General features: G+C 40.5%; 1 protein-coding gene across 3 annotated transcripts; it reads left to right on the top strand.

The window, feature by feature from the left end:
* The first annotated feature begins 18273 nt into the window (after positions 1-18273).
* Positions 18274-47265, top strand: NREP (neuronal regeneration related protein). 3 transcript variants are annotated; one of them, XM_060009010.1, is made up of 5 exons: positions 18274-18668; positions 19231-19272; positions 20579-20647; positions 41693-41770; positions 46045-47265. In XM_060009010.1, the coding sequence occupies exons 3-5, from the start codon at positions 20645-20647 to the stop codon at positions 46168-46170; spliced, it is 207 nt and encodes a 68-aa protein (XP_059864993.1). In that variant the 5' UTR covers positions 18274-18668; positions 19231-19272; positions 20579-20644; the 3' UTR covers positions 46171-47265. The 3 variants fall into 3 exon arrangements, with proteins under 3 accessions (XP_059864993.1, XP_059864995.1, XP_059864992.1); XM_060009012.1 differs by lacking the exon at positions 18274-18668 and adding an exon at positions 18752-18848; XM_060009009.1 differs by lacking the exon at positions 18274-18668 and having other exon boundaries at positions 18972-19272.
* The last annotated feature ends 24824 nt before the right edge of the window (positions 47266-72089 follow it).

Genomic DNA, 72089 nt, shown 5'->3' with positions numbered 1-72089 from the left:
GTGAGCATCACAGCAAAAACAAACAAACAAGCAAACAAATAAAAACAAACTTGTAAAGCATTTCTGAGAAATGTGTGCCCATTTCAAGAAATGGGGTCAAATGCATTAGTAAATTAAGAAATGGAATGGATTTGGGGAAAGCCTAAGTCACAATTGGAGCTGGACTCTGTATGAAGCTGCATGTATAATTCTTTATGTAAGGAATTCCTACCACTGACTGACAATGGGCCATGTAATGCACAAACAGGACATGGTTCAGAGGAAAGGAAGTAGGCTCTACAGTCACTAACTGTTAAGCAAGCTATTTAAGCTCATTGAGCCTGTTTCCTCATTTGTAACATGAGGATAACAGCATTATTTACTTCAGTGGGATATTGTGAGGGTTTAACAATACAGTGCACGTAGAGCACTTGGCACATGCGCTGATGTGCTCAATAAATCTCATAATACTTGTATAGTGGTTGTTATCTTCATTATTACAACTCTATCTGGAAATTCTGGTGCAATTTTCCCGGTATACGGAGAGCCTGATGTGCTGGCTGGAGACTGGCAAGCAACTTGCCTCTCCTCACCCAGACCACTCAGTTTCTGATGTGTGTTTGTATGTGTGTGTGTATGTGCTTGCACACACGCTAAATTGATCCGTGCTAAATCCTGTAGTTTCTGCCATCAGGCTTCAGTTTCTTTGGCTTTCTTTAGCTTGCTTTATTCATGGACAAAACAGGAAAACTGTTTTGGTATTTTTCTGTCTAACCTTTAAAATTACCCACAAAACAATCATATTCCTGGACCTCCCTTAGCCTATTTGTCTCAGTTATCAGCCTCTCACGTGAGCCCTCACACAGGCAATCAGATGACAATTGGACTAGATGGGAAAAAGTGACCCAACCAGCTAGCAGAATATTTTTGGAGCCTTGCCATACTTTAACTATGTCCCTGAGAGTTTTGGAACTTTGACAGTCTTAAATCATGCACCTTGCCCTCAATATGTTTACTTTTTCTTTTTTAGATTACTCAAAGTAATACAGTCAGCATTTTTGGACTTAAAAACCGAGGTTAAAACATTTTTTGTTGCTAAATACCACTAGCATACATGTTTTGGTTAATGTGCAACTATAGTGAAGCATCATTTCATTTATTCCTGAGCGTCCTGCCTCTCTTACACTCCCACTTTCCCATTTAAAGAAAAATGTGTGTGTGTTTCCATCACATAGTACACAATTCGAATTGTTTAATAGGTCATACAATTAAAAGTGAGCTACACAGTTCCCTGTCAGAGACAATCACTGTTCGTTTCTTGTGATAAATATATACTTAAGCACACAAAATGTAGCATACATAAATATTCTCGGCTAAATTTCCTGGACAGAATTAATCTCTCAAACCCTAAGATATCAGTTATATGTGATAAATTAACTTTTCTCTTTGGCATCAGGATGGGTATTATGTACCATTCTTGGGAGAATTGAAGGAATAATTACAAATAATTTTCTGTGTGCTCTGGTTCAGATGAGGAACTCTAGGTGAGAAATGCTTTCACTTAACAATCTAGCTTGCAGATTATACACATGGATACATGTAGAGCTGCTGTCTTCCTCCTACACATCCTCCTACTCATCCTCATCCATTTCCATGTTCTTCCTCTTTTACTTTTTTTACTGAGGTATAACATAAATTGGAAAGTGTGTAAAGTGTGTCAATCTTCAGTATATAGCATGAAGAGTTTTTGTATATGTGTACACCCATGTAAACACCATTCAGATCATGATATAGAGCATTTTCATCACTTTAAAATGTTCCTCATGCCCCCAGAGTCAACCTCTAGTCTCATGTCAGTCACTACATTTAGTTCTGCCTGTTTTGAAACTTCATATAAATGAAACCGTATTTGTATTTTCCTTCTTTCCTTCAACACATCAGAGAGATTTTCCATGTTGTTGTGTATAGCAGCTATTATTTTTATTGCCCAGTATTATTTTATGAATAGATTTGCTTGTTGATGGACATCTGGGTTGTTTCCAGTTTGGGGACATTTTGAATACACCTGCTAGGGACAGACTTACACATGTCTTTTGGTGGCTACATGCACTCATTTCTCTTGGGGATATACCTGGGAGAAGACTGGGTCATAAGGTAGCCCTATGTTTAGCTTTAGTAAACATTATCAAACAGTTTAACAAAGTGGTTGTTCCAACTTCGTTCATTCTTTTTAACAGATGAATAGTATTATATGATTTTTCCATGATGTCTTTAAATTAGCTCACTCTTAATAGAAATATAAGTTGTTTCCAAACATTTGCTATTACAAAATGTGTTTCAAATATTGTCCTTTTATATAAATCATTTTTACAAATACAAGTTTATCTATAGGAAAAAGTGTAAGAGGTGAATTTGCTGGATTCAAGGATTTGCGCATTTTTAATTTTAGTAAATATGAACAAATTTTCTCCAAAGTGTTTCAGCTATTGGACACTGTTTCACCTCATACTCCAGACACAGTATATCATAAAATGTTTTGAACTTCTCTGTCCAACAGGTATAAATTATATTTATTTGTGGTTTTAATTTGAATGTCTCTTATGATAAGTGATATTGAGTATCTTTTATAAGTTTAAAAAGCATTAGAATTTCCTCATCTGCGACTTCTTTTAAAATATACTTTACCAATTATTCTCTGGGGTTGTTGGTCTTTTATTGATTTAGGGGAGCTCTCTTTACATTAAAGAAATTAGTCCTTTCTCTGTGATATGAGTTCCAAATATTCTTCCCCAGCTTGTTGCTCGTCTACTACCTTGGTAATAATTGAAAGAGTAATTTGAAATATCCTTTACATCAGGTTTCTAAAGCATATTTTACAAAGCCTTAGTCTGCCCTTTCTTCCACCACCCACAAGATGGGTCTTGATATTATTAGTGAGTAAAAAGTTTATTCTCATGTATGCTCTAAATGCATTCTCTGGATTATTAGAAATAATCTTGCCCTAGTGCACACTCCAGAGAATTGAAAGTAAGCCTGCTTATAAAAAAGCAATTGGCAGACACACAGAACATGAGTATGGCTGCTAACTTAACAATTTTCTCAAGAAAGCAAAAGACAAGTTGCATTCTTCGTAAGATTCTGTGTTAGGGTTATTTGTTCAGCTTTGAAAAGTGTTTATATGGGTAGTCAGATGCCTCATGCTTCCCTAGGGCAGTCCACAAGTCAGAGAGAGATTGGCAGGCACGGCACACTGTTCCCAAATCCTTGGTCAACTTGGAGTATCTCACAAAATGCCCTCAAAATGAGGCGTATTCTAAATAGCGATATCACTGAGATGCTTAAAACAGTTAGTCTCATTCTTCAAGATGATTTCTCCTCACGCACTGACCTCCTCCATTAAAATCATAGTGTTATAACCTAACATTCAGTCACTTTCTTCTCCATTAGATTCTTTGCGGCCAAGTACCACGTATTATTTGTATCTGCTTCCTATTGCCTCCATAACAAACTGCCACACATTTAGCAATTAAAACAACACCCATTTTTAAAAATCTCATAGTTCTGCAGGTTAAAAGCCCAGGTCACCATAGCTTGGCTGAATCCTCTGCTTAGTGTTGTAAGACAGAAATCAGGGGGTCAGCAGGGCTGTGTTTTTTTCCGGAGGCTCTGGACGTGAATCAGTTTCCAAGCTCATTCAGGTGGCTGGCAGAATTCAGTTCCTTGAGACTGTAGAGCTGAGGTTCCTGTTTCCTTGCTGGCTGTCAGCCAGGAGCTCCTCTCAGCTCCTTAAGGCCACCTGCCTTCCTGTTTTATTGCCACCGCACACCGCCCCGTTTTCAAACCCTCAGCACAGCATCGGCTCATTCTCACATTTGGAATCTCTGAATTTCCCCTTCTGTGACATCTTGCTGCAGCTAAAAGAGGTTCTCTGCTTTTAAAGGCCTATGTGACTAGCTGGACACAACTGGATAATCTAAAATCATCTTCCCTTTTAAGGTCTGTAACTTTAATTATGTCTGCAAAGTCCCTTTTGCCCCGTAAGTTCACATATTCAGAGATTTTGGGGGTAGGACACAGGCATCTTTGGGAGGCCATTAAGATGCCTACTGTACCTATTTTTTTTTTCTTCCTCTCTCCCTCCTTCCCTCTTTATTTCTCTCTTTCCTCCTCTTCCTTCTTTATTCACAGCATCTAGCACAATGCTGAGTTTGTAATGTAAGGAGAATGAACATTGATGAGTTGAATGATCTTTTTAGAGTTCTTCATCTTGAGGCTTTAGTCTAAATTCTCAGAATGTATATTTAATCCAGAATTTGTCAGGTGGTTTATGAACCGCCAGAAGATCAGAGTAGAAAAAACACAAGGCGCTTCTCATCACCTTTCTCCTGCAACCTCGGATGAAGGGCCTGTCTGGTCCAAGAGTGTGGCTTTGTGTTTCTTAGTCTGAGCAAACACTTGGGGTTGTCCTAAGCACCTCAGGGCTGCTGTGCCATGCATGCAGGCATGGGGCTCTGGGGACAGAACAGGTAAAACTCTGTGATAACACAAGCCAAATTTGGACTCGCCGGGGTTTTTAGAAAAACAGAGAAGAATATTAGGCACTCGAGAGAAGGCAATCTGTTTTGGAACAAAGAAATACTGTGGTAGAGGAAGAACTTTAGATCACTGTAACCTTATCTTTGGTTCTGGGCTCTTCTTGGCAGAAAGCAGAGACATCTTTGCATGAGAATTTTGATCACAATCTACCCAGAGACAACTGAGAAAGACAAATTCTCAGCGTTCCCCAGCAAATTTCACTAAAGATAAATCCTTATGGTTAAATATTCTCAGTGGAATAAACATTTCCAAATTTCTTAAGCAAAGGGATTTTGACTAATACTTTAGCTCCGATGGCTTGGTTTGAGTGAAATAAAAGCACTATCTCATTATTGTTTTTTTGCAATGGTCAAGGACTAATTAGTTACCTTCAAATACTACTTACTATATTTGTTTTAGAGAGTTAGATATTTACTAGAGTTTTTATGTATGTTTACAACTCAGTCTCCCTTTAGGCTGCACCTTCCTTGAGCAAAGGATTCATCTTTAATCCAAGCACATAGTACAGTGTTGAGCATATAATAGTTCCTTAATTTTTAAAAAATAAAGGCTCAGAGAATCAAATGAAAGTTATTTGCACTGTAATTTGCACAGTTGGATCTGTTGGATCCCTCAACCAGAGACATATGGATGATGTATAAACATAATTAATAGTTGAAAGAAAATGTGTTTATGTGCAGTAAAATTCTGGAATTATCAATACTATGTTGACTTTAGTTGAATACAGATAAACATGGAACCTAAAATAGATCATCTGAATATCATTACTCTGCTACCGAAGAGAAACTAAGCAGCAGTAACCATTAGTAACAAGATAACATTACCTCATCCAAAACTGCCATGCTATGAAACTCAACATCATTTGTATTATACCTCCATGATTAATAATATGTAATAAGAAAGATTCATGAAAAGGAACATTTCAGGAAAATAACATCTTTCAACTTGAGTCAAAAGTTATTCCAGTTACATTCTTCAAGGGAAACAAAGCAACCCCCTACTCAGAGGGTATGATTATAGTTCCCATAAAGAACCAGAGGCATCCGTGTTAGTGTTTAGTGAGAAGCTGGATGAGACGACTTGGTTTTGCAGCTCTCACGCCTTACGCCTGTTTCTCTATGTGGGACCAGACTAAGTATGCTCACCAAGTGCATAAAGAAGTTCTCCCAAACCAAATGATGATTTGCTTATGGCAGCTGAACTTCCAGACTTTCAGAAACTAGAATAGTTCTTAGGTAGAAACGAGATTGCCCTTTAAAATAAAGCTTTGCATATTAATGATGGACATCTCAGAATCATTTCTAAAATTTAGTGAAACAAGCACTGACAAAAATGACAAAGGAAGAGTATTTCAAAACTACTGAAAAGTTAAAAAAAAAAACCCTCCATCCTGTCATTTCTGATTGCTTATCAGGAATGCAAAAGTGAGGAAGTGAGCAAATAGAGTGTGACTGAAATAATTTTACAAATCGTCACAGTTTGAGGGCAACTAAAGAATTTCATTTAAACAGAAGACCGCACTTATAGATTTTCATATAATAATTCCATTCTAAGCTTTAAAGTCAAAGGATTTTAGAGTGTTAGAACTGGAAGGGATTTGGAGAAATTTCCAGTCCTGTTCTCTTGTCTTATAGATCATGGAATTCCAGTAAGTCAGTTTCCTCTAAAACTTTTTCTAATTACAGTTTTTTATAGTGGCATTTATAACAACCTATAAACTAAGCTATTTTAACAGCTGATATATATTTTTAAATCATTCTGTAATCACGATTCTTTTGCTTCAGTTTTTTAGCTAAAACTGTGGTCATGAAGAATGTTCTTAGGGATTTTGATGTAATTTTTGGTTTATATTAGAAGGATAGGGAAATACTAAATTTTGATGGTGCAATAAAATCCTGCCTCTAAGTTTTCTATTGGATGTGTAATATATATGGAATGCATGTTCAATTGTTTTATATATATAAATATGTATGTATTACATATACACATAAAAGAATATGAAGCATCTAGTCAGACAGTCCTGCTTTCAAATGCTATCTCTGTCATTTAGTAACTGTGTGTGATCTCAGGCAATTATTTACTCAGTAATCCCAGATCTGTTAAAATGAGTTTAAAAATGCCTAACTCAAAGAATTTTGTGAAGTTTAAGGGGGATTATGCAGATGAATGTGCCTAACACAATACATCTCAAAACATATCAGCTCAGGGCTTCCTTGGTGGCACAGTGGTTAAGAATCTACCTGCCAAGGCAGGGGACACGGCTTTGAACCCTGGTCCAGGAAGATCCCACGTGCAGCGGAGCAACTAAGCCCGCACGCCACTAGTACTGAGCCTGCGCTCTAGAGCCCGTGAGCCACAGCTACTGAGCCCATGTGCTGCAACTACTGAAGCCCACGCTCCTAGAGCCTGTGCTCTGCAACAAGAGAAGCCACCGCAATGAGAAGCCCGTGCACCGCAACGAAGAGTAGCCCCCGCTCGCCACAACTAGAGAAAGCCCGCGTGTAGCAACCAAGACCCAACGCAGCCAAAAATAAAATAAATAAATAAATTTTTAAAAATTTTACAAAAAACCCATATCAGCTCAATAGCTTCTTCTTTCATTCCTTCCTTCCACCAGCACTCATCTGTCTTTACCTACTACTTAAACACATTCTGCATCATTTCATTATTTGTAAATGAAGTATTACTACTATTCTCCTAATAGCTGTAGGAAAAAATTTTTTTAACATTAACATGGATGAGAAAAATAAATGTAAACACTTTTGTTCTTTAGGTGAAAGCAGAATTTTCTATATTGAACGTTTCTTTCCTGGGAGAAAAAAAGGTTCCATGCATGAGCTTTGGAAAATACTTTGAAACTACTCATTCAAATCACGATGTGGCGCTTTTTTCTCTTGCTTACCCAGGGAGAGGGAATAATTGGGAATAACTTGTTATTTTTCCTTCCTGAAGTCTAGTCCACTTAGCATCAACTTCATTTCAACTTTGGCACTAAATCAAACTTGAGCTTGATGTGGTTAAGGATTAAGAAAAATAATTTTAACACCTCAAATGAATTCTAAAGCTAAGAGCAGCCTTTACAGCCTAAAGAGAGAAACTATAGTTTGCTTTTATAATCCTCCACAAGTTCTGTGCATATTTGAAGTTGAATATTGATAATTTATTAAACATTTCATAAAACTTCATTATCTTGAACCATTTGACCACTTAAAACTCTATTTTTGAAGAAAAACTTGTTCTTTTATACTTACACATTAAGCAGATATTTTATCTACTTAGTGCCAGGTTTTATGTCAGACATCAGGGATCCAAAAATCAAAAGTAATCCCAAAGTCTGGTGATAAGACAAGCAGACACAGTGAAGTCTTACAATACAACATAACACATCCTAAACTAGAAGAATGCTACCTTTCTGATCTCATCCTTGGTACTCTTTTCTCTTCCTCATTACACTCTAGTCACATTATCTCAATCACACTTTTCCTATCCTTGAACACCCCCACTGATTCATGCCTCAGTACCTTTGTACTTGCTTTCCCCCCTCCCTGTGATAGGGATGCTTATCCCCCATATCTTTCAATTGCCGGCTCCATCTCATTATTCAGGTCTTAGCTCAAGTGTCAACTCAAAGAGGCCATCCCTGAATACCCCTTCCCTCATCTTGCCCCGGGTCAATCTTTGCCACATTATTTTAAAAAATTCTTTATCTAAAAATGCCTTGCTTACTAATTTCTTTTTCTTTTTCTTTTCTTTTTTTTTTTTTTTTTTTTTTTTTTTTTTTGCGTTACGCGGGCCTCTCACTCTTGTGGCCTCTCCCGTTGTGGAGCACGGGCTCCGGACGCGCAGGCTCAGCGGCCATGGCTCACGGGCCAGCCGCTCCGCGGCATGTGGGATCTTCCCAGACCGGGGCACGAACCCGTGTCCCCTGCATCGGCAGGCAGACTCTCAACCACTGCACCACCAGGGAAGCCCTTGCTTACTAATTTTTTACTTGTATCTTGAATATGTGATTGTAATTGTAGAATTTTGTTCCATTAAGATAGTGCCTGGATCTATCGTGTTCATGGCTCTATCTCCAGTGCCTAGCCCTTTGCCTTGCACACAGTAAGCAGATGCTCAATAAATATTTGTTGAATTGAACGAATGGTGCCATGAGGAGTAACTGGGGCCATCAGGAAAACTTCACACAGAGGGTAATGCTGAACTTGAGGCTTGAAGGACCATATTTGAGATATGGGATTAACACCCAAACTGCAGACTGTTTAGAAGGATTTAAGGAAGGTTTCCACCATATGTGAATGAGTATGTGGAAGTGTGATGATTTGCATAAACAGAGAACAGAAGATGGCCCCATACTTCCAAGGGAGATGATAACTTCAGTTTTGGATAAGGTGAGTTTATGATGCCTGTGAGTCATTCAGGTAGGGATGTGTCATGGACACTTAGACAAAGGGAAAAAGGTCTGTCTTGGAGACAGAGATTTCCACTACTTTTTTACCTTGTAAAGCCACTCAGGAGAGTTGCCAGTGAACTACTCCTAAGCATAGATCCTTCAGGGACTGCTTTAATAATTTTTTTTTTTTAATTTGCAGCACATTTTGTGAAAATTACTGAAAATGTGCTGAAGCCAGACTTTGAAACATAAAGCTAGACTTTAAAAGCTTAAATTTTGTATCACATATATATATTTTAATTGAAGTATAGTTGATTTGCAGTCAACTTTTTTTTTTTTTTTTTTTTTTTTTGCGGTACGTGGGCCTCTCACTGTTGTGGCCTCTTGCATTGCAGAGCACAGGCTCCGGACGCGCAGGCTCAGTGGCCATGGCTCACGGGCCCAGCCGCTCCGCGGCATGTGGGATCTTCCTGGACCGGGGCATGAACCCGCGTCCCCTGCATCGGCAGGCGGACTCCCAACCACTGCGCCACCAGGGAAGCCCTAAGCTTAAATTTTGTTTATCTCATTAATTTATCTCATAAAATCTTCCTTCATATATGTCCCCAAAATACACCTTTGTCTAATCTCAGTCTAATCTCAGTTTAGCCTCAAGTTGAAGCCTTGACTGCATGGATTCCATTTATATATCACCAATTTAGGCTTTGTTCATGTGTGTCCTTAAATCCCTGGGATGGGGGAGAAGTTAAAGTAAATTGCAACTTATGAAAAAGAACTCAGGACATTTTAAACTGCAAAACTATAAAAAATAAATTTGTTGACAGAAGGAACAAAGAAGGTTCTGAACTTAGCAACCAATGAAAAATTGCCATTCGTATGATTTACGACAGAAATTTTCTCCTCTTGTCCAGCTCTTCCAGGGAAAAAGCTCTCACCAACCCCTCTCCTGGGCCTTCAGCCCTTCTCCCACCAGAACCGGAAGGACAACGACTCCCTGGAGGAGAAATCAATGGGCTGCTAATTTGAACTTGAGATTGTGAGGAGGAAGCAACAGAACTCCAGGGAGGATGAAAAGAGGAGTGGGGGAGGCAAAGGGCTAAGAATGCCTAGTAGACAATGGAAGGGAGGGAGACTCAAGGAGAGAAGCTTTCAGATGTCCATCCGGGTGGACTCAGTGTGTAGGAGGCGACTGAAGATGCATAATGGAGAACCACCTTGCAGCACCCTCTGCACTTGTGATCTTGATTGTCTAAACCTAAGAATTTTCTCTCTACTAAGGAGCAGTGTTTAACCTTTTCAGGGCATAGTTAAGGGATTACAGCTGGATGCTTTAAGGCTCTGATCTTTTGGTGCAAAATGAGGCAAATCCATGCAAATGAAGACCTGGCAGTTTTTCTTGGACTCTTCGGATTTCAGCTTCTTAATGTGCACATTCTCAGCATTCTCAGGAAAGTCTCATGGGACTTTCCAATCACAGAGTCAAATTCTCACTGTTTTATTATGATGCCTTTGAGAATCAACAAAAATAAAACTTTACCCTCTCTTAAAAAATGCTTAGGACACATTTTTCAACTCTAGAAAGATGTTTAATTTAGGGCCAACGTCAAAAACACGCAACTCCAAAACTAAGATGAACCTGAGGTTATGAAATCTTTGCCCTTTTAAAAGGAACCGTAAGGATAGGTATGTAGATGAATATATATGTGTGGTGCGCGGGGCGGGGAAGAGAACCTTAGTTTTTCAGTTCTGTTTTCTGACAATACGTCATTACCAGTATTTGGTGGAGTAACTGGCACATGGTGTCATTCAAAACCATTTGTGAAATAAGTTAATCTCTTCAAAGAATCTCAAGTTTACAAACTGTTCCGCCTGCAGAACCATCTCTTTTCTGTAAATTGCCAGAATTTATGGGGTAGAAGACGGAAGATGAGTCGGTGAAAAGGTCAAAGAAGCCAGAGAGTAAAGGCTAAGAAATTAAGGGGAGTCAAGCAGTGAAGGACTAACCAGTGTCCATTGGATCTGGGAATTTCTAGACCTCAGGGCACAGCAGTGTGGGTACAACAGCATGATGATTAAGAGACAGGATTCTGGAGTCAGACTTCCTGAGTTCAAGTCTCAGCTCCACTCTTTACACTGTATGAAGTAATTGGGTGGCTTTCTCTTCACCTCAGTTTTCCGTCTGTGAAATGAGGATACAGATGTAACAGAATTGATATAAGGACTCTATAAGCTAACTTTCAGCCCAGGAGGAATTCTTGTTTCTGTTCTTTCTCTTAAATAAATTTATTTATTTTATTTATTTAATAAATAAAATTTATTTATTAATTTTGGTTGGGTTGGGTCTCTGTTGCTGCACGCGGGCTTTCTCTAGTTGTGGCAAGTGGGGGGCTACTCTTCATTGTGGTGCGTGGGCTTCTCATTGGGGTGGCTTCTCTTGTTGCGGAGCATGGGCTCTAGGCGCACGGGCTTCAGTAGTTGTGGCACATGGGCTCAGTAGTTGTGGCTTGCGGGCTGTAGAATGCAGTCTCAGTAGTTGTGGCACACGGGCTTAGTTGCTCTGCGGCATGTGGGATCTTCCCGGACCAGGGATTGAGCTCATGTCCCCTGCATTGGCAGGCGGATTTTTTTTTTTTTTTTTTTTTTTTTTTTCTCAGTACGCGGGCCTCTCACTGTTGTGGCCTCTCTCGTTGCAGAGCACAGGCTCCGGACGCGCAGGCTCAGTAGCCATGGCTCACGGGCCTAGCCGCTCCGCGGCATGTGGGGTCTTCCCGGACCGGGGCATGAACCCGTGTCCCCTGCATTGGCAGACGGACTCTCAACCACTGCGCCACCAGGGAAGCCCGGCAGGCGGATTTTTAACCACTGCGCCACCAGGGAAGTCCCGGAATGCTTGTTTCAAATGCTATTTTCTGGGGAATTGAGGGCTTTTGGTGAAAATTAATGCAGTCTAGTCATGGTTTAGATAGTCCAATCAGTGTTACTAGCTAAAGTTGTGATCCTAAGTGACTTCTTTTAATTTTTTTGCCTTTTTCCTCATTTGTTAAATAAAATAAGAAAATCTGTTTCTTGAAGCTTATGAGATATATACTGGAAGATTTTTACAAGATAAAAAGAAAGTACAACAAAAATATGTGAAAGTATTATTATTTTTAAATTCAAACACTTTCATCATTCTTTGCATGTGTATTCCCGTGAATTCCAGGGAACTACAACATCTGATGTCTAAAGTTTCTGGCAAGGGTTTACCTTCTTGAGTATCTCCACAAGGAGAGGAAGTAAATCACTTCAATTTTTTAAAAGGAGAACTTCATACTAAAGGCAAAAAGCCTTCTGGCTTCCAATCAGCTGTTTCTCTCTTTGGTCAGCCTCCTCCTTCCATCTCCATTCTCGACTAAGTGGTCAGATGAGAAGGGTGATGAGGTGAGGAAAGTGCCTAACGAGGGTTCCCCAAACTATAACCCTGGGTATCTCAGGTATCTATCTATTAAATCCTGAAGTCTGAGGATGACAAATCCCACTGTAAGGGGACAGAACTTAGCTCAGCTGTCAAGGTGCTTGAGTTAATTTCAAAAATAGATTTAGTATGTATAAAATTTTGTTTTAACCATGCCACAGTATCAAGGGATGTTTAAATCTGGAGACTTTTTTTGTTACTCCATGTCCTGAATAAGGTGAGCACTATCTTCATATAATAGAATGGTGTACGTTCTGTCAGCTTCTTAGAGCATGTTTCTGCATTTTCCCAGTGTTATGGAGAACATTCATTGATTACTTTAATCAGTTTTTAAAAATTCACAATTTCCCCTTCTTCTTTGTTAAGACGAATTAGGTAACACACACATACATGGGCACACACACAGGCACACACACAATGGGATTTTTAAATTCCTTATACTTGTTTTGGAACAGCATTTACCACTCATATTATTTTTAAAGTTTTGCACCACCATTCAGATAAGTTTTAAGGCAAGCAGAAGGCTAATTTTAAAATGTTTCATATGGGTCTGTTTTGCATAGTAGGATCATCTGAATAAATCTTCCTTTGAGACATTCCTTCCATTTATCTCTTTGTTTCTACAACAGCCAGCTTGTTCTTCACCTACAGGAGGGCTAACTTGACTTTTCCAGGGACTTTCAATTATTTCTAGATGTTGGGCAAAATACAAGACTGAGATCACCGTGATTTTCAAAAGTTCCTCATCTCTTACATTTGTCCTTTATCTTTCAAATGCTATGTTCATCATTATGTTTGATAGAGTGACGTAAGTTGGAAGTTATCCTATATTCACTTTTATGTTCAGATTTCACAGTTTGCTAAATATAAACCTATTTTTCCTCCTTTCATTGCCAATGTCCCCAACATCAATGGCTCAGTTCTTGATGTTTTGTGTTACTTCCTGAGACTTACTGAATTCTCAGATATGAAGACACTTTTCTGAACATATTCTCAGTGTGGGTTTCTCAGTGGTGGAGTAGAGAATCCTCATCTGTGCTGCCTTCAGCAGCTGTGTAAATACAGCTGGAAACTTGCAAGTGGACAGCGTTGATTGTAAATTGGTTTCCTTATGTGTTTTGGAATGCTGTTCTGAGAACCATGAACCCTGAATTTCAGATGAGTTTCCATCGCTACAGCTTTCATATACATATTTAATATTACTTTCTGGGTTTGGACAAAGCCTTGCCCTTAGTGGACATGTTACTTCTTTAGGCTTAGGCTCCTTCTTGGACTTTTTATTTTACAGTATCCTAAAACTCATGACAAACAGAAATATTACAGATCCTTTAGTCTTCTGGATGTTTGGGGTAAGGCAGGTGTATTAGCCTACTAGGGTTCCCATAACAAAATACCACAGACTGGGTGGCTTAAACAACGGAAATTTATTTTCTAACAAATCTGGAGATTGGGGTGTCAGCAGAGTTGGTTTCTTTCAAGCTTATCTCCTTGGCTGGTAGATGTCCATCTTCTCCCAGCATCTTCACGGGGTCTTTCCTTTGTGCCTGTGTCTTAATCTCCTTCTTATAAGGACACCAGTCACATTGGATTAGGGCCTACCCTCATGAGTCATCTTACCTTAATCATCTCTTTAAAGACCCTATCTCCAAATATAGTCACATTCTGAAATACTGGGGGTCAGGACTTGAATATATGAATTTTGGAGGGGACACAATTCAGCCTATCATAGGAAGGAAGCAGGAGGAAAAGGGAGGTAGTGATAAGAAAATTACTCAAAGCTTGCTGTTGGAGTATTGAGTGTATGAGTTCTACACTCAACAGGTACAGAACTGAACTTATCATCACCTCCTTCTCCTCCCAAATCCACTCTTCTTGTGTTTTCTGTTTCAGGAGGGACCATCGTCATCTAAGCAGTCACAGAGCCAGAAACCTGGAATCCTCTTGGGCTCTCTTCTCCAGCTAATCCCTGTTACTCTATTAAACCCCTAATGAGTCCTGCAATTCTACCTTGGAACGTATCTTGACTCCTTCCCTCATCTCCTTTCCCATGGTCTCTACCTTAATTTGGGCTATTTATAATTACTCACCTGGATTACTGTAATAATCCCCTAATTCATCTTATTTCCTCAATTCTGCCCTTTCTCCCTACTAAAATTCATCCTCCCAACTGCTCTAAGAGTAGTCTTTCTAGGAAAAAAAAATCTGGTCATGTCACTTTCAGATTGAATTTCTTTAATGGTTCCACATTGCTTTAAGCATAGAATTCAAATTTCTTAGCTCTAAAACAGGCAATATAATTCTTTCCCTTCAGTCTGATGGTCACATGCTTATTTCTGGGTGAGCATTATTAGACCCAGGCAATCCAATACGCTGATTGGCTAAAATAATTAGGATCTACTCCTTAGGGTCATCTTCCCTGGAATCATGGGCTGGATGGGGGAAAGATGGGGCCCAGGACAAAATCAGGGTTTCACTAAGAATGTGGAGGAGGAAAGAGACAGTGGGTGTCAGGCAGGTAACCAGTAATGTCTTCAGTCTGTTCCTTCACGGAATTCGCAGCCTAGTGGTGAAGACAGAAAAATAAAGGCAAAGTTACAGTGCAGTGTGATAAGGACAATTGTAGAGTTTTGCGCAGGTTGCACAGTAAGCATGAAGGCTCCTTTGTAAATTAGACCAGGGCTTCAAAGAAAGTTTCCTAAAGGAGGTGATACACAACCCAAATTTGTGAAAAATGAGCAAGAGTTAACACATTGAAGAAGAGGAAAGAGGCATTGTGGCAGCAGGAACAGCAAGTGAAAAGGCCCAAGAGTCATGCAAGAGTCACTGGGGAGCCACACATCATTTGGGTTGACCAGAGAGGAACTATATATGTCATATAAGTTTTATTCTATAAAGTTTCCGATAATACTTCTGTTGTATTCTATAAAGCTACTGTGTATGTACTGCTAACTAAAGGCCAAACACGGTATGCAATTCCACTTAATACAGCACTCTGGGGTTAGAATGTAAACCCCAACCGAAAGATGAAGAAACTCAGACTAAAAGGCTAAAGAACTTATACAGGGTCATATAGACCTGGCTCTAACCACTTTTATACACAACTTTTCACTTAGAATTCAACCTCATGAAACTTGTTACCTCAAGCAATGACATAGGCTGAAAACAAATAGAATTGTAGGAATATACATTTGGATATATTTGAGAACCAGATATCTAAGAGAGATTGAAGGAAAACCCTGTTTCTAAAGTACAACTTCTCTTTTTGACCAAGTCCTCTGATGGACTATTCTTTGGCATACATGTCAGGGATAGAACACAACGGTCAGTTTCTGACGCAGGGTTCTTCTGTCACCTGGCTGTCACCAGTCAGCGATCACATTTCTTAGCTCATGATCTGCCCCCGTCTCCGCTGGAATGTCTCTTTCCCCCTTCTTCAATTTGCTGCCTTTTGTTCATTCTTCACAGATTCAGTTTAAGCATCACTTCCTTTAGGAAACTTTCTTTGAACCCCTGGTCTGGTTAAGAAAGGAAGCTTTGTGTTCACAGTGTACCCTGTGTAGAACTCTACAACTGTCCTTATCACAATGCACCGTAACTTTGGCTTTGATTGTTTCCCTACCCCCTCACTGCAGTCTGTACAGTCTAAGATAAGGACATTGCGTTCTTCTTTTTCCTCTTTCCTAAGAAAACCTCAGTTTTGTTCAGGTCTCTGTCCCTCCTGCATGTGGTCCACATAGCTCAAGAAAGGCTACCTCTTTCCTCTCACGAATGGATCTGGTTGTTTAAGCAGTGATTCTCAACCAGAGGTAAGTTTTCCCCTCCAAGGAACATTTGACAATGTGTGGACACATATTTGGTTGGCACAGCCAAGGCTTGCTCCAGGCATCCACTTGGTAGAGGCCAGAGATGCTGCTAAACATCCTACAATGAACGGGGCGGCCCCCTATCGCCTCCGCACTGGGCCCCTGGGCCCCATCAAAGAGTCATCTGGCCCCAAACAACAAAATACTACTGAGGTAGAGGCACTCTGGTTTAAGTCAGTGTTTGTGTGACTTTGTTTCCTGATCGTTAATGGTCTAGGGATGAATATGAACCATACAGATGCAAGGGACTGATATACCATGAATGGGAAAAAGATGGGATGATAAAGCTAGAAAGCTGGATTGTGGTTACATTGTGGCGAATTTTAAGTGGAAGACTAAGTATGGTCTTTGTATTGTAATGGAGCAGGGAGTAAGTACCGTGATTGAAAAGTATTTCAGGAGAGTAGGTCTACCATGTCACCCGCAGGATAGATGGGAGTGGGACGGGGCATGACAGCCAGGAGCGCCTGAGACAGCTATTGTTACATTTCCTGAGTGAGGTGACATGGTGGGTGGTCCTATTTAGGTCCCTAGTGGTTAGTGTAGTCTCCTACACCTAGGGGGACTCAAGAATGTTTCTTGAATAGTTGGTTTGCAACTGTTTTCTGGAACACAGTAAATAGATTATGATTCTGACCCAGTGTTCTTATTACTTAAAAGATCTGTGTCACCTAGATGTCTGTGATTACACGTGGAGAAAAAATAAAGTTTAATAAATTCCAAATTTCCCTGTGTTTTGAAAGGACATCATCTTAGGTAAATTTTGCATAAACACTAAAGGCAGTTTGTGTGTGTGTGTGTGTGTGTGTGTGTGTGTGTAGAAATGTTTTCTTGTAGAAGTACCTTTTGAGCATACTTTCCTGGGATAGATTTTTGGTACATGTGGCAGTGCCCTGTTGGGTTTCGAGTCTGACTCTGAGGTGAATGCCCAAGATCTCAATGTTGGGGTACCCTTTACCAGCTTCCTGGGGCTTCAGACGTGCAGAGGCAGCCCCCAGGCTTCTGCCCTATCCCACTGCCCCGTTTACTGGGCAGACCTGCCTTCCATCACTTTCCTGTCTGGTGAACACCGGCCCTGAAGGCATTAGGGAAGTTCACTGAGACTTGTTTTTTCCCTTTGTTCCTAGTAATGGTTCCAAGGTAAGTTTTTTTGGCAGGAAAACGACTGTGATGTTTTAGATTAATTCAGGGAAGCTCCTAGTGGACCCCTTAAACATCGCACCCACTGGCAGCCTAATCAGTACTTGCTGCTTTGGTAGTGTGCAAGGACATCTATAGTCCTGGCAATAAGCTTACAGAGAATTTATTCTTTATAATTGAGTGTAAAACATTGCTTTTTAAGGTGTGCTTTTCTGTACTCAAAAAAACTTAAGACTAAAAAACAAGACATTCTATAAATATGTTTAATAACTTAGTTTTGTAAGTCCACCCCCCCTTTCCTTTTGATTGTTATAATGGAAAACATTGCTTTCAGTGATTAGAAGTAAAATGTTGATGGCAAATTTAAAAGACATTACGATCCTTTATATCTTTTTTCTCTTGGCAAAGCAATTTAATTAGGAAATAATCTTGTCCTCTAACATCTGACAATTACCATAAAATTATATCCCACTTGGTTGGCAACGAAACCAGTTTGTTCGAATTTGTAGCAAAATTTTGAGCTTTTACATTACTGTGAAAAGACAGTCAGATTTTAAATTAGAAAGATGAGGTTTAAAAAAAATCAGAAATGCAAAGAACCGCTTTTAAAACGCAATCTCCAATTTTCAGAAGTATGATTTCAGTGGGGCTGAGAGTGGGGAACATACTAAATCCTTCAGGGAAGGAGAAGGGAGCACCTGGGGAGGGTGCTGATCACATCAGAGCTCAGCTCTTGCTGCCTGTGCACGCGTGTGACTGTGTGCACGCACGCGTGTGTGTGTATGTGTGTGCCTGCGTGTGTGCGCGCGCGCAGCCACAGGGCCGCTGGGGTGCTCGGGCCGCGGGCTTCCTCGCGGCCGGGAGCGGGGCGCGCGTCCCCGGCTGGGCAGACCCGGGTCGTGCGCAAACGCATGCAACGCCGGCTCTTTGTGTGTCTGTGTGGCTCCGCGCCGCCGCGGGCACCATTTTCTGCTCGGCTCGGGACAGGCACATAAAAGGGAAGGCGGCTGCCGCCCGTCGCCGTCCTCTTTCCCTCAGATGCCCTCTGCTGCAGGTTTATTATTACAGTACGGGCCGCGCCGCCTCTCCCCGCGGCCTTGGCCAGCCGCCGGGCTATGCAGCGCCCTGGCCGCCTTCACGCTTGGCTCGCCCCCAAACCGCCTCCTCCGCCTCCTTATTTGTCTGAAAAGCAACCGCACGTCGAGGCGAAGAAGCCCGCCGGGGCAACAGAGGCCGGGCCGGCGTGAGTGCGCGCCGCGCTGCGGGGGGCGGGGCCGGGGCGGCGCGCCTGTCTGCGGGACCCTTTGTCCCCCAGGCCCGGGCCAGCGCAGTGGGGGCAGCGGGGTGCCCGGGGTGCCGAGGGCCGGGGCGCGCGCTCGTTGGCCGCTCGCCGACCGGGCCCCGAGTCGCCGATTCCTGCCGAGTAAGCAGTCTGGCTCCGCCGCGGCAGCACAGTGGCAGCAAGGCTGGGGCGCTGGCGCCGCACCAGCCCATCAGAATTAGCTCATTGTTCACTAGCACACTAGCAGCAGAGAGAGGGAGAGAGAGAGAGAGGGAGAGAGAAAGAAACTGACTCTTAGAGAAAGAGACACACTCTTGGAGAGAGAGAGAGCGCGAGGCAGGGAGACCTTCCCCTCCTTTTTCCAAGGCTGCACTTCTTGGAAGTGAAGCTGGTTTGGGTTTTGTTTCCCTTCCCCCTCCTCCCTCCTCTTCCTCCACCCCTTTTCCCTCCCCCTGCCCCCTCTCCCCATCCCCCAGCTGTCTTTCTAGCATGATACCCTTTTTCATCCACATTTGTGTTTCAGGTGTAGAGAGGAGAGAGTGAACAGGGAGCGGGGCTTTTGTCTGTAAGTATATGCCATTCCCATCCCCGGCCGGGAGCGCTGCTTTCTCTTTTGTGTCGATTTCTTTCCGTTGCTCTTAGCTGGACCCTTCAACCCTGCAGAGTTCATGCTTCTTCCCTCTTAATTTTAAAGAGCTGAAGCGTGTACTTGGAGAAATTCTGGCATTTTGGGTCCTACTGCATTAAGGCTGGAATTTAACTTGGGCTTTTTTTAAAAAAATGCACAAGTTAAGAGGGAGAATTCTTTTGCGAAGGGGTGGGGTTTTTTGCTTGTTGGTGTGGTTAATTTTTGTTCTTCTTGCTCATAAAGCATTGTTAGGAACTGTTTTGTTTCTTTTCATGAGATGCACTTTGGTGCATGCAAGCCTCCCCCCACCCCCCGCGCCTTTTATAAAATGAATTTGTGTCCCTCCATCCTTAGACTTTATTACTCTTTCAAAGCTGCTGTCGCCTCCTGGGGTCTTTCCAGGCATTCGATCTTGCAACACTTTTTTTTTTCCTGCATTTTCTTATAAAGCAGTTGAACTTCAGGGGAGGGAGGGCTTAAAAATAACTGACTGCTTTTTGCTTGATGATGATAATAATCTCATTTGCATTTATATGTATCTGTAATACCATTATAGGAAAACTCGAAGAGCTTAAGATACCCTGTTAGAGAACTTTTAGTTTCTCCATTCATCTTAATTTTTGTCTTAACTTATGTTAACAAAAGAACTGTGTTCTGATGACACAAAGGTTGAGGGGAAAATCACTGCAGCATGTACATTAATGTTTATTTGGTTTAGGGAGAAGGGCATAATGGTGTATATTCCTGACTTTTCCCCCTCAGTGTAGTTTTTTTTTTTTTTTTTTTTTTTAAGCACGGAAGGTTATGTAATGCAGTGCCATTTCCAAAAATATCCACTCTGAGGCATTACACTACGCGGTGGAAGGCTGATTCCTATTCTGCTGTCTTGATTGCAAATATACTGCCAGTAGTATGTCTGGGAACAAAGAGCAGCCAGAAAACAATCTATTTTTATCACTTGGTTCTACTTTTAAGTTTGAACTCCTGCAATTTAAAGATGAACCCAACAATAAGAATAGCCCAGGACTTTGGGAAGCTAGGTACCAGGGATTCCTTTGTCCCCTATTTAAGCCTACAGACCGATTGAAAAGCTCTTTCAGAAGCCCCAGTGGTTACAATAATTTGCATGTAACTTAGCTTAACCACAGAAAATGGTTATTTGTCTGTAGCCTCTAAACAGGCTTTCTCATTTGCTGACCTGTGGTGTGGCAATTTGTCTACTGTATTTAAACATATTTTGCAGGTTGGTTGGTCTCCTTGGACTGAAGAGAGGGAGGGTGCAAGGCCAAGACTGTTAAGGATTCTCAAAATGGTAAGCATTGGTCATCAGAGGAGATTCTCAGTTGCTCCTTATTAGTCTTTATTCCATATAAATATCAACCACCCACCTTCATCCTGCTTGAACCCTCCATTGTTCCTACCCCATCTGACCTTTCAAAGGTTCTGTCTCTAGCCTGGGGAGTTTTGCAGTACAGCAATTTATATGAACTGGATGTGGTGAATTAGGGATTAGGTCTTTTGATTTTCAATCATTTTGAATAGAAAACTGAAATTCCTCTTTCAGAAGGGGCGATTTATTTAACTCCAACAACAGAAACCATTCTGTTCTTTAAGAAGAGTGATATGTTGTGACATGCGTGGAAGAGGTGGCAGCAGTAGGGCTCAAACAAAGCAATGAGTCTTCTGTTAGAGATAGCCAGAACTTATCCCCCAAAATAGGAGTCTGTGTCCAGCTAATCCAACAGCTATAGAATCTGCTGTCTTTAAAAGCAATATATACATAGAGCATGGACTTTTATATTAATACACTGTCTATTGTATCTCTAACATAATTAGTGTTTTTTTGTTGTTGTTGATTTATAACTTCATTTATGAGAGATGTCTGCTCAGTTTTAGAAGATAAGCATGTTATCCTCTAAATGAAAGTGTAACTATTTCTGACAAGCATTATGATCCACAGAGGAGGAAGTTAAGTGTTTGATGACTGATTAAAGAAATAGATGAAATACACGTTATAAACAGTTGAATAAGTGTATTAATTTTCTTTGAAAAATTTCCTCTATGGAAATAAAGTTGAACTGAAAAATAGAACAGAAATGTCATGAAACTTTTCACTTAAGTACAGCATGTCCTCCTGCAGATGTTTATGCTCTTTAAAACACCTCTTTGCCACTTAGAGTGTGTGATTTCCAAATTTAGTTTTCATTTTTTCTTTTAAACGAGGGAGGAATTTAATGAATCAAAATTGAATCCGATGTACTTGATGTTTTCTTTGAGAACAATCCAAGTATAAGCTTCCAACGAGAAAAATGAATCAGAAGCAGTTAAATGAATTCTGTTTGAATTCTGTTAATAAGTAAGCTCTTATTTTTTGTATGTGCCTCACCTGTAATTTCAACAGGTGGGTGTCAAAGCACCTAATCAAATAGATCTTGTTTGGGCATAGATTGATAATGACCAAATTAAGGAACTTAAGGTTGGAGGCAAAAGGGATGAACAGAAAATTAAACTAATCAGTAGGTTTTGTGCAAATGGTTCCTAACTCCATATTAAATTCCTAACTAGCCATTGTCATAGAGTTCTAGGATGGTAATAAAATAAACTGCTGCAAAGTATTTTTGTTTATTTAATTATCTTTTACTGTGACTGGCCACATCATCATGTCTTATAGCTCTTTATCCCAGAACCTTACCCTTTGTGTCACCATAGATAGACCATGAAGATTCATGTGTGTTGTGATATGTCAGGTGACCAGTTTGGTTGAACATCAGTTTGACCACTGACTCTGCCAAAACTAGCCCTATAGATCAGACTCAAAGAGTAAATATCGTGTTTCCATAGTAGTGAGCGGAGTGAGCTTTGTGGAAGGCAAGCATGTGTGCCAAAGCCGAGAATGAAAGTTGGAACGATTTGCATGCCGAAGAGCAAATTCGAGTTATTACTACATGTTGTCAGTTTCTCACAGTTGTCGTTTATGTATGGTGGCAGAATGAGAAATCACAATTTGTTGCTCTTGGAAGGATTTTGAGTCATGGAAAAATTCTCACAACTTTTTGGTGATCCTTTCATCAAGATGTCAGTCCCTTTTGGCACAAGCCCATTGCCTGAAATGAAACCACCAACAGTTATTGTCCGTGGGTGATTCCAAATAACTTTCTAGCAATTCTCTTATTCCAGGAGGTCTGAGGTCTTCAAAGTCTTTTCACATTCTAATGTTAAAAAAAAATGTTTCGATTGTGTTTTTTTTAAAACTGATATTAGAGGGGTCTTATACCTCCTTTTCTCCTTTTTGGAAAAATGAAGTTATTTTCTTTCCTTGATTAAAACAGATTACTTTGCTGATCTCTGTAACTGGCTTTTTAAAGACTTAGCCCGTATACAGTAGAAACTAGTACTAGGGAAGCAATAGAGTTAACACCTGGCCACCTCTAGAAAATATACAAACATGCCTTTTCTGTTAAATGTGTATTTCCATTTACATAATTTAAAACATTAAAGAGGATCTAATTTCAGTGTATTTGAGCTGCTTAGTAAAGGGCCTATTCCAAATACAAATTTATAGTCAGCTCATTCCAGAGTAAGAAATTAACTAGTAGACTCCAGAATTCAAAACAGAGTGATTCAATATTTAGACATTTGACATACCCTAAAGTGATGTTTCACAACGATAATTTGAAGGCACTAAAGAATACTAATGTGCCTTTTGCATTACCAAAAAAATACAACTGCTTTGTTGACACTACAAGGCTTTAATCACATTGTATTCTGTGTAGGGGACCCTTTGGGCACAACTCCAGGGGGCACCATTTACATAGACTACAGTTCATCTGGGGTTGTGCCTTTTAGGAGGACTGTTAAAAGTTTTAATTTTGAGTGTGGTTTGCCTTATCTTAGTTTCCTAGAATTTTTTTTAAATAACTCATCCCTCAGCTTTTTCAGTTTTCTAGTAAACATACGTTTTTCTAGTCCCCACCCCACCCCCTTCTTTGCAATTAACAAGATATTGTGAGTCTGCAGAAATCTTCAGCATTTCTTTAATTTATATTTGGCTTTTTGTTAAATTTAATTTCTAAGATTATATTTTTATATGGGTCCTTGGTTTTTACTTAGCTGTTTTATTTTAAAGGTACTTGCTTCAGGTACATCACTGAGAAGAAAATACTTCAGGATGAGCAGATGGGTCTTACTGAATAGTTTGAAAAACTAAATTATTTAATTCCATGTCAAGAGTAAGTCCTTATTTTCAACATGACTGCCCTCTGTGCTGTAAACTTGCCTCCAAGTATGGATGTGCCATGGATTCACAGTGGCATAAGCATGGGCTCATTATGTTTTAACAGAGACCTAGGAATTGGAACAATTTTAGATTCTCTCTAAGACCGATGCTGAGCTTTTCAAAAAGATGAGTTGACTCCATTGTACCATTCATAGAGCTCTGCTTTCTGTACAGTCTGTGAAGTGGCATTCATGGGCTTACAAGGAGACTCTTTCAATAATCTCTCCATTAACATAAGGTTTCCTTGTTTGAAGAAAAATACAAAGATTGCGGAGGGATGAGGTCCTGTTGGTAGCTGTGCCGTTGGGTTTTGGAATGTAAATTTACAAGTTGCTTAGTGATTCTTGATTGTGGAGATGCTGAAAAGTACCTAGAAGGGTAATTTTAGATGGTACTATCTTCTCTTTCACCAGGCCTTCTAGCACACTGTGAGGGGAGAATTGGGAATTGTTTAGGGAATGAGGACAGTAGGGATGGTCTATCTGGGTTTAGCCCCAGTCCTGCTTCCTCTTGAACTAAATAGATATTTCAGGCAGGAGAAGATATTTAAGCAGAAATCTTGGAATAAACAGTTATTTAAAGCACCATTCTATTTTTTTTGTTTGTTTGTTTCTTCTATTTTAACCTGATGCAATCCTTAAAAACTGGCATGTAAATCAGATCTTCATAAATACACTGAAGGAATTCACTTTATTTTAAACCCTAAGATGAATACTTTAAAATCAGAAAATACACTTCTAAAATATGAATACTTTAGTAAGCCAAATGAGTAACCTCCAGATTATGAGTCTTATATATCCTGTTCACTTACATTGGACCGACTGGGAGCCTTGGAGTGAAGTACTGTGGCTTCCTTGCTCTTGCACATATTTTTTTAAATGCTGTTTCTGGCTGGAAAGTCTTTTAAGGTCTTATTCTCACAACCAAAGTGAAATGGAGGGTTGAGATAATTATCTGAATAATTATGCTTAAAACAAAAAAAAAAGTTGATTTTTGTCTGATTCATCTTGGCTATTCAAAATGTTGCTGGAGTGAGGTAGGAGTGGGAGGGATTTGCCTGAATTATCTGAATAATTCCTTTCTTATTCAGGAAAAAACTAGCAATAAGGAAATCTTACCAGCAAATCCAATTTGAGTATACCAGAAAATATATTGCATGTACATGGACTGTGTCATCTTAGTTGATGAAGATACATTTAAAAAATTCTAATTTTAAACCACTCCTTTGCTTTGTACTGGAAAACAGGTTAACCATAAATCTCAGCCCACAGCTGTAGAAATTATGGTTACTAAAAATATTACTTATTGGTTCTAAATTTATCTGAAATGGGTATTTCTGGACATGTTTTGCACCTAGGGACAGCTTCAAGAGTCTCTCATCTCAGTGGTTTAAAAAACAGCAGTGATCCTGAAACTGATCTATTAGCGCATGACAGTATTAGCAGCTCTAATGGTTTGGGACTTAAGCATTAGCATGGCTCTCAACTAAATTCTAAATATCAATTCAGTTATTAGTAGCAGTGACATGGTATTAACCTAGTATAACACTAGATTATACTCTCTTGCATTATTTGTTAGTTGGACCACATACATTTCTTTCACTGACCAGCTAAATTATAGGCTCCCAGAGGGTTTATAAACTTCATATATAGTGCTTAATAAAGTATTAAATATATGTTAGAAGCTCAGTAAATATTTGGTCTATACATGCTAATACCTATTAAGTTGGACTTTCAAAAAATTCATCGTTAATGACTTAATCTTGTTTAGTTTTGGTGGACTAGAAGTAATTTGTATCCTTCCATTCTTCTAAAGAGCTAGGAAGTTGAAGTGAGTGTAATTTTAGTTTCCACAGTAAATTATTTTCCTTCCTCCCCTTTTCTTTTTTAATGTACCTCAATGGCATATTGATTGTTTTTAATTTATTTTATTTTTTTTGGCCACGTTGGGTCTTCGTTGCTGCAGGTGGGCTTTCTCTAGTTGCAGTGAGCAGGGGCTACTCTTTGTTGCGGTGCGCAGGCTTCTCACTGCAGTGGCTTCTCTTGTTGCGGAGCATGGGCTCTAGGCACGCGAGCTTCAGTAGTTGTGGCACACAGGCTCAGTAGTTGTGGCTTGTGGGCTCTAGAACGCAGGTTTAGTAGTTGTGGCGCATGGGCTTAGTTGCTCCGCGGCATGTGGGATCTTCCCAGACTGGGGCTTGAACCCATGTCCCCTGCATTAGCAGGCGGATTCTTAACCACTGCACCACCAGGGAGATCATCCATTATTTATTAACAGGAGAAAAAAAATGTGCTTAAGCCATAAAGCCACTTGCCCAAAAAAGAATGGCTTGCCATTGCTCACCTTTACCAGCATTTAGAACCACACTCTGAACAACCTGGTACGACGCTAGTTCTCCAGGTTTGATCTAGCTGTGGTACTCAAAACTCACAGCAGCTTCTCCTGCAGTCCTAAAAATCCCCTCTGGGATCTAGGAGGACCTTTGCTCCCAGTTTTGGAACTTTAAAGAGTCTTTACTTATTTCCAGTATAATCTCATTCTGTGATATTATGAAAGTGGTCCCAAGAAAACAAAGATGCCATGTCTGAAAGTACTGAAGAAAATGAGAAGAGTAAAAAAAAAAAAAAAAGAAAAGAAAATGAGAAGAGTTAGCAGTAGGGTTATGCATATATTCCCATGTCAGCTGAACAAGTTTTTGTTGTTGAGCATTTTCTTTATGCTTAGTTCTTTGCATTATGGAAAGTGCACAGTTGGCCAGTGGCCTCAGTGGATTTATATTTTAGTTGTGGCAAGAAGACTAATATGCATGACAAACTTAAACATTGTCTTGCAGTATAATCTAGTGCTAAATTGTAAAATGCAGAAGAGTGGTATTATTGGGGACTGGGGATTATAGGCAAAAACTTTTTTTTAAGGAGGTAGAAATTCAGCTAGACCCAGAGATGACAAATGTATGGCATGTGTGCCACCACTGACTCCTGCTATATACCTGTGGCAGACATTGCTAATCAGTGTCTTGACGCTCATTATTATTATTCACCCTGAATATGATTTCCCAATCCTCACAATCTTGTTCTGTTAACAACTGATTGGAGTCGGCACAAAATTTGAAACTTAGAAGCTCTTTGAGAGCAGGTACTATGCCTTCTTCAGATTTTTAGGGCTTAGCATCAATCCTTAATAAATATTGAGTGAATGAAGAATTAAGAATATTCCGGTAGATTTAGTTGAGAGAAAAGCATATTTCTCATAAAAGAAAAGTATGCTTACAGGAGTGAGCATAATGCGTTTTTACTACAGTAGGGAATGTCCTCCTCCCTGTTTAGGGCCTCTGTGCTCTCGAAGACAGACCTCACACACTCGACCTAGAGGTTGAGGACTTGATGTGCTGAGCCAGAGGAAGCCACTGAGCGGGCATCTTGGAGATGGCCTGAGGCTCTCACTCAGGTTCCAGCCTGTCTCAGGTTCTTTGCGTTTTGATTGTGCCCAACAGAAAAGGGCACACACACTCACATACACCTTCTGATTGATTGTAAGCTTAATTTACTGCTGCCTCTCACTCTCTTTGGGTCAGGGTGGAGTGGTGGAAAAGAAAGAAGGTCCCTAGCTGGAGGGAGTTGGGAAGGGAGCATACGCTTAACCTCTTTCTTGGGAGAAGGTGGCAGCACTTCCACTGGTAAATGCCAGAGGGTTCGTCAGTGTCCACTTGGCCAGAGAGGGTGTTGCTGCCGTGCCAGCTGCATGAAAGGAGGCCCCATGCGTCCCTTCTGTGAGGCTAACTGGGTGTAGCCATGTGCTAATCAGTTGTAACCACACGCACCCAGCTGGTTCTCTCTCTCTACTTCTTCCTGATTAGCCAGATGTACGTATTCAGAGTTCAAGCCAACACTTACATCACCATAATAAAATTGTTTACAATTTGAGGCCTACAGGCTGTTACTAATTTAGTCAGTAGTCTAGTGACCATCATAAGGGAATCTTGTCACATGATACACAAAAGTTGGGGAAAGCCAAGACCAAGAAGGATTTTTCTGGAACCTCTTCTGGAAACAGCACAGACTCAGAAGGCATCAGCTGCAAGGTTTTCAATATGAAACGATTTTACCAGCTCCTTTGGCCCCTTCAGATGAGGTTGGACTCATCCCCTAAGTCTCTCAGTAAGTGACATAGGTAAGCACTGTTCCTTGAATTCCTTAAGCCTACTCCCACCTCATACTTTCAAGTATTTTTTTTCAACTTCGGTGTTTAAACCTTCATAAGTTTAATTTCTGTGGCTGGGCAGCCATGCCAGGAACTATGTGAACTCATCTTTTATTTCTAGCTACTATAGCATATATTTTCTTAGAGGGACCAGGCCACTTGTTATTCTGAACATGCCCCAGGAGGCCCTCCCTCTGTGCCTTTGCTTACTCAGTCCTAGAAAGAATGCTCCTCCTGACAAAATAAAGCTCTTCTTCCAGACTGAATTTAAATGACAACTCCTCCATGAAACTCACCCCAGGACATCCAGCAGGGATGATCTCATGCTCCTCTGTACACTCATCACACAACAGTCTACTTGTAGCTGGCTTCTTTCTGCATGCTTTTCTACCCTCCAAGATTGTAAACTTGAGACACGAACACTGACCACTAGTAAGTGAACATCAGGCCTCTTTTTATGATAGCAGTTGAGGCTGTGATGCCTCATTTTTTTCCTTTTCCTCTACCAGGATGGTGAGTTCAGATGTGGGAAAGTTTCGTCATTGAGAGGGAACTCTAGAACAGCTAGTGAAGTTGATTGGCATTCTTTTCCTACAAAGTAGAAGGATCCCCTAACCTTCATGGACCTTAGAATAGATTGCACCTCCATGAACCACTCTGACCACTGCTCCAGTACCTGTGTAGGAACTGGCACACTCTTAGTAATCGATAAATGTCTGTGGAATACATGAATGAGTCAGAGCTCAGGGATACGTGGAGATCTGTTATTTCTGGGCAGAACCGGGTGGTTCACCTTGAGATTTACAACTAGTAATAGCCCAACACTTTGCCGGGTCGCGACAGTGCAGATTGTAGAATGTATGACCCAGGAAATGAGATCACCGTGGACAGGTGATGAATTTGCTGCTGAAAACCCCTCTCACTGAATAAAGAAGGCTCAGTGTTTGTTAGGGAGGTAAAAGGGGAGAGTTAAGTCTAAGCACAATACAAAACCAGCTCTGTAGTTCTGTGCTCCCTTCCTCTACACTGCTTTAGATAGAAGAGGCCCTGAGAGTGTCCAGAAGGTTAGTTCGGTGTGGTCTGCTGGAAGAGGACTCTCATCTTTAGGGTGGAGTCACACATCCATCCAGAACACTGGCTGTGGGGTGCCGTTGTGCTCCAGGTCATCAATGGTGTTTTGCCAGTGGTCCCAGTTTGCCTCTCAGCAGTCTGACTAAGGCATTCATGACGGTAGAGCATCATCTGCTCTGGTTTCACAAGGTAATGATATCTTCATAAGTGAAATGATTGCCTCTTATTACCTTAGAATGGTTTCCAGTCTAAGCTTTGTGCCTGAAAAGTGTTAGGATTATCTAGCTGGAAGTATTTTTAAACCCTTGATTTTACACTATCCTTGTTTATCCTCACTTTCATAGACTAAAATACAAACATAATTCGTGTTTGAAAAGGAGAAGGAGAAGATATTTAAGAGAATGTGCTTGATGAAAGGAAGGTCTCTTTGCCCCTTTTAAGCTGAAATTGGGAACCAGAGCCATTGACTGGAAAGAAAGGGAGAATGGCTGAATAGTTGTTGCCAGTGAAAATATGAGCCAGAGACTCATACCAATAGGCAATTAAAACAAGAGGGAGATTCATAACGTGCACAGAAGTTTTGGTGTCGTTGCCCGGTTCTAGCTCTTCTCCCTTCTCCACTCCAGCCCTTACTCAGATCACCATCACACACCAGTGTCCTTTGATTACTGGGGCAGGTAACAGCCTTCCTGTCTGAATTGTGTTTGATACAATTCCAGCAGGGAAAAATACTGCAGTCCAGTGGCTGAACAGGGAGAAATCTACAAAAGTTGGGTTTAAAATGGGTCCAGGCATTTTGAGGTCACTTTTATTGGATAAAGTCAGTGTCAGATATAGAACCCATTCTTGGACAGGAAAGAGTAGAAATTAGAAGATACTGCGTGTTTGGCAGCCAGCGTTAAGAACTGTCAAGGAAAAACTAGCGTCTGTAGTTAGATGAATAAAACTTATTGACTAAGATACTTATAAACATGACCCAAGTAAGGGATTGTTATCAAGTACTTTACTAAGAAGGACTGTTTCATGTCCTTCATTGTCGTCATAGTGAAAGTTACCAAAAGGCTTACTGAGACCATGAGGGGAGAGTCTGTTCTTATGCACCTTTGCCAGGTGGTTGCTGAACCTGCGTGCACTGTTGGCAGCACATGGTTGAACATTTAGCCTAGTGCCTGCTGCGTTGTAGGGACTCAGTTAACACTGGCTGAGAGAATGAATACTGGGCAGGGAACGGACCCACTGTTTGAAAGATGCGATCTCATGTACTTTCTGTGGTTGCATGGCTAAGAGAATTAGAATTTGAAAAGATGAATTCATTAACTAGCCCTCTCCTTTCCTGAATAGATATCCAGGATTTGGTGGCTTAGCTCTGAAAAACTTTTTTGAGAAAAAAAAAAAAAAGGGTTTTCTTTGCTACTTTGGCACTTCCAGCCCAAGGTCATGGGGACATTTTCTTTGATAATATGTTCATTCTCTAGAGCTGAAAGCTACCTACTAAATATTAAATGCTTCACAGAAAGTAAGTACTTGGTAACTATTTCTTGATTTATTGATTGGATAGTCAATTAATATATCTACTCAACCAATTCAGTTAATAGAGCATCAAAAATTCTGCCTACATCTTCTTGGAGCCCTTCTCATCTTTGTAATTTTGATCCTTAGTCACCTGGATTTGACTGTTTCCAAAGCCTAGGTGCTCTGGACCACAACTAAGGCTCCATTTCATGTGCCCTGTGGAGACTTAGGTCTAATTATACATCACAGAATGCCTCTGGCCTTTGGATGTTTTGTTCATTTCTTGATAATAGAATCTCAAATTGTTCTGATCTTGTTATCAAGGTCTGGGAGTCAAGTCTCCATATCTTTTCATTTCATCTTCATTAAGCCTATGCTTTTTTTTTTCATGAGGACTCCTTTTGAAACTTTAATTTTCTTTTACAGGATTAATTGTCTACACTGTCACAATCAATTCAATCAGAAATTCAATTAAATTTGTTTCTTTGGCATCATATAAACAATTCATCTGATAGTTAATGTGAATTTTTACCAAATTGATCAGTATTCTTACGTTGTTCAGACAAACCCAGAGGGGCACTATGTCTTTGACTGATTGAATACAGTACTCTGCCTGTAGTCTGAGGATCAGATACTACTTTCCTTGTTATTTTCTATTTGTTGCCTTCATGATAGAAATAACTAATAATTGGCTTGTTCCCTGATCTCTATGTTTCCATTTTTCTGTCTTTAGTACTGACTGCATTTCTACTACATTAATTAAAAGTTTCCAAATGGAATCGGGTTAAATTTTTTTTTCTTTCTGAATTACCATTCTTAGTAGTTTCCACACTGCCTCTCTGGTCTAATAAGTGTTTGTTTTCTTCCTCTTCAACTAGGATTACTTTATATGTAGTGTATGGTTTGGATATCTGTATATCATTGGTAAAGATAAGAGTTTAATTCTCCTTTGACTAAACAGTTTGTTCTGAAATTGAAATTTTGAAAAGCAGAGTTACAATGAACATGATTTCAAAGGCATCTGATGAAAGAAAAATATTCTGGATTAGACTGTCCGTTACTAGGCCATCAGAGAAGAAGTCGTTTGAGAGTTCATTTAGGGGTCATATGAAAACCATTTGTTTCTCAGCAAATGCCCTTTGTAATTAGCTGCAGTGTTTGCTAGATATTTATATTGTGCTGAACATTTCCTTCCAGGGAAAACTGAAAAAGACAAAACTGTGGTGATGAGTGTTGCTGGGGTTTAATTAGATCCGCAGCCCTCATGTAGCCAAGCGAGAGTTGCTGCTCTAAGAGTAGTCTTTCCCCCACTACTGTAGTGACATGTGGACGAGCACACCCTCTGTGCCCTCAGACAGTGCTGATTTTTTTAGGTAAGTTAATTTTGAGGGCAGCTATTTATCAGAAACACAGCTGGCAGAGTAACAAATATTTCTGAGAAAACTACTCTTGATAGTAGGTGTCAGAAATCTATCTAAATTTCATCACAAGAGCACTAAGTGGAGATGCTCAGCACCTACTTGGGGGTTGAAAACAGGCCCCAGCTCTCAGGAGCCTCATGACGCCACTGCAGGTAGCTCTGGGGAAATAGCAGAGAAGATCGATATTGAGAGACCGTGTTCTCTGAGAAGAGAGACTGGGTTTGCATCCTGTCTTCTCCATTTCTTGGGTGTGTGATCTTGGGCAGGCTCCCTGACTGCTCCCCCTCAGCATTCTCATCTGTCAGACTGTGAGGGTGATGATAATAACAGCTACCCCAGATCCACTTAGTCCTTGCGTGCTGGGCCCTGTTGCCGCGGCTTTACAGGTATTGATGCACTTCGTCCTTGCGACAGCACCCTGAGGATTAAATGAGTGTGCCTGGAAAACATGCCTAAAATTTAAAAAAAAAAATTACAATGAACTCTAGTATGCATTGCCATGGGAAACTGTGGGTCTCCAAATTTACATACTCTGCCCGTGTGGGTTCCAACAACCCTCATGCATTGCTCACAGTTCTCTTCCTTTGGAGTAGTATAGTTTTGCTGATTGGTTTGCAATGGAAGAAGGACTGAGGGGGAAAAGCCCAGAAGATGTCAATGTCAATGTATTCTGTTGTCGCAGAATGCAGTCAGGACTTGGAATGAAGTTCTGAGTTTCCAAAGCTGGCTTTTTCGCGTCAGTTGGAATATGTGATCCCTTTCCCAGGGAATTTAGCCTCCTAATTTGGCATTCCTTTTGCAGTTATCTTCACAGCTCTTGAAGTATTTTTTGGGTGACTCCCAGTACCGAAACACCTTGTCTATTTGGGTTGGTGGCCGCCCCCATAGGTCTTCTCTGCTTCCCATGGTACTGCCTGGCTGAGCCTTTGTCAGGGAGAAGACTAATACTGAATCAGACCAAGCTGTACTCAGTGGGGCTGAAAATCCAGGTGGTGTACAGGGGCACGTCCATCCTAACCTTATTCTATTCCTCTTGTACTTTTAGCTTTTTGCCAGTTTTCATAGAGGACAGGTTACTGGAAGCCTCTTAGTGCCCTGTTTGTGACCTAAACACTTACAGCATGCAGATACGGATCTGGCTATATTTTCCCCCTTTTTAAAGCCAAACTTGTTATAAGATAATCAACTAGCCTCTGATTTAAACCAGTTTTAATTACACCCTCTCCACAACAGAAACCATTTTCCCTCCAAATTTGGTGATCTGTTATGATGCTGTTTGCTGTTAAAGAGTTATCAGTCTTTGAATGACCAAGACGGTGCAAGACAAGCACTGAACTGTGAAATGTGTTTTGCTAAATGCTGAGCGGTTTGCAGCTGCCAGCAGAAGAGGGTGCATTGATGGAAAGCGAGAATAACTTCTTTCGGAATGAGCACTTTGGGAGAAAATACACACTTTCTGGAAAAGTCAGTCTTGCTCATGTCATCAATAGGAATGCTTTGAAATGTCCACAAGCTCGTCAAAAGCAACTGGTTATCTCATCATTCATCCAGATCAAGAAGAACCCCAAATCCTTATGTCCAGATAAATAAATACCTATTGCACTAGCCTTTGATTGAGGGCTTTAGCGAAAGAAATCTGAGTTTTGAGGACTTATTCTTCCATGTTGTTGGTGAAAAGTTTTATAAGATTTTAGTGGATGGTGCAGTAACTTCAGGACAAGAGGAAAGAAAAATCAGTATTCTTGGTGAGTAGAAATCAGACTTCTTGTAGTTGTTTGAAACCCAGCATACCTAAAATTATTCAAACCAGCTAATGAAAGCAAGTCTAGATGTTTCCTATTAACCTTGGAATGTGCTTGGAAAAAGTCCTGCTAGTTCCAGATGTCTAGTATTGGAAAGCATATCAACAGCGTGACTCTCATTTGTGACAGAGAATACAGTTCAAAAATTCCTAAGTGCAGTTTGGTGCACTGGGGCCCAATATGGTTTTCTTTCTTTCCTTCCTTCCGTCCTTCCTTCGTTTTCCTGTTTTTCAGTCTTTTGCTCTCTTTCTTTCTTCCTCTCTTCCCTCCCTTCATTCCCTTTCATCCTTCCTTCTTCTTTTCTTTCACCTTAAAAGTAGGAGAAACATTGCAAGATGTGGTGTTTTTCTGATTTCTTGGTTACAAATGAAAACCAATTTATATAAGGGAATAAGGTGGTCCAGACTTAGAACTCAGACGTGTTAAGTAAATATTTATTCTGGTTCCACTCCAGGGAGGTAAAGATTTTATTAACATATTTTTTGAGGTCATGGGGCAAGGAGAAGCTTATGCTGTGCTTAAATGCCTGAGGGGCCTTTTCTTTTTTCTTGCTAGTTAACAAAGGCCAGTATTTTTTTTCTGCTGAAAAGAGCAAATGTCTTGTTTTGTGGCCTGCACTTTCTTATTGTTCACTCACAAACTGCTTAATCTCAAACTAGAGTTTTTAAAAGCTGCTTTATTTTTTCCCTTTGTTCAGAAAATCTCTTCTTAGATATCCCTTATGAGATTTGTTTCCAAGCTTTCTTCTTGTACTTTTTCTCCTGGTTTACTTTGGGCTGTTATCAGCTTTTTGTACTTTGTTTTGTCTTCATCACTGAAAAGAAAAGTCACCCATTAAAAGTCTAGATTTGAAGTGTTGAACTTAATTCCCGGAGTCCAGTCCACATTTTGGCTCTGATTCCTGTACCAGGCTGACCTCCAGCCCAGGGGAGGGTGCCTTGGCAGAAATCTGAGAATTCCTCGATCAGTAACTCCCTTTTTTGGATTTATGGAGCCTTTAGGTGGATTGCTTTGTGTTAGGCACGTTCCTGTTGGAAAGGAATGAGGCTGGGATGAGAGGAGTTTGCACAATACAAACGTTTGCAACTGACCTCGGGTTCAGCACACTGAGTTCTCCAGCTACTGCTTCACCCCTGCCTTGAACCACACGCCATCCAAACCCCCCAAACTCACATAGCACATGGTTTCAAAGAGGGGTGACAGAGCAGAGTTGGGTAATGTTGTTAACCTTTTGTGACTTGCTCCTGACTTGATTCCTGGCTCCTCTAACTAAGTCTTTGTTCTTATTCATAGAAATCAACTTTTAAAAGACTCAGCAGCCAAACAAGCAGAATATTATATTGTGGAACAGAGTGACTGTGAAAGCTCTTTGTGCTGACGATTAATTTCACATGTAAACACTTTCATTTTGTTGCCAGTGAGGAGACTTCCTTTTCCTTTCTCTGCCTAGTTGAAATCTAGAAATGAAATTCCACAGCTGTCAGGCTCCCACATATTCATCAACGGCCTCTCAAGATGGCTTCACAACCAGCAGAGGGAATCTAGAGGATTCCACTATTAAACTCTACACAGCTTGTTTCAAACACCCCAACTCACAAAGTAAAGAGATATGAATCCTTTGCCTGCCTGACCTGTAATCACGGGCAGTAACATAATCTGCTGCATAATAGTAATAAAATGTGGACATTTTCTGTGCCCATAGTAAACATATGCACCCAAAGCAAAGTTAATACCAGTGGGCTTAACCAGTTTGTGAGCTATGAACCCGGTTGTCTCTCCCACCCTCATTTCTACAGATTAAGAACTTACCAGGCCATGGAAAAACCGGGAGTGTCAGCAAGTGTTGTAATACAGCAGTGCCCTAAAAGGCCATGCCTTCCTTTCTAGCAGGAGGGCATTTGTGGTTGAGTGCAACAGTCAGGTGCTTGTAAGTCTTTCTCTGTGATTACCCGTTGTTACCACAGCCAGCTCCTGTGTGTGTGTGTGTGTGTGTGTGTGTGTGTGTGTGTGTGTGTGTGTGTGTGTGTGTGTGTGTATTTAAGTTAGGTCGCTGCATGTTTCACTTAGTTCTCGAACCAGAATGTTGGCCAACTTAGGGACCAACTAACACTTTTATTTTACTTTCCAGAATCTGCAGAGGTGACGTACACTATCTGAATGACCCAGTGTTCTGCATATTTATCTTTTGGTCTTCTAATTGCAGGTCATTTCCCCCACTGTGTACTCCATCTCCAAGCAGCATTCACAGGGTTAGGCAGATCTCTAAGAGTGGGTCTCTAGAGAGACAGCTCAGTGCATCATCTTTTGGCACCATCTAATCTTTGATGTAATGCTGTTCAGAGAAAATGACCTTGTAACTCATTTATGGTTTCAGTTTACATTCTGCCCTCTCCCATGACCAGTAACACCTGGGAGAAGACTGACTTTTGAGGGAGATTCTTAATAGCACCACTTCAAAGGGTATTTGCAGAAATGAAGAGCATGTATGTGCACATAAATTCTCCTTGTATTACAGTACTGGGTTTCACAACCTCCCAGCCAATTAGGCAGAATAGAACTTGGCTCCACGCGCGCACACACACACACACACACACACACACATTGGCAGAGAGATGATAAAATATACTCCTTTGCTGCTCAAAGAATTAATTATGCAGGTTGGACATCTGCCACTCTAGTTCCCTCTCCTAATTGCTGGGGGTGGGCACCTATCCTTGGTAAGTCATAAAAAGGCCATTGTTTAAGCACATAGAATCCCACTAAGGGTAGAAAATAATATTATAATTATGGTCATTAACAAGCAAGCCATGCAACATCTTCATAGCAGGTTTCTGAGAAGTTACGTTAACCAGCGAAATAAGCAGCGTATATGTCTGTGGTATACTTAGGCTCCGAATAAAGCCATGACCCTGCTTTGAAGATTGTTCTCATATAACAGTCTCCCCAAAGAAATATTGATAAAGACAGTAAATGAGCAGAGGAAAATACGAATTTAGAAACAGGTACTAAATAGATATAGTTCAAAATTTACATGCAGTTTGGTAGAAGTGATAGGAAGCATGTCAATTAGATTGATTCTGTATGTGGACTATACTGTTGGAAAATAAATAGCAGGTTTTGCCATGAAAAGCTTGAGAGGTTAGAAAAAATAATTTGAATGATAATCTAGTTGGCATTTTGAGGGGCCGGGGTACCTTGCCTGAGTGGTCTCTGATTCCTCCACATTTTATTTTTCTAATTTGGCAATAATCATTGCAAGCTAATTGTCTTATAGACTTTAAAAAATGAGGTTATTTTTCACTATGCATTGCCCTGAGAATAAAACAAGCCTGGAAAGAAAGAAGGAAATAAAGATTACAAAAGGCAAAAACCATGAGCATTTTCTTCTAAACTTGTATGCAGTGATAGACAATTGAAACTTAAATGCCCAACCATCAAATACATTTAAGGGAATGAGGAAGAAATAGTACCTTTTCTCCATAAAACTATATTAGTGGGTTAAAATATATAAAGTATACTTGAAAGCAAAAAAAATTGGTTTTAACTAAGAATTGCTCATGGATATCTAAATACATATCTATCATGATTAGTGTATTTAAACCAACATGATTCTTCATGTTCTGTTGTTTCTAAACATAGTCATCAATGAGATAAATGTGGCATTATAGAAAAAGACGCAATGACTAACATATTCAATGAGCATAAACACTCAACCTTCCCCCGAATTCAAGCAAAACCTTTGCATGTTCTCCAATTTAAAACATTAAAATATTTCATCCCCTCTGTATTTTCACAAATACTGATGTTTTCTTAATTGCTGAGGCTATAGCTTGCTTCTCTGATTCCTGACATCTGGAAGAGCAGTATTCGAGAGGGTTTGAGGATTTTACTTGAGCAAAAACAAACAGTTGTTTATTTTATATATGGAAGACAGTTTTAAGAGAACACACTTCTCTTGTGAAGACTAAGACAAACTTTGGTTTACTTGTTTAATAAAACAACAGTTGTGAGGGATTCCCATGTGCTTACATTTCTGAGGTGCTCACACCACCACCACCACCAAGAGAGAACTTGGTGAAGTTTAAGAGAGGAAAAGTTAGTTTAACCGGTCTTCATGAAAAACACAAACTTGAATCCAGAAACCTGAATGCAAGGGATACAATTTAAACCATGTGTCCACTTTCGGAGCATCAGTTGACTAATACCAAGAAGAATGAACAGATTTGGGGTCCAGCAAGCACAGATGCTCTCCGGAAAGATAGATCAACTTACCTTCTTTTCTGACCCACATATTTATCAGCACTCAGAAGCCTCTATCACAGGATCATTGTCAGCTTCTGATATTCTGAACTAGGTAAGAAGCAGCCTGTGGGGTTGCATCTGTGTCGTTACTATTGTGGCCACTGAGAGCTGTAGCGAGATCTGGCCGTGGAGGTGCCTCCCCCCACAGAGTTCATTACATCCTTACCCCTCAGCCTTCTGTCTTCCTTGGCTTGCATCTGGCAGCCATCACATACCCTCCCAGATCCCTCGCTGCCACCCTTACTTCCTCTCTTGACAGCACTAGTGGATGTCTTGCTAAATGTTGGTTTTGTTTGTTTTTTTAAATTTGTTGATGGATATTCCAACTGCTATTACAGTTGACATAACCTATACATTTTTTAAAATTGCACTTAAAACACACTGTGTTAGTTTCCTAGGGCTGTCAAAACAGAGTACCCCAGACTAGGTGGCTTAAACAACAGAAATTTATTTTCTCACAATTCTGGAGTCTCGAGATCTGAGGTCAAGGTGTCAGCAGGGTTGGTTTCTTCTGAGCCCTCTCACCTTGACTTGTAGATGGCTGTCTTCTCCCTGTGTCTTCACATGGTCTTCCCTCTGTGTAGATGTGTCCTGATTTCCTCCTCTTATAGGTACACCAGTCATAATGGATTAGGGCCCACCCATATGACCACATTTTAACTTAATTACTTCTTTATTACCCTATTTCCAAATTCAGTTACATTCTGAAGTATTGGGGGTTAGGACTTCAACATATGGATTTTGGGGGAAACACAGTTCAGCCCATAGCACATGCTTTAAAATGATCTTTTAGAGGATCTATCGCCCCTGCTGTTTGCCTCCCCTGCCCCTTGATTTGAGTTCCTAGGAGTCAGGAACTCTATTTTTCTTCTTGTGATATCCAGAGTCTATCTGTGTGCAGCACGCTGCGGGCATTTCACAAACTCATGGTGAATGCCTGCATGGACAAAGGTATTCTAAGTTATTTGAGAGTAAGGATAATGATTGTCATTGATTTTTTTCCTCTTAAGTCCTTCATGTTAAGAGTCTTCAAAACACCACAGGTATAGGAATGAACAAAGCTGTAATGTAGGTAGCATATATTTCTAATAATCTACCACCTTTTCCCCAAACCAAAAAATAAAAGTTTAACTACTCCCCTTTAGATTCTGTGTCCAGGGATATACTGAGTTCTTAGAGACCAGCCAGACAGGTGTTAAGAATGTAATTGAGATTCTTATATGTCCCTGCCATTTTGGGCTTAAAATTCTGACTCAGAAGGAGACAAGATGAATTTACCACAAGGCCAAAGTGACATTTATTTTTCGTAACATATACACTGATTACTTTATGATTCACACACTAAGAAAATGCCTAATTAGAAATGCCCTTGGTCAATCTGTAGCTAAATTAATATGTTTCAAAAGAACAAATTTGAAGTAGGGAAGGAACTTTCCTTAGTCATGGATTTGCCGGCAGATACTCATTGGCATACAGTCGCTGGCTGTTTTTCTTTAAAAAAAAGGAAATTTCTTGGAAAAAAAAACTTGTAATAAGTATTGTAACAGTAAGTATAATAATTTCTGAGGGGTAAGCTATTTTTCCCTACAGATCAGACTTGGGTGGCTTCAGTATTCATGTTTTGGACCTAGAAGTTAAATGCTAATGTAGTGTCATTTTGTTAAAGTAGAATATCATAAAAAAGCATAAGAAAACAGATACAACATTTACTTGATTTTGCTTTTCATTGCATCCATGTGTCTACTATGTTTCTACATGTATTTCTATCAATGTTTTTGGTTTACAGTAGAGTATTATTTCTTGCTGATATGTGTCATGTTTTTAATTATACTTAAAGCATGCCTTGAAAAGCAGTAATGTAGAGATGTCATCATCTTTTATCTATTTATTTGAGTGAATTTACAGTAGGTCCCAATTTGAGATCTCCTATAATTTCCCAAAGTGGGATTCTGTGTGCTGTAACTTTCTTTTAAGCCTTAAACAAAGCTTGTGTATCTAAGATGGCAGTTTTGTTCTTTTCACCCATTCCTGGTTCAGGGGAATGTCAGTGGTGGCTGTTTGTCCCAGACGAGGCAGATGGTGGCATTCTCCTAGAAGGAACTGAGCAGAGCAGGGAAAGCTGAGCAAGAGGCAGGAGTTTGGGGTTGGGGGAACCGCATGGCCCAGAAAGCAGACCCAGTCCGAAGTCAGAAAACAGGCCCAGTTCTTGCAGCATGAGCTCTCAAATATTTAAGACCTAAATGTGTGTGGTGGCTGTGGACTGGTGTAATTTTGAAAGAGAGGTGGTAGGCAATTTGCATTCTGGGATAATTCGAGGGCATCAGGATGGCGGAAAGAACCCAGCTTCAGAACCTGGGAGCCTGGCTTGAGTTTGAGTCCTATCCTACACTGTGTGACTTTGGGCAAGTCATGTGACCTGTCTGAGTTTCAGTTTCCTCTTCGCTGTAATGATAAGACCTATTTACAACCTACCTTCAGGATAAATTAGGTAATGCATGTAAGATTGCTTCGTACAGTGGGATGTGCCATAAATGTCCCTGGGGTTGAGCAAAGATAGTTTCTGTTAGACTCTCCCACAAAACAGGCACAGCCGTCACATTTTGTGCCTCAGACCCCCTGACCGAAGTGACTGATGGGGACATTGAAAACATTGCAGTCAGCCCGATGATTAGGCTACCACATCTAGTGCTTTCAAACATAAACAAAAAAAGACATACAAGTCTGTTAACCAATTAATGAGGTGTAATTCTTAATATTATTTATTAAATGTGAAGCTCATTTACAGCATCCAGAGAATCAGATCTGGAGGGAATCTTACCTAATTTTTCCCCTCCCTTCAAGCAGGGCTGTATCAAATGTAAATTAGCCCTGACAGATGGTTGTTGGATTCGGTTTCTAAATTTCTTAAAGAAGATTTCACAGTTTTCCTCTCTAAATTCTTTTAGTAATTTAACAATTCTTATGCCAAGTTCTTCCTTACAGCTGACCTAAATCTGTAGTTGTAATTTAAGTCCTTATCCCCTCTCCTGCCTTTACCAGAGATGGAGAACAGCTAGTCAGCAACCTTCTTAGGATCGTCATAACCCTTTTTAATATTGAAAGAAGAGTTGCTCAGTGGGACTCACTCTCTCCACCTCGTCCCACCCCTGCCCCACCCCCATATGCAACAGCTAGCGTTTTCTGAATCATTCATGGCGATGCCACCAGTCCCCTGCCCTGCCCCTCTCTGAGACACTTGGCTACTTTCAGGCAGCTGGGCAGAGTATGTTGTCAGCGGACATGTGGATCTGGGGAGGATGCAGGCTGCTTCTTCCTTTCCTCCATATGTTTTGTGCATAATTGAGCCTTCTAATAAATGAATCAGGATTTAACAGTGTTTGGTGGGTACATGACACATTTATCTCATAAACATGGAGTTTTGCAAGGATGCTTATCACAGGTTGCTTTGAAAATTAGGCCTCCCCAGTGCCTTCGTTTGCTCAGGCAGTAAGCCACGAAGCTACCACTTTGCATGCTAAAAGATAGCACTGATTGATATCTCTGCTCTGCTGGACTTGGTCTTGGAAGACATTGAGCTAAAACTCTCCTGAGTGCAGTGTACATTCAGAAGCACACTGACAGTCTGAAGAACTGACGGGCTTCCCCAGCACTCTAAGTTGCAATTGGCAAATAAGTGACCATTGAGGAGAATTGAGCTCATTAAGCTGTTCCCAAGAGGTTTCAGAGTGGATCCAGTTTTTAATCTGAATGTGTGTACTTTTATATCTCTCTAGGTTTCTTACCCAGAGCTTTCTGTCTGGGTCAGTCAAGAACCATTTCCAAACAAGGAAATGGAGGGAAGGCTTCCTAAGGTAAGATCTCTAGCTGACATTTTGTTAAGGTTTTTTGGTTTTTGGTTTTTGGTTCTTTTCCATTTAGAAACAATTTCAAAACCCAATTATTTCTAATTTTAATACTCATTATTGTCTACTATAATAATCCATTAACCTGATACTATTATGACCTTGGAAATAACATATACTACAAAAAGAAAAAGAATATCCTAAAGTCCTGTGACTCTTACAGTTCATACTATCTTTCTTTCTTGACAAGTCCAAAGTCCAAAGCAAATTTTCATTTAAGAATCATGGAACCAATTTGTCAAATGTACCTTTTGCAGGTTTTTATTTTGTTCGTTCCATTCCTGGGTGGATAAACTCAAATATGAAGATATCTAACTAAAAGTTATCTTAAGAGTATAAGATGGTGACAGTTTTGTCTGGTAATAATACCTGACTATCTGATAAGATTACCCATGAAACAAAACAGAAAGAATATAAAAAAGCTGTTATATTTTTTCTTATAATTTTTAGCCTAAAAATATTTTCTATAAACATGCTTTCATTGTTCAGACATCTTAAGGCGTGACAATTCTCTGCCTTAAGAAAATTTGTAAAATTTACATTTTAGATTTTAGCAGCATTTCAAAACAGCAACAACAACAACAAAAACATTTACCAGTTTTTACTGTAGATACCTTTGGACTTTCCCGTTAGGGTAAATATCAATTTGACCTTAAGCAAGGAGGACTGTACTTTTTACCACTGACCAATTGATTTTGCAATTAAAAAAAAAAAAATAGAGTCCATTGAAAATAAAATTTCCATTTAAAAATTTCTTAAGTGTAATTGACCAATGGAGAGGACTCCCCAGCTACTACCGTCATTTCAACTTTGGGAAACTATCTTACTTACCCTTAATGGTTTCAGCAATTTCTTATCTTTTATTAACAGGCAGACATTAGTTAAAGAGATTATGTCTACTGGCAGTTTGCACTGGAAGAAAACAGTTCTAAATCACTTTTAATCTTTCAGAGAATTTCTGAAGGTCAAGGCTGAAATCATTGGCAGCAAAGTGGGTGAACCAAATGATTTGGGCCCTGCCTGACCTAGAGTTGCTCTGATCTTGTAGAGTTGGAGTGGAGCTGCGCTAAAATACTGGAGCTTTACTTAAAACACACCCACACCCCACCTCCTCAGCAGGACCACACCACCAGGAGCGCCGTATAGTCTAGACATTCTTTACTGGGCCACCTCAAGGCATAATTCCCCTGAGTAGCTGAGAGGAAGATGTGATTATGGAAGAGAAGGGGGAGAGTATAGTCTTTTCATTAATTCCTGCCCCATTGAGGCATCCAGAGGTCCTCTCTTTGATACTGGTGGTATCAACCAGAGGGGTAGACTGGGCAAGTTCCTCAGTGAGGTCAACAGTGCCTCCCTTTCCTCTTGGAAGGCCAGTCTGTGTCCTAGGCCTTCCCTGCATTGAGGTATGCTCCAGGGGGCTGGCATAGTGGATCCTGGAATTCAGGTCTTCTGTTATTTTGAGTTCTTTCCTCTCTAAATACATGAATAGTATTTCAAGCATAATATATTTGTCCTTTTTCTAGCTGTTGCCTTCTGGAAAAGCACGTCTTTGCATAATCATATGGAAAACAATCTTGGCTTACTTGGCCCAAAGCACATTATTGAGTAACTGGGGGATTCATGTACTAACAGTCATGAGCAGAGAGGGCCATCCTACCTGAGGTACATCAGCGAAGGGACGTCTAGGAGCACATCCCCTCCTCCAGCCTTCTGGATTACTCAAGTTCCTCAGTCCTGTAGGGACCATTATATGGTGGATGATAGAGGAAGATATGACACTGTGTGTTTGAATTCTTGCAAGGCCTTACTTGTGGGGAGTAAGACATCTTTGTGTCTCCTCTTCAAAATACCTCCTCCCCTTGCTGCAGAAGCTTGAAATTCCTTTAATGGGGGCAGAAATATCTTTTTTTGTTGTTAATGAAGGACAGGAGGTAGGGACTGAAATCTAGTAAATTCCAGCCTCCAAAGGGAGTATACACAGAACTTTATCTCCCCAGGAGCTCCCCAGGGTGCCTCGTAGCAGAACTCCCTGCATGGTTTACCACCACTGCCTTGTTATCCTCCAGTTATTTAGGTGTCTCCAATACAGCAAATTAATTAAGGGCAGGCTGGAGGGACTGCTTTTGTCTCCGTTGACTTAAAATCTAATAGAGTGCTCAATCCATATAGTAGGCACACAAAACATGAATAATGAAGGGAAGACATGCGTGAACATTTTGGGTCCTTGAAAGAGAAAAAAATAGTAAACGTGATAAATTCAAATCTGAAATAATCTCCTTCACATTTTTTTTCCTGAAAGGACTTCTTTCCCAATTACCCAGATCCCACCCAGCTCTTTATTTCATTTTGTTGTATATTTTTTTATGGAGATAAGAGATTAGTAAAACTGAGACTTATATAAGGACCAACTGATGTTCTATATATTCACTTCACAGTAAGTCTGAAGGAGGCAGTGTTAAGGCCAGCCATGCAAAGAGTATAGCTGTTGAGTGAAATGTGTTATGAACTTTTGATTTCCCTTTCTAGGCCTATGACAGTTAACAGCCATTGAATTCTTCATTTGCCCAAAACTTAAGCTTGTCATATCCTGAACCATGATGCTAACTGGTTGATAGGGGAGGAGAAACAGACATTAAAGACATCAGGACTACAGTGGATTTCTTTTTTTAGGTAGTGGGATTGCATGCCAAAATCTCAAGATTGAAATTATTTTCACAAGTGAAGGGAACTGCCCAATACAATGCTTTGGGATATTTATCTAGATCCTTAAGTGTGTGTAAATGATGAATTATATTTTAATTTAATTTTCTGGTTTGGTTCTGTTGGTATTTAATGATACCAAAACAACCTCTAAATCACAAACTAAGACTGGAGCATTAAAGTACGTACTGAGTGGATTTCATATACGTTCTAAAAATGTTACATGCTCTCAAAGTCTGAGATTTTTTAAACATATTTAGGTATAACAGATGTTTAATATGGGAACCCTATACAGTAAATAAGACTTCTTAAAGTTGAATTATCTGTTACATTTAGTTCACGCTGGTGGCTGCTGAAAACATTTATTTGGTTTCAAGTTGCTTGGAAGTCCCTGACTTCTGAATTTAAAAAATTTGAATAAAGTAATTTGCAGATCACAAAGCAAGATTATCACTTTAACCCAAGTACTTATATTCAGTCAAATTGGCTTATTATAACTATCCTGTTAGAACATGTAACCTGAACAAAAAGGAAAAGAAAAAAAAAACAGATCTTTTAAAACCATAGTGGATAATTTTTTTTGAGACAACTCCAGTAATTAAGTGTTAGGCTAAAAGAGACTCTTGTCAAATGTTCACTGTATTCATTTCTGAATGAGGCATAAAGTCTAGTTGTGATAAGACCTTTATTTTGCATCATCGTTTGGGCAAATGGGCTTCATTGTCCTGTCCTCTTGCTGTTTGGTTGTGATGGGGAGCTTCTCCCCGTGGGTACTCAAAGGATCATCAGTCACAGTGCGTTTGGATTCTCCTAGTCAGAAACACGAAACCCTCACTCATCAGGATCGTGAGGAGAGACTAGAAGAGCCCCAGTCAGTCCAATCTAGCTGAATCTCACTCTCTTCTGGCCTTGGTTTCCCACTAGTTTCCTCTTTTCTGCAGCCGCCGCCTTCCCACCCCCAGCCCACATGATTATCCTCCCAGACACTCCCCTGCCTTTGGGACCCACTTCTGGTTCTTACTATAAGGCCCATAGGGACTGTCCCAGTTGCTTCTAGAATAAACTGTACATAAATTACATTTGTGCAGTTGTGGCATGCTTTAAATATTTTTATTATGTATTAGAAAACAAGTATCCCCACCACGGCCGCTGAACTCTTTAAAAAAAGTGTTAGCACTCCTAGGAACACCTCTCACCCAGTCTTTTGTCGGGGGTCCTATCGGGTCCTGGAAACTGTCTTCAGGAACCTGACTCTGGGGAATGCTGTCTCCTGCATGGCTGGGCCCAGCCATTAGGGATGTGCTTGATGCCACTGCAGCCACGGCAGCTAGTGTTTAATTACTTCATGCCCCGACAGACCTAATATTTACATTCAGGTGAACTGTGTTTAATATGTAAGCTCTGCAAAACACCAGGAGTTCAGGGATAAAAGGCGGGAGAGAGAAGCAAAAGTTTTCAAATGGTTTTAGGAGCGTGACTCAGTGTGTCTCTTTTCTGTGTGTGTCTGTCTGTGTGCTCTTCAGGGAAGACTTCCTGTCCCAAAGGAAGTGAGCCGCAAGAAGGATGGCCAGACCGAGGCTGCCTCCCTGCATCCACTTGGCAGCAGTGAGCTCCACTCCCCGGGAATCAGTTACCTCCTCTCTTTTTAATCACCTCCATTTGTATTACACATGGTGTATGGGTATTGATGAGGTCATGGTATCATATATGGGATTTTTTTCTGTGTAAATCATCAAGTATAAGAAGAAACTATGGGACTCTGAGCCTTGCTTTAGAGAATTTACAGTGGACAAATAGGTATCATCAAACCAGTTTTTAATCATTCTGACTCAAGTGAAAACGCTCAGAATTTCACACTGTGAATCCACGTTTACAACCCTTACAGGTGGGCCTTCAGGCCTGGTTTGCTACGACGATGTCTTCCACAACTCAAACCCCCTCTGCTCTCACACAACCGGTCCACTTCTGCCTTTTCACTCACACAGCTCCCGACTGCTTCTTGCAGAGGCTGAGAGTCCCCATTTTTTTTTTTTTTTCATTTAGATGTAACAAGCCTAGTAGTTTATGTTCATCAATTGTCTGTATATCTCTATATTTTATCCATGTACTCTTTCGATGTATAGAAGTAGTTTGAAACTCATTGTTTCCTTGTGGTAAGTGATCGAGATGCTGCCACAGGACCTGAGACACTGATGAATGGTGCTATTTTGGACTTTCAACATGCTCCTTGGCAAGGTAGCTCTGATGGAGTTATTTTTTATTTTCATGTTCTAAGAAGGTGTTGGTACTCTGTTTCCCCGAATGTTGTTCTCTAGACTGGATTGACTTGTTCTCCTTGTGTCTTCAGTGTGGCTTTCTTCTTCAGCGTTGTAGGTTGAGTGAGTGCCACCACAGAGCGGTAGAGACCCATGTCTCATGGGCTGGCACTCCTGGACACGCAGTCACTGTAGCGGGAGCAATCACAAAACTGTAATTTCCTTACCAAATCTCTTCCTTTCCATAGCCTCGCCTGCCTCACTTAGAGAACGAAAAGCAATAATTTGACAGGCATTTTTAGGTGTCTCTTTTGGTTCTTTTCATTTGAAAGAATATTTGGGGAAGAAAGGGCAAACTTTTTTTTTTAACAAATGCCCTCTGAAAAAAATCTAAAAAACTGACATCTCAGTAGGAACATGAAAATTAGACCTTTCCCAAAAATTAGGTTGGAAAAAAATGTTTTTACAAATTTTTTTTTTTTTTAAAGGCAGAGCACTCTCTTTCGGCAGTTCTGATAAGCAAGGTGTAGATTTTACATTTTTGTCCTTGCTCCCAATGAAATGGATAAACAAAAATACAATCAGACAATACCATCCACTCATGGAATGTTGTTGTGTTAGCCAGTCTGAAAGCCCACCTTAATTTTTATATAACTGTCTTTTAGCTCTTCCTTTGACAGGGCAGGCTTTGTTCTGAACTGTCCCGCTTCTGACTGTTACACATCAACCGACGCATGCACTGCACTTCTTCGTTCTCTTCTCGCTCCCCCATTGGCCTGAGTTTCCTGTGCATTTACCCCCCTCCCTCCTTTGTTAGAATAGGTATATCCGCTGTGTAAATAGAGCAAGAAAACAGTATTCTGCATCTGTGGCATTTCCGTAGAGTTGCAGTTGTGTACTGCTGAATATGCAGGCTTTTGTAGCAATGTGATCTTTACTGATGCACTCACAACAAGTACCCAATGTATTTTAGCTATTTTAGTAGTATTCAATAAATATGCAAGCTGTATGGTAACTGGCTTGGCTCGTCATTGGAAAGGCCTACTTTTGAATGCTTTCACTTGTTCATGTTAATTCATGTGCTCTCAGAGCCCCAAAAGTAGACCCAAGGACAAATATCAAAAGAGATAGAATCAGCTGTGCCTTTCATGCATTTTCCCTTCTGAGGGTTTTATGAGATTAGGGGCTAGGCAGTGGCTCATTAGGATGGTATTTGCAGAGCTGCCTCTGGGTACAAAGGAGAATTAAACCAAGACCCTTTTATTTCTATATTTTTTCTCTTTCAGGGCACTCCCACACACCTCAAAACACTCTTTTTTACCCCTTGCCATAAAGACCTACTCTGTGGTATTCTTTACCCATCTCAAAAGATACCTGACCTTGCTGCTTCATGGAATACTTACACACACACACACAAAAGTGTACAAATGTATAAGACAAAAGGCTTTATCCACTTGTAAGTGGATAAAAATTTGAGATAGGATTTTAAATCATGAATTCATATATAGCCAGCTACCTGGAATCTAGCAAATGATAAGCTAACATCACAGCTGGGAGGAGTTACATCTTGTCTTCTTGCCCTGGTTAAACTGGAACAGGAAAGGTGATGAGGCCAGGCCAGGAGGACGGTAGGCTGGGTTGCTTTATGCCCCTCTGTGTTAATCTATTGCCACATAGCAAATTACAGCCATACTTGACACCTTGGAACAACAAAATTTGCTTGTCTCACAGATTCCATTGGTCAGGAATTCAGGAGCAGTTGCGCTGGTGTTTATGGCACAGGATCTGTCCTGGGTTTGCAGTCAAGAGGTGAGCAGGCCGCAGTCATCTGAAGGCTTAAACAGGGCTGGAGAATCTGCTCCCAGTGTGGCTTGCTCACATGGCTCTTGGCAGGAGAACTCACTTCCCCCATGCATGGGCTTCTCCACAGGGCCGCTTAAGTGTCCTTATGACCTCTGGCTTCCCCCGCAGTGAGTAATTCAAGAGAGAGCTGGGAGCAAGCCATAATGCCTGTGACCTATTCTCAGAATCACTATCATCCATCATATTCTATTCATTAGAAGCAAGTCACTAAGTATAGCTCACATTCACAGGGAGGGAATTAAGCTCTACCTCCTGAAGGGAGGAGTATCAAAGAATTTGTGGACACGTTGGAAAACCAGCACACCATCTGAAGTTAAAGCCTCAGGGTAATTGTAGGCCAAGGGCTGGAAGTGAGAATGGCTGAGAGCAGACCTATAGATATTTCTTTGATTGAAGAAGGTTTTACAGTCCTTGAAGCTCCAGAGACTGAAGGCAAATGAGGAGAGCATCCAGGAACTATAATACTATTTACTAATCCAAGTGCTATCAGCCCTGAAAGGAATATTTAGAAAATGTTAATGGAAGCTGTAAAAACAGGGAAGCTGAAATAAATGATGTTTGAAAGTCCATCCAACTAAATGGCTTGGGTTTGATGATGACAACTCCCTCCATCCCCATGAAGCTTGAAATACTAGATAATTGACCATGCACTTCACTCTAAACTTGCAGGACCCACGTGTGAATCAGCTACGACTTGTTCAGGGTTAATAAACTGCTGAAGCGGAGCTGGAGCTAAGAAACTGGAGCAGTAGCTGGAGTCAGAGCGGGAGACCCAAACTTTAGTTAAAGACTGCTTTGTTCTCTCTCTAGAGGTAAAAATATCACCCAGTTGCCTTTGGGCGGACAGAGATTGGTAACTAACAACCGCGGACCAGATATGACCTGTAGACTTGTTCTGTTTGGCCTGCAATGTGTTTTATAAAAGTGTTGATTTAATTGCCAACATTTACAAATTGGAAGATTTCACATGAAAATTCAGGTTTTTGGCTTCCCTTGAAAAATGGAAGCTGAGTAGCAACCTCCATCTCTGGTGAGGCCTGGCCCCTCCATTATCCAGTCTCACACAGCTAATCTCAGACCCCGTCTGCTTTGTTCGTTTACATCACCTGCCTCCCTCTGTTGGCCTGTGAGTTTGCAATATGAAACTTCTAGTTTCAGAAGATGGTGGTGTGCTTATTTGCACCAACAAAGAGCCAGGGGATCTTCTAATTTCTGTGATAGCTGGAGCACGTGCATGTCTGTGAACACCAGACTGGAAACAGAGGCTCCTCATTACTGGTCCCCAAACAGGGGCTGCTGCAGTTCTCTCTGTACCTCTGGGCCCTCTTTTCAACTTTTCAGTTACTCTCCTCCAGTGACTGAGATCCCCAGGCTATAACATCTTGGACTGGGTTAGGTTAGGCTACATACGGGTCTGATAAATGCATGGTTTTCAAGCCGGGGTATGTGTAACTCAGAGTGTGTGAAGTCTTTCCAGGGAGTACATACATGCTCATGGATAGTTTTAAGGAACTCATTTATAGATCCTCTATGCAAACTAGACGTGTTCCTAAGATTGTTCTGCTGAGAATGAGTCTGTATTCACAATAGTCCTCTCCCCACATTATACAAAAAAAGATACAGGTCTCATACATCCCAACTCTTAATATAACAGATTGCCTTAATACGACACAAAAACCCCAGATGTGGCAAACAAAGAGAAAGTTTCCTTTAATGATTAATCATAAACCCATAGTGCTTTGGGCTTTCCCTTCTTATACACACAAACTGATAGATTAGAAAATACGGAAGTGAGGTGTTTGGACTCATTTGGATTTTCAGAACTCAGATAATACTGGTAAAGTGGAGTGATGGAAATAATGACAAGTTTTATTTAATGCTTTTTCCTCTTTCTCCTCCTGACTCTTGTCAAAGAATGCCTTGCACTTGAGGGAGAGTCCTGAGAGAGTGAAGCAAAGAGAAAATCAGTAGGAGACATCAACTACCCAAAATGGCTTGTTCATGTAATTGTAAGCAATTTTTTTCCACTATTCTCCATACTTATCCCTAGGATATTTCTTACCTGGGAGGAAAGTAACTTAGAACAGCTAAAGCAGTATAGGTTTGCAATGCTGATTATTTTCAATGCAATTAGGATGCCTTTTGAAAATACTCAATTTTTACACGATAAAATGGATAACACTCAAGAATAAAAACTTTTTATTATGGATTCTTTCAGACTTGATGTGCATTAGTTAATAAAATTATCAAAAACCTGCGGTATCAAAGCATAGCATGAGATATTTGTTTCAATTATAGTCAATTCTCATCATATTCTGTCTTATAAAATGTTTAATATCTTTTTCATAACAACAACAAAAAATATTACGTGCTGCTAGACTGATTAGCAGCCTAGAACCTTTCTATTATTTGTGGTGTTTCTGATTTTTACACTAGTTCTTACTTATTCTCCAAAGTCAGTCAGCAGCATTCAGTAACCTCACACAGTTTTACTAGAGATACATCATGCCTTTCGTCATTCTTCTTGATTGAGAAAGTGTATGGATCATTTTGTTTTTATAACTTATTTAAGCATGCAATAAGTTATATTAGCTCTATATCATTTTCTCTGATTGGTTTTAGTGATCAATTTCACAAGATATGCTTTTAATTCTCATTGATTTTTATAATAATCCTCAAAATAGCTATTTGAATTGAAAAATGAAGTCAAAGTTTTTTTTTCTGACAGAAAGTGAATCTGATTTGACTAATTGGTTTAACAGTGAAGACTGGCTCTGCCAATGAGGTTTGTGATGGACATGTTCCGTAAATGGGCTGAATCTGCAACTCCAAGGTAACAGTAATATGGTTAAGGGAAAAAATAAGATCAAAATATTTTATCCAAAAGCATTATTTTGGCAAAAGTATAATGAAATTAGTAATATATCTGGTTTTCCTTTCATTTCTAAAGACATGGGATTTAAAAAGGTGGGTCTAGGTGAAAGCGTTACAGCATAATTAACAATCATTTGGTAAATCGTAGCAAAGATCTTTTTTCCCAGAAATTGAGAAAGTGAATTAGATTCTAATGACGAGAAGAAATCTCTTTGCAAGTCAGGGTGCTTTCCAATTCGTTGCTTATAAGAAAAATGCATAAGGACCTAATCAAGTTGTCAGGTGACAGGAGATTAGAAATATTTTTTGATAATAGATCATTATATGAATTTTGGCATATAACATGGAAGGAGATCAAAGAGTTGAATTACATTGCTATAATAAAACACTTTCAATTCCTACAGGTCATAGCTTAAAAACAAACAAACAAAAGAAATAGAATTGATGACAACCCCTGTCTCATTTTAGCAATAAGTAATATCCATCCACGGATACTAGAACTAACCGAAAAAATTCGTCTCATTGAGGTACATTTTCATTATAATTTCAATTTTTGTGTTTAATAATTAATATAATATATGCATGTAGTTTTAATTAGTAGTGAATTGCTAATAATGCTAATTCATCCACACAGATTTCTTTAATGCTTACAGTTTTATGGTCACAGAAGATAAAAGTTTTAAAATTTAGATACATTTTTTTATTGCAGATAAATGTGATAGGGTGATCAATATTTATTAATATAAGATTCTTAGAGGGAACTGGAATAAAAATTTAAGTTCATGAGAAAACGTCAAATTTCTGCAAGTTAAAGAATTGTTTGTTTTCAAAAATAAAATTATGGATTATCAATTGCACGGTGTTTGGATTTTATTGTATACATTTATGAAAGAAATTCAACTTTTATGTTAAAACAGAAACATTTACAATATACTCCAAATTATAACCTTTGAAAGTATTTAAATTTACGATGAAAAACTTTACTATTAACTTAAAAATTGCATGATGGAAATACTCTATTAAGGTTCTCTTTTTTTAGAATAAAAATGTTTTAAGATCTCTGAGCTAGATAACCACCTATCCACTGGGCTTTGAGGAACTCACTCTTGGCCAGAAATATTTCTCACCCAGCCCCAGTGCCTGAATTCCCCCATTATTCTTCTGAATGAAGAAGCCTTGAAGTTTGCTGGCCATGAACTTAGTGCACTGCAGGGAACAAGACTCCCAGGGAACACAGCAGGAATGAATTTTGATGGCGAAGGGAAAGAAAGATCCAGACTACCTGTCAGTGGATGGTCCACCGAGGCCCTACTGCACAGGGAAATGGCAGGAGGAAGATCTCAGAGATCAGTCTTCCTGGGCTTCGAATTCAGTAAGTCGGTAATTCTTCTCAGAGCCTTTACTTCATTTCCTTACAAGATCAAATCTCTTTAGTGCTAATCCTTTTCTTCCAAATTCTTTTAAACACTTCGTTATAGCTCTATCTAGCATATCCAAAAGGCGGGGGTGGTGGTCAGTGGTCACAGGAGAAGGGGGCCCAGGTCAGTGAGAGGTGAGGTTATACAGCAGGCTCCCAATCCTTGAGTCCTTGGGACCCCAGCACTGCTGAAGAAAAGCCCATAGAGCGGCAGGCAGCTTGGGCATCAGGGCAGAAAAAGGGGGTCATCTTCTTTTATTGTGTGTGTGTCCATTAGGCTTACCTCTGAGCGTAACTCCATAGAAATAATGTGAAATTGATCTATTCCCTCTCACAGTACACAGTGCCATTAACACGTAGCTTAGCTATTTCCCTGGGAGACCCATGCAGCTAACGTGAAAGCCTCATGGAATAGAGAATCTTAAGAATGCATTAATTTGCTGATCCTTCAAGTTGGGCAGCTTTAATTATTACTTGGAACCTTTCTGAGCCTAACGCTTGTATTACTTTCCACCCACCCTTTGGTCCTAGCTGAGTTCTCAGAGCTACAGAGGTTAAGTGGGCTCTTTCTTCCACACAACAGCCTTTCGTGTCCTGCTCCCTCACCTTTTTCTCCTCCAGGCAGAACTGCCTTAGTTCCTTTAGCCAGTTCCCCTGTGATCTGTTTTCTGGAGCTTTCAACCCCCTATTGCCCTTTTACAAGAACCCTTGTTTGTGGCTGACCCAGCTCTTTTTTAAAAATGATGGCCGAGGTCTGGGAAGGATCAAGGGTGGAGGCTTACACCAGGGACACATTATATGGCTCGCTGGCCATCGGGGTGTCCTGTGACGTAGCTAAGCTGAGGGAGCAGGAGTCCCGTTACTGTCCCTACAGCTGCTGTAGAGCCCCTTGCTCTCTGCTCCCTGACACTTGGGGCAGCCCCACTCCTGAGCCAAGTCTCCGTACGCCCCTCACCATAGTGTTGCTCCCAGTGCCCCTGAGAAGGAGGAAGACAGTCACGTCTTTTCTCAGAGGCCCTAGACCTCCTCCCTCGTCTCCCTGGGCTGTTTGTACCTAAGGTTCTGGAGAACTGGGAGAGGGGAGCAAGCAAGGGTAGCCACTCAGGCCTCTTCAGAGGCTGCTTCCCTGGCTCGCTCCTTCAAATCCCAAAGCTAGCTTCTGAAAAGCAAATGTTCCCTGCAGAGCTAAGGGGCACGGCTTTCTTGGAGAGAGGGGTAACTGGGATGCTCTAATTTGTCATTAACAGCTAGGATCTGCTTTGTCAGATGTGATAATGAAGGAGCATTTGATATGAGTTCTTGAGGAGGGCTAGCTCAGAGGGACATTTAAAAAGTGTGGTGGCAGCTCCTGGGAAGTGTGAAAAATAGCCGCTTGCTCATTGTCTGTGTAGGACACTTGAGGAGCTGCCACTTATATCACTTCACATATGGCCCCTCTGCAGTGATACGAGGTCAGAATCATTAGCTCGGCTGAGGGAAAATTAGTTGCCCAGAGTGGAATAGCTTGTCTAAGATGGCAGAGCCTTTTCCTTAGCCTTTACATTTCCTACACACTCTTACGTGGCTTTTGGGGATGCGACACGGTGTTAAACGTAGACTTAGCGTGTTGCTCATCAATTCCATGCCTAGGTGTACAGCCAAAGAACTGAAAATATGTGTACACAAAACACATGTATATGGCAGCATTATTCATATTAGCCAAAAAGAAGACATGACTTAAATGTCCATCAACTGATAAACAGCTAAACAAATGTGATATAGCCACACAATGTAATACTGTGCAGCAATAAAAAAGCAATGAAACACTGAGACATCTACAACGTGGATGAACCTTGAAAACCTTATGCCTAGTGAAAGAAGCCAGTCACATAAAGTTACATATCGCATGATCTTATTTATATTAAATGTCCGAAATAGGCAAATCCGTAGAAATAGAAAGTAGATTAGAAGTTGCCAGGGGCTGAGGAAGGAGAGAATGAAGAGTGACTGCTAACGAATATGGGTGATTGCCATGTTCTGGACTTACATAAAATGTCATGGTTACACAATCTTTTGAATATACTTAAAACTACTGAATTGTACATCTTAAAAGGATGAGTTTTATGATATATTAATTATGTCTCAATTTTTTAAAATTCAACAGTAAAAAACCAATCCAATCAGAAAGTGGCAAAAGACATGAAAAGACATTTCAACCTAGAGAATATACAGATGTGGCAAGTAAGATTTGAAGATTGTTCAACATCATTAGCCATTAGAGAAATGCAAATGAAAACCACAAAGAGATACTACTACACACCTATCAGAATAACTAGAATAAAAATAGCGCCAACACCAAGGGCTGCTGTGGATGAGGAAAGACTGCATTGCTCATACATGGCTGGAAGGTAGAAAGTTCAGCCCCTTTGGAAAACAGTTTGGTAGTTTCTTAAAAAATTCAACATGCAACTAACGTATGACCCAGCTATTGCACATCTGGCCATTTATCCCTGAGAAATGAAAAGTTCTGTTCATGTAAGAGCCTAGGCCTGAATGTTTATGGCAGCTTTATTCATAATACCCTCAAACTGGAAACAACCCAGATGTCTTTCAATGGGCTGGTTAAACAGACTGTGTACACCCATATCATGGAATACTACTCAGCAATAAAAAGAAATGAATTATCGATACATGCAACAACCTGGATGAACCTCCAGAGAATTAGGCTGAGTGAGAAAAAGCCAATCCCAAATGCTTACATACTGTATGATTCCATTTATATAACTTTTTTTAAATGACAAAAGTGTACAAATAATAGATTAGGGGCCAAAGAGAGGGTGTGGGCAGGATCAAGTGATTAAAAGCACAACACGGCACTTCCCTGGTGGCACAGTGGTTAAGAATCTGCCTGCCTATGTAGGAGACACGGGTTCAAGCCCTGACGCAGGAAGATCCTATATGCTGCAGAGCAACAAAGCCCATGCGCCACAACTACTGAAGCCCAGGTGCCTAGAGCCCGTGCTCCACAACAAGAGAAGCCACCATAGTGAGAAGCCCGCACACACACTGCAACAAAGAGTAGGCCCCGCTCGCCACAACTAGAGAAAGCCCACACGTGGCAACAAAGACCCAACATAGCCATAAATAAATAAATAAGTTTATTACAAGAAAAAAAAAAGCACAACATGAAGGATCCTTGTAGTTATGGAAACGTTCTGCATCTTAACAGTCTCAGTGTCAGTGTTCTGATTGTGATACTGTGGTACAGTTTTGCAAGATGTTATGACTGGGAAAACTGTGTAAAGAGTACATGAGATCCCTCTGCATTAGTTCTTACAACTGCATGTGAGATTACAATGATCTCAAAATAGAAAGTTTAATTTTTAGAATAGAGGAAGAAAAAAACATTGAATGGCTGCCAAATATTCAATTATAGCAAACTTTCTTACCTATTACCTTATCTATGATGAAACTCTTTGCCGCCAAGGCTATATATGTATCTGTCATGTTTCCTAATTATATTTTGCCAAACTGCTTTCCCAAGAGCTTGTACCAACTTACACTCTTATCCACAGGGTAGGCACAGATACCTGTCCTACGACATCCTCACCAGACTTGCAGTACTCACCTGGTTTCCAATCTGCTAATTTTGTAAGAGTAAAATAGTACCTCGTTGCTCCTATTTGGGTCTCTTTTCTTTTCTTTTTTCATATTAGTGAGGATGAACATTTTAAAATGTTTATAAATCACTTATATCATTTTATGATTAGTCTGTTCATCAAGGACCAAGGGATTCCTCTGACTCTTCATGCATGAAGCAATGGGCACAGGAAAACATTATGAGCTGGTTAAAAATTGATTGCCATTTATTAAAAGATACAGTAAAAGTAACAGGTTTGGGTGTTAAGGAAATCCTCAGGTGAAATATAACCAAGAAATGAGGAGATGAGCAGACATAACCAGGGCAAGGTCAGAGTTGGGGTCTAGACATCATTTAAGCCTAGGAGAAGTCAGGAGGTGATTTCTGTATAGATAGAGGTATTACATCAAGAACTTCACAGATAAAGAGTTGCTTGTAGCCTTTCCCGGTGGAGAAAAGGAGCACAGAGGTGGGTAAATATACAAAAATTGTGCAAGAATCAAATGGCATAGAAATACAAATGGCAGAAAGCTAGAGAGGTAGCCCAGGGTACAATTTTAAGCCCAGAAACAAGGTCCTAGTCTATTCTTTAAAACAAATATGGGGTGAGGGTTGCTTGAAGATGTGTGTGACTGTGCATGTAAAGTGGGGAATGGGAAATGTCAGATTGGTGATCGTGGACTCACCTGAAAGAAACGTGAAAGCAGAAAATCATCTACACTGCCTGTAACAGGAATAAAGAGGTAGCAGAGACCTTGTGACTGTTTTCCAGGAAAAGGACACAGAGTTAGAAATGAAGAAAACAGTGATCTCTCTATCATCTCTACATCTCTAATGTTGATCTCTCTAGACCAACCTTCTCAATCTGTAAAAGTACAAGACTAGAGGACCCTCCTGTGACCACACATGGATAATCACATCTAAATTACACCTGCCAGGAAAGAAAAGGGGCCAATATTGTAGAATCTGTGCTGGAGAAAAGTAAAGAGACCTCTCTACATCTAATCTTCTACCCTCAGCAGGAATCTCCTCTGAAACCTTAGATAAACTCCTGGTAAGACCAAAGACAGTTTCATCTTGGATACCGACCTTGATAGGAATTTATTTCAGCAAAAGATACCTTCATCTATTTCTGTAATGGTCTAATTGCCAGAAAATTACTTCTTTGACTTGACTCACTATTTTCCCATTTCTCACTCTCACCCATAAACAGTAGTTCTCTCTCTGGAATCACACAAAACAATGACGATAACAGTTTATATTTACTGAGTGCTGGCTATTTGACACTATGTACATTACATGCATTATTTCCTTTAGTTCCTTTACTTAAAATAGGTGATTTTTATTATATCTGCCTTACAGATGAAGAAATGGAAGGCAAAAGAGATTATGTAAAATTCCCAAGTTGATGTATGAGAACAGCCAATATTTGAATTCAGGCTTTTTTTCTAAAGTATTTTCTTAGGTTCTGCTAAGCTGCCTTACAGGTCTAAGCCTGTGCCCTCGTGAGAGCCCTGTTAAGTTTTGGAAGCCAGCTCCTCCATAAGAGGTACAGATTTCTGCCATCAAAATGTTGTTACATCTGCTTCTAGAAACATCTCCATGAAAAGTATGGTCAGATGCCATAAAAGGACAGAGAACTGGCATTTCAGATTGTATGAAGTGTTTCGTGCCTATTTTTTTTTTTTTTTTTTTTTTTTTTTTTTTTGCGGTACGTGAGCCTCTCACTGTTGTGGCCTCTCCCTTCACGGAGTACAGGCTCTGGACGTGCAGGCTCAATGGCCATGGCTCACGGGCCTAGCCGCTCCGCGGCATGTGGGATCTTCCCGGACCAGGGCACGAACCCATGTCCCCTGCATCGGCAGGCAGACTCTCAACCACTGCGCCACCAGGGAAGCCCCTTGTGCCTATTTATTAATAGATGTTTGCTTAATAAACGTCTGATAGACATGTGGCAGAATTTGTTTGGAGACCTGCTTTCATTATAACTTGGTAGTGACTTTGTGGGGAGGTAACTAATCTCACCCATTTCTATTATCTACTAAAACATCTGCCATTATTCACAAAAACAAACTAAAAAGAACCTCAGTGAATGATCAAACTGGCTCAGGACAGTTAGCAACAATTGGTCTTAAAGACAGGTTTTCCAGGAGTGAGCATGGTATGTCAAGGGATCTGATCAGTGTAGAGTGGAGAGAGGTGATGGGCTCCCTCTCTCTGGACACTGACCTCTCTGCTCAGTCCAAGATCGTGGTGGCTCTTGGCAGGTTCAACATCACGAGACCTCCACTGGAGCTTTAAGGACTCAAACTCCAGCCTTCATCATTTTCACACTTGCTGCTGGTCCATCCCAACTTTGGACAAGCTAACGTGAGGTTTTGATTCACTCAAGGATAGCTTGTCTATGTAGAAAAGACTATTCAGGTGTTGATTTTGTTCTCAAAAATCGATACTCACTTAGTTAAAGTCACTGCTTTTTAATAACCTCATTCTTCCTTAGGCTGTAAATTCAATGTATAAATCCTGTTATTCTAGTTATGCTTAGCAATTTTAGCAATCACTCTAATGGACTTTGGACAACATTTGATCACATTTAAAACTAGTTAATTAAACACTTTCACATATTTTACGTTGCATTAATAATTTTAATATATTTTATTTCCATTTAATTTGTTTGCCTGATTGGCAAACTTTCCCAAGTACTAAGTAATTCATATAAATCTAATAAATTAAGTTTATAAATATTGTGAACCCTGAGTTATCTTAAGTGGTACTGTTGTATCATATAGTTAGTAAGAATTCCACTGCAAACCAGAAGTCTGAATCAGTTACTTAAATATTTTACATTGAAGTTACAAAGCTGTCATTCAAATGCAATTCTCAAACATTACAAGTATGCAAAATATTGAATTTTAAGTTTCCTTGATGCAAAAATGTTGATATTATTGGGTTTTAGTTTTCTAAGATATTCCTCTACTCAATTTTCAATTCTGAGATTGAAAAATGCTTACCTTTCAAGGAGGGCAAGTACCATCGTTGTTAACTGATGACTAGCGTTTTTGGCCTGGACCTTGTTGAGATGCAGTACAGTTTTTTAATACTTGATTCCATAACTTTAAGAAAGGTATGCCATGTGATCTACATTTTTGGATTCAAGACATACACATTATCTATTTTTTCCTGAAGTCTACTCACAGAAATCTGTAACTCCCCATTCGTGTGCCAAAGTGACCACATGATTGATTCTTTGTCTTGCAAGGTCTATACATAATCATCTTCCTGCCCAGGCCGAAAGACCTTTGACCATGGCCAGATCCCTGCATTCTTTTTCATTGACTTTCTAATATTACAAATTATAAAATGAATATTAGATGTCTCTCCTATGACTTGAAGTCATAGGTGATGTGAAAATTTTACTGACAGGCGCTTTTTTTTTACCTAATCTTTGGTTTCTATCTGGTCAGACTTAGGCTGAGATCATTTCAGATGCTAACTCTACCATCTTGTCCAGTTTCATGTCATCCTAGAATGTGATAAACTTCTCCTCCTTATCTGAGACACTGAGGAAAGTGTTGACTGGAATGGAACACCGCATGGCATTTTGGGGTGTCTCCCTTCAGCTTGTCTTTTGTCTGTAAGTCAGCTTCCTTCAGCGATGTCATGCCTGTCTGCTCATGGGAGTCATCTGGGGAGATTACCAAAACCTGACTTCTGGAATTCACTCCAGAGCCTAAAGAGCTATGGCACAGTCGACTATCTTGGAGCATTTAACAAGCTCCCCAGGCTACTCTTAAGCAACTGTTTTGGCAGTAGTCCAAGGATTAGCGTTCATCACTGCTGCCTCTTTTTCCCTGACTTGATTACAAGGACAGAACTTAGGCTTTGTCAAGTGACTTGCTTAAGTCTAGACTCACTCGATTTAAAGCACCCCCATCTACCTGTAGAGTAATCGTAGCCATCAAGGAAACCATAGCCTGGCATGACTTTTCCTTTGTGACACGGATTGGCTCTAAAAGATTAACTCCAACATCATCGTGTGCTCAGGAAAAATCCCGAGAATGGTGTTAAATTTAATAGTCTTCAGCATCTACCTTATTCTCCCTTTTAAAAAGTTAGGTCGTTTCCCCTCTCTGTACCACGCACGCCCCACCCCCCCGCCCACCAAATCCTCCAGCTCTGTCCTTGGTCTACATTGTTAGTTTCTCAATATTTATCTGTGATGAATCACTGCCATTATTGTCATCTTTCTTTTACCCACGAGTGTAAATTTTCCAGGTCTGAAGAAACTATATATATATATATATATATATATATATATATATATATATATATATAAACTTTATTTATTTATTTTTGGCTGTGTTGGGTCTTCGTTTCTGTGCGATGGCTTTCTCTAGTTGCATTGAGCGGGGGCCACTCTTCATTGCGGTGCGCGGGCCTCTCACTATCGTGGCCCCTCTTGTTGTGAAGCACAGGCTCCAGACGTGCAGGCTCAGTAGTTGTGGCTCACAGGCCTAGCCTAGTTGCTCCGCAGCATGTGGGATCTTCCCAGACCAGGGCTCGAACCCGTGTCCCCTGCATTAGCAGGCAAATTCTCAACCACTGTGTCACCAGGGAAGCCCTAGCTATATATTTTAAAAAATAAAAACATACCAAAAAGAATTCCAGGATGAAGACATAAAAAATAGGCTCTAGAACAATGACTCTAGTTGTCTTGATTACTTAAAATTAACTTGTCTGGTTTTTATCTGAATTGCACTTTGGCAAAACGATCTTTCTGCACTTATGGTTGAAAATAACTTTGTTGATTTTACTGTTCTCTTTGTGTTCTTATTTCTGGTATTCCCAAAAGCCTGGCCCTTTCCCCACAACTGCTACCCACCCCTCTGCCCCATCTTGCCACTATCTACTCTCACTATCCATTTTTTTCTAGTTATTCTAAACATTCACAATAGAAATGCATTTTATCTTATGGAAAAATATATGTCACTAGAACATGACCTCTTGTGTGAATATCCTTTCCAAATCCCCACTTTGTATGGGCATCTGTGACTGACCAGTCCGAAGTGTGCATCTCTAAATCTCCCTGGCCAACCACCTATCTTGAAAATCTCTTATTCCAGCTGGGAAAAATATTTGCTAACATGCCTATGATAACCTCCTCATGGAGGGCTTTTTCTTGGTCCCTTTCCTAGTATGGTCTTGGCGATGGTGGAACACCCTCCTGTCTCAGGGCTCCATTCTCCCCTCCCTCCCCTTTCTTCCCAACCTCCTTAACTTCATGCCAACTTCTGCTTTATCCAAAAGCTCAGATTTCTTTATTTCCTCTCACAATAGACTTTAATGGCCCAATCAGTAAGAAACTTGACTCTACTTTAAACATGAGCCCAAATCTTCAACATCAAAAAAACTGGCTTTACTTCCCCAATGTAAGGCAATTTTAATCCTCAGAAACACAATTACTTGATCCACTGCCCGGGATGAACAGGGCATATTTGTGTTCCATCCTGGGGAAGGTCACTTTGTATCTTAGAATGCGCCAAGAAATTAAGAATGGGTTGAGATTTTATCCTCAAAACATGTTCATTCATATCCTGAATTATATGTCATCAGCTCACCTTTATAGGTGAGTATCCAGATAGGTGGTAAGAGGGTGAGTGGGCAGGAAGAGGGAAGGTCCTGGGTCGGGGGAAGGAGAGTACGTGGTTAGGAAGTGGGAGGCTGGAGACTAGGAGGTGGGCGTGTGGGTGGTACTCTGCAAGCTTGGGCTTGCCTAGAGCTGGGAAGATATTTGCAGCACTCCAAACCTCTTAGAATTCTCTTGTCCATTATATCTTATAACCCAACCACTTGAATTCCTTTCTTCTTTCTTTTCTTCCATGTGCTTGCAATCTTTGCTTGGTACACAGATTCCTCATAAGAGTTCTATGATTCCAGAGAGAAGGAGGTGATTCTAAGTAGAAATAAACAACGCCAAGTTTTTGTAAATTTGTAATTCTTATTTTGACACTAAGCAAGGCATTTTTCAAGGTTTTGAAATTCTAACCTCATCATAGCAGAAGACATTTTATGCAGAGAAGATTGCCAATAATGGAAATGAGACTCAGAAAAAATAATTGCTGTGTTTTTGAATACTATTGAGTTAAGTTGAAATTTTGAATAAACAGATAACTGGATTTATTATTCTGTAATAGAGGAATCATGGTACTAGACAGAGTATAAAGGCATAATCTTGTGGTTCTCATTCCAGGGATAACAGTGGCAGTATTGTTGACTAACGTAAATGGAATTATGTTCATTTAAAAAGTATCTACAAAAAAACTGTCAATTAGAAAATCATCGTTGAACACTCACTGAATGCATCTCCTTTGTCTCCTGGAGAATTTCATTTTTAGCAACTTCAAGGAAGAAAGTAAGGTTGGTGTTCACCATCCACCACCCACCCACACATGCAAGGCACCCGATTTCGAAACACCTGGAACCACCCATAAGGCTTGGTTTTAAGTTCAGGGAGTTTTTTTTTTTTTTTTTTAATTCTAGAATTTTTGCATATATTTGCATGTTGACTTTTAAACATATGGAATCATATATACAAAAATAAGTTTGATAGCGTCCTGCTATTTTGGTGGCCAAACTCAATTCAAAGAATTGTCACATGTAAAGGATTCTAAATTGATTAGATTCTGGAGTATAGGAGAAAAAAAATACAGTGACACAGAAATGTAAGGAAAGAAGAGATGACATTTAAAAGTCTTCCTCAATTCACAAATGGAGTGATATAAAAAGAAATTTATACCATGAACAGTCTAATTAAATCCACTTTAAAAATATTCCTTTGTTAATATTGCCTGGAATCCTGTATCCAATTCAATAACAAAGGGGTGCTTTTTTCTCACTCTTCACCCTGGGAATTCTGGGAGATTTCCTTAAGCTTATTGTCAAGCTGCAGAAGCACCGGAAGAGTCAGATGTAGAGAGCCGTGGAATCATGACATCCTAATGTCATTGAGAGACATTTTTATGTGAGTGCTGTCACTTTGTGGGAAAGAAAGTGAATGCAAAGCAGTTAATTTCAAAAAGGTTAACAAGAGGGTAGGACCTCCTTGTTAGCTTTCAGTTTCCTGTGAAAGAAAAATGTCTTCTGTTTTAGTCTCTTACCAAATGCCCATTACTGACCTCCTGTTTCCAGAATTCACATAACATCTGTTGCTGTATTTTCAGAATAGGTTTCTTTCCCTTCTTCCAATTATGAAAGCAAAACATAACTGTAAAATCAAGTTCAAATGTTCAAAGAGGGTGAAAATGTTCCAAAATCACATAGACAAATGATAACCTCTTTATTTTCCAGATCCTTTTGTTTGCATATATAACTTATTACACATATGTTATGATTTGCTTTCAAAAGCCAAATTGTTTTAGACGTACTGCATGCAACTTGCTTTTTTTTTCACTTAACAACATATTGTGAACATTTTCCATGCCAGTTCATGCATCTTCGTCTTGTTTTGAATGTCTGCTTAATATTCTGTTTTTTTACTACATCACAATTTAATTAACTAGTACCATACTGATAGACTTTTAAGTTGTTTCCAATTATTCATTACTATAGATATTTCTGCAGTGATCATACTTATGTAAATTATCTTTGTGCCTGTAGGTGGACATTGCAGTGGGGAAGGGAGGTTAGACTTTTCCAAGAAATGAAGTTGTCATGAGAAATATATATAATGGAATATTATTCAGCCATAAAAAAGAATGAAATCTTGCCATTTGTGACAACATGGATGGGCCTAGAGGGAATTATGCTAAGTGAAATAAGTCAGAGAAAGAAAAATACTGTATGATTTCACTCATATGTGGAATATAAAGAACAAAGCAAACCAACAAACATAACAGAACAGAAACAGGCTCACAGATACAGAGAACAAACTAGTGATTGCCAGATGGGAGTGGGGGTATGGATTGGGCATAACAGGTGAAGAGGATTAAGAGGTACGAACTTCCAATTAAAATATATGTCATGGGGATATAGTGTGCAGCACAGGGACTATAGTCAGTAATGTTGGAATAACTTCGTATGGTGACAGATATCTACTAGGCTTATCATGGTGATCAACTCATAATGTACATAAATGTTGAATCACTATGTGATTTTACTAATGTAAATTTTACTACTAATTACTAATGTAATATATATCAACTGTACTTCAATACAAAAAGAAAAAGAAAAAAATAATCTTTGTGACATGTGAAAATAATATGAAATTCAAATACCAGTGTCCAAAAATAAACTTTTATTGGAATTCAAAAAAAAAAAAAGCATTTACCCTGCTGTAAGGATACAGACAGTCTCTGATGAACTCTGAATTACAGATACTCAAACACAATGTTATGAGGTTATAGAAATGAAAAAGATAGATTCTCCATTAGGGGAATCTCCAGAACCTGTGAATATGTTACTTTACATGGTAAAAACGACTTTGTAAATGTGATTAAGGATCTTGAGATGAGGTTTCTTGGAGGATTCAGGTGGACCCAATAAAATCACAGAATTCTTATAAGAGGAGGGACAGAGAGGAGGCAGAGTTATGGCAGAAGCAGAGAGAGATTTTAAATATGCGACCCTGCTGGCTTTGAAGACGAAAGAGGGGCCACAAGCCAAGGAGTGTGGGTAGCCTCTAGAAGCTGGGAAAGCCAAGGAAACCTCCTCTAGAACCTGCAAAAGGAACATAGACCTGCCAATAGTTTGATGGTAGCCCAGTGAAAGCCATTGCAGACTTCTGACTTCCAGGATTATAAAGGTATAAATCTGTGTTGTTTTAAGCCATTAAGTTTGTGGTAATTTGTTACAACGGCATTAGAATACAGAGGAGTAGAGACGGTTTAATGGAAGGTAATATTTCGGCTGAACTTTTGATGCATAGGTAGGATTCTAATAGGCAGAAATGAGAAATGGAATTCCCAGCAAGAGAACAGCATGGGCAAAGGTACAGAGGTGAGAAAGTACAAGGTGTATCCAATAGATATTAAAAAGCACGGGAGCCATTAGGGAAGGAGAGCCTGGGAGACACACAGAAAACAATACCTGAACTCACATGCTCCATGTGCAGGGAGTACTTGGATGACCTCAGAGAAGAGGTGGAGGGGATCCCTCTCGAGCAACGCCTGGGAAAAAGAATTTGCGTCTGGCGGCTCAGCTAGCATTAGGTGAAGGGTGCAGGAGGGGTGCTCTGGCGGAGGGCAATGGGATAGCAAGAGGCAAGAATCCAGCACTGACAAGAACGGGCAGGGTAAGGAGCTGCTGGGGAGAAAGGAAGTGGGGAGGTTCGGGGCAGGCTAAGGGATGCCTCTAATACTGAGTGAGGATTGTGACCTTCTGTAGGGAAACACTGAAAGAGTTTGAGGACACCAGTAATATGAGTTGCTTTTTGTATGCCTTTGTTCCCTGCAGAATGAGCGTGCAAAGCCACGTCATGCCCTTTAGCTGCTCCAGGGGCTGGCTGGTAAGGGAAATGGACAATTCTTGAGGCAGGGAGACAAGAGTAGCTTCGGGCTTTTTGGCTGCACAACTCACGTTCTCAGACCTCTTATTTTGTCTGGCATGCAGAGAGTTGATTTTATCGGTTGGAGGCTAGGGTGGCACTGAGGGATAGATGGGATGGTGCAGAAGCCCTTGCGAGCCACATGCTATAACAGCATGAACCCTGAGCTAGAAATCAGGGGACCTGAGTTATGGGCTCAACTTTACAGCAATGAGCTAGCTACACGAACTTGGGCAGATGACCGTATGTCTCAGGGACTCAGTTTCCTCACCCTTGAAATAAAGGCCTGAGCTGGGCTGTTTGGCAGCAGTAGGGGATACAGTGCAGCTATGCTGATGACCCCTGAAGCTTTTCCACTTTGACTCTGTCCAGAAACCCTGGGTTTCTGGGCTGGTGAAGGTGCTTTTAACATGCAGCATTGGACAACCCAAGTCTTTCCTCAGCCACTTGTCACTCAATGACCGTGTCTTGGGCTCTTTATTTGCAAATAACAGGTCACTGAGCAAATCTCCCTTCCTATTTGGCCAATAGCACAAGGCAGGAGTTCAGAGCCAGCCCTGACTGATCCCACTGCCAAGTTGCCAGATGGAAGGGAGAGGGCACTGTTGGGTGAATGGTCTTCTCAAAGATGCAAATCCTTGCTGAAGACTGAGGGAAGGAGAGCAGAATAGGAGACCACAGAAGGAGGGGGACACAGCAAAGTATGCTTTGATCATCCATGTAAAAGTACAGCAAAGTCATAAGCAAATAGCACAAGATAAGCAACCAGCCAAATTTCTAATGTATCGTAAGAAAAAGAAAAATTGCTTCAAAAAAATTGCAGAGGGTTCCCCCTGGAAATTTGCATTTATGACCAGCATGACTCTCCAGATTTCAAGGGAGTTGACCATACAAGTCATCCATCGGGCAAAAATTCTTGAATTAGCCACAGGCTAAGTGCTCTTCTAGCTGTAGCCGTAACTAACACTGGAAATCAAGATTTCAAGGGGAACCCAGGGTCACCATTTTCAGAATTCAGTTTGTGTATTTTCTTGGAAACGGTGGATACCAGGCCTCTTCCTGAGGCTAGATATGGGGCAGAGGATTCGGTAATACAGAATTAATTCAAGTTCAGACACTGTTAGGGGAGTGACCTGATATAGGAAAATCCTTCTGACCGTGAAATATACAGGAAACACTGCCTTTCTGCCCTGGAAAGTGTTGATGGTTTTGTTGCATTGGAGTTTTCCTGGCAGATTTAACTGAACAATTTCTTGTGGTCTCGTCTAGCTTTATGATTTGGTGAATCAAATTCATCTCCTTAGATGGCATCTTCAATCAAGGAAACTGAAGGAGAACCTCGGGCAATGCCAGGTAAGTTACAGCGTAAGAGCAAGAAAAAGAGCAAAGTGATATCACTCAATAGAAATAAGTTCATTTTTAATGCATGGTTGTTATCGTATCAGTGAATTGAAGAAATAAGCCTGTGCCAACCAAACTTATTACTATGAAGCCATTAATTGTTAATTGCTAAAAGACAGATTGCTTCTGACCTGAAAATCCGGAACTTGCTTTCTGCCACCATTAAGAATAACTGCATGGGCATCCTTGATGCTTATGTCAAGAATATTTGTTCTAGAAAACAAAATTCAGAGAACCCTGAGGGACTTTGAAGTAGACGGTGAAGCAAGTAGCATGTCAACATGCTGGATACCTTGTGTAATTTTCTCGGCCACCATTAACTCGAAGAATGAAGCACAGGAAACCTGCCAGAGAAACGTTCAGCAATGTTGGAGTGCTTTGCCTTGAGTGTGTTTGAATGAAGTGCTGGATGCCCCAGAGGCAGTGGGGAAGTCGAGTGCTGAAAGCAGGTCTGTGTGCAGCAAACCTGTCACGTCTCAGCCAACACTCTTCCTGCTGGGCCGAGAAACCGGAGGCTTCCTTTATTTCCTGATTTTTCCCCTGCAGTCCTTCCCACCACACCGTTCCATTCACCCCTAATGGAGACCTCTTTATTAAAATCTTCGAGAAAGCATCGAGGAGACAGCCTAGGGTTTTCAGAAAGACGATCCGTTAAAAACAATGCCATGTTTTGCAGACAAAAGAGAGGATCGGAATGAAGAGAAGAAAGGCTGTCACCCTGATGTTGATGGCCACCTGTCTCTCCTTCTTTTATTTTTCTAGACTTTAGGGCCTAGATGTTATTGCCTTTTGACATCTGTATTAACCCCTGAATTGTGTCCCTCCCAAATTCATATGTTGAAGCGCTAGCCCCCAGGACCTCAGAACATGACGGTATTTGGAGATGAGGTCTTTTTTTTTTTTTTTTTTTTTTACGGTACCCTGGCCTCTCACTGTTGTGGCCTCTCCCGTTGCGGAGCACAGGCTCCGGACGCGCAGGCTCAGCGGCCATGGCTCACGGGCCCAGCCGCTCCGCGGCATGTGGGATCCTCCCGGACTGGGGCACGAACCCGCGTCCCCTGCATCGGCAGGCGGACTCTCAACCACTGCGCCACCAGGAAAGCCCTGGAGATGAGGTCTTTAAAGAGGTGATTGTGAGGTTGTTAGGGTGTCCTTATAGGAGTTACAGGACTGGTGTCCTTACAAGAGAGGGAGAGACACCAGGGATGTGTGTGCCCGAGAAAGGGCCTCGTGAGGACACAGCGGGGAAGTGGCTGTCTGCAAGCCAAGGAGAGAGGCCTCAGAAGAAACCAGTCCTGCTGACACTTTGATTTCAGACTTCTAGCCTCCAGACTGTTAGAAAATACATTTTGTTAAATCATGCAGTCTGTAGTATATTGTTATGGTGGCCCTAGCAAACGAGGACAACCCCAATGTCGGCAAACTCTCCAGCTTTTTGGGTAATTTTTCCTTTGAATTCAAACAATGACAGTAGAAAAACAAACACAATGATAGTCTGGAATCCTATCCCATGCCATGTGGAAATCTGGTCTTCTCACATTCTTCTCTACCCTCCCACCACCCCTAGTAAACTTTTGAAAATTTGCTTAGGGATGATTTTATGTTCCATTAAACAACTTGTTCTCCCCTGCACCCCTCAGCTGGCTTTCTTCCTCTGACTGATATTCCTTGTCTACTAGTCATTCATCTTTTGCCATCTCATAACTTGCTTCCTCCTGAAGTACTGACATTGGACCCTCCCATATGGACATGGATAATTCCTCCAACTACCAGAGAGTCTACAGCAATGTTTAACATAGGCTTAGTGAAGTATTAGGTGTAAGAGGAGGGAATAATAACGCAGAAAGAGGAAATTTAAAACTGGCTTCTAGATAGGATGTCTCCTGGAATCTCCTCCTAGGGGCTTCCGCAGGCTGCCTTGGTCCTGAGCTCCCTATACCCTGCCACGAAGGGATCCCCTGAACTCTGTGCATGGGACTGAGCTTGTTCTCCTCTAGCCAGCATTGAGGGCTCCAACCTCAGCTCAATCCCAAGAAAAGAGAACAGTCCCCCTTTATGAAGGTGGGATCAAGGCATGACTTAGTTTCTCCCTGGATCTATGGTTGAGGAAGAAAATCCCACCTTCAAGAGGACATCCCCACACCTACTCCCAGGGGATGGGTGTGCAGCAAGGCAATCCCATGATTCTGTGCTCAAGTCTGGCACACAGTTGTGTAACTAAAGGGAATAGTTACACAGGAGACAGTTTATGAGAGTCATTAATTAAAAAGTAATTTAAAAAAATCACAAGATGTCTGTGATGTGTAAGAGATTCCATTTCTGCATTTAGTAGAGAGCAAAAGAATCATGCCTTAGATTATTGCTTTCCCAAAGGGTTTCTTTATGGTGGCTGATGGTTGTGAACAAATAAGAAAAAATCTTTCCCCATGAAAGAAGAACATTTAGGGATAAGGAGAGACATCACTCAAAAGTATATGCTTTTCTCATATTCTTCTTTCCCAACTGTAATCTTGTAACACCTCTACCATAATGATGACAACCATGAAATAGACTTCCTGAGCTAGACTGGTAATTGCACTTGACTGTAAAAATAACAATAGCAGCAACAATAAGAGTAATAATAATACAGACACCATCTATTTGGGTCTTAAAATGTGAGAGGCGTTGCCTTATTGCTTTTCAAACATTATCTTTATTGATCTTCATCACAACTTATTCTGAAGTAGGCAATATTACCCTTGTTTTCTAGATGGAGAAACTGGGTTTAGAAAGTAAAACAAGTTACCCATTAATCTCAGCTCTCAGAAAGATTTTTTTTTTTTTAACCTTTACTCTCTTTACTTAGTTCTTCCTAAGCTGATTCCAGGGTTATCCTTTTGTCTAAGAGAACATGATGTTGCCACAAGGTATGTGCTTTCTAATTACCTGACTACATGAGAGCCTGTCACCTTGGCCCTTCCCCGAAAGACTATTTAAGGAGGAGTCAGGCTTTAGCAGTTACTGTATTTTCATTTGTGGTTAGAAAAGAGTGGGTTTTCCTCTCCTCCACAAATATTTGGCCACCAAGTGCCAAGAGTATCACTTATGAGCCATTTGGAAGAGCTGTTGGTCCTTAATTGTTTCCAGATGACATTTCAAATGGATCATGTGGTGGAATTCGATTCCTACTCTCAGAGTACCAAGCTTAGCACCTCAAAGCATGCTACTTGAAGCATTTTACAGAGAGCATGTGCAAACAGCACATGTATAGAGAACTTGTCCCTAAAGAGGAGGCTTTAGGTGACAATGCTAATATAAAATCCTTGAAGCGGGGATAGCCTCTTGTTCAACTTGGGCCCCTCATGGCTCAGTGGCTACAGTGGCCTTTCTAGCCTCTCACTGAATCTTGGTCCAAATGAATTAAATTACCAATCTAAAAGAAGCTGACCTTAAAACCATTTTATGTTTCCAAAATCAATTCAGGATACTAGGTTTTCCCAGAAAAAACAAACTGTCATGTATGATCCTGGCTAAGCAGAATGCCAGTATCCAATTAAGTAAGTAGACACAGCAGCCATCTTGTAACCAAGAGGTGATAATGTCTTCTTATTAAGGACAATAGAGGAACCTTGCCTCTAATTGTATTTTGAGTTGCAGCATTAGTTAAAAGTCTTGTTAGATAAGGTGGGGGGGGGGGGAAGATAAATCCTACATATTTAAGCTAGTGGAGATTTGGTTTTTTGATATGAGCAGCTAACTTCTCTCCTAGTTCATGTAATGCTGCAGGGCCTCGGTACTGTTCTTTGGTACAATGTCAGGACTTGACACAAATCTGTTCCAAACATCAAGAAGCAGCCTGAGGACCTGGAAATGTGTATAGGAGCCACTGGCACAGTGAGTGACTTAAGACTTAATAGTTCTCTGAGAATAAATACAGAATGAAGTTTTGCCCTTTCCAGGTGTGACTACAAAGCCAATGGACCCTAAGAAACTATGCTCATTCAACAAACCCACAGGAGTCTTCACTTCATCATGAGACACGGGAGCTTGGGATCCAGGCTTCAGCTGCCTACACTTAGCTTATTTCTCTACGTTTGCAGTTGTGGAGAGGTCTGAAAGGGAAGAGTATGATGGGAAAGAGAATGGACTCCATCTTTTCAGAGACATTTGGCTTCTGTATAGGACCCCTTGATGATGGGGTAAAAGGCACCATGTCCTGTGCAGAAGAGGGACAGAGTTCCCCTGCAGGAGAAGGTAAGTGCACAAACTTGGGGTAGGCTCTGTTCCTGTTCTTTTGAAATCCGAGGAGCGGGCAGGACAGTTTCTAGATCCCAGGGCTGAGCTGGATTCCTTAGCAAGCCTGCAGTAGCAAGTGAAAAATCAACTGTGTGAAATATTGATAAAAGCTGTATAAGCAAAGTTTCTTTCTTTCTTTCTTTCTTTTTTTTTTTTTGCAGTACGGGGGCCTCTCACTGTTGTGGCCTTTCCCGTTGCGGAGCACAGGCTCTGGACGTGCAGGCTCAGCGGCCATGGCTCACGGGCCCAGCCGCTCCGCGGCATGTGGGATCTTCCCGGACTGGGGCACGAACCCGTGTTCCCTGCATCGGCAGGTGGACTCT

Source organism: Delphinus delphis, chromosome 3 (assembly GCF_949987515.2).
Source record: "Delphinus delphis chromosome 3, mDelDel1.2, whole genome shotgun sequence".
Lineage (NCBI taxonomy): Eukaryota > Metazoa > Chordata > Mammalia > Artiodactyla > Delphinidae > Delphinus > Delphinus delphis.
This window is presented reverse-complemented; position numbering and strand designations above follow the sequence as displayed.

Coding starts and splice junctions, on each gene's coding strand:
- NREP (XM_060009010.1), top strand. Junction 41,771..46,044: donor TGGAGGGAAGGCTTCCTAAG/GTAAGATCTCTA, acceptor TGTGCTCTTCAG/GGAAGACTTCCTGTCCCAAA.